Consider the following 72,089-nt stretch of genomic DNA (forward strand, 5'->3'; position numbering starts at 1 on the left):
AAATGGTTCAGCTCGCTGGTGAGGAAGCTCCTGATGCTGGACAATGAGCTGCTGAGGAGCACCAACAGGAGAAGGGGAATAATCTCGCCCCCATTCCTTCCCAAAAATCTTCCTCTGGCCACATCTGGAAGGGGAGCGATGTCTGATGTCATCTTCACAATCCTCAAGCAGGAGCTCATAGCCAGAATCATCATCGTCCTCAAACTCATCATCACCAGTGTCCTCATCATCCTCAACCTCATCATCATCAGTGTCTTCATCATCCTCAACCTCATCATCATCAGTGTGTTCATCTTCCTCAACCTCATCATCATCAGTGTCTTCATCGTCCTCGACCTCATCATCATCAGTGTCTTCATCATCCTCAACCTCATCATCATCATCATCAGTGTCTTCATTGTCCTCAACCTTCTCATCATCAGTGTCTTAATCGTCCTCAACTTCATCATCACCAGTGTCTTCACTGTCCTCTCATCATCATCATCAGTGTCTTCATCGTCCTCAATCTCATCCTCATCTTCAAGAAGAACCTCAAAGTCACCTCCCTCTTCCTCATTTTGAGAGATGTTGATTGGACGATTGTGAGCTTCGTCATCATTGACAATCCTGACCACTTGAGGTAGGTCATTTCCAGCTTCATCATTGTCAGTCTCTTCATCTTTCTCAAGCTCATCTTCATCCTCTTCAACCTCATCATTGTTGTCAGAAGAGAGTGGGGGACTGCCCTGACCTTCAACTTCAAAAACAACCTCAACCTCACCTTCCTCTTCCTCATCTGAAGAGATGATGACCTTCGTCATCATCGATAATCTCGATTATTTCAGGGAGGCCATCTCCTGCAGGGCATTCAATAATAAAATTCACACCACCTGAGGAGAACAAAGTTAAGGAACCTTGAAAGTTGATTTCAAATTTTAATATCTCTCATAACATTCAATATTTGGGATTACCATAAACATGCAACAATCTAAGTAAATGAAGATTTACAATCTACATGACACCAACACATGACAGGCCCTTTTCATAGTAATATCAAAGACAGTTCTCCATTACTATTAACAGACTAAGGATAATTTGATGCTGTATTTATGTCCCACTTAATAGTTACAATTATTTACTCCACTTAATCACCTGAAAAAAAATCATAACTGTTCGTGAACTTGGAAGAAACTTATTCACAAGAATGAAAATTTTTACAACATTAAGTACAGTTAGATCGACAAGTATCGAGTTTCTCTCATTGGGTCAAATTAAAAATCAACAAATTTGTGTTTGAAAAATAAATATTATTGAAAACACGATATAAGCCTGTTTTACTGGTGTGTTTACACACATACAAAATGGCGAAATCTTACAGCATTGAGGACTTTTATAACCCATGTCTGTATCAGTTCAATGCTGTTATAATGTTGAGACCATATTCAAGGCGGTTGGTTTGTGGGCAAGAACTTCTCAAATGTTCTTAACACAGAAAACATTACTAAACATGATTAATCCAATTAATTGACTGGCAAAGGCATTAATTCTTTTGCATCTAATAACTAAGTGAATCATGAGGACTCTGGTTAATAAATCAAGCGCAACCAAAACAGAGCTTCTCTAAAATAAGAACCATGAGGTCTGTATAGAAAATACTAGTACTTCATAACTCTTTATTGTCACATTTCATGAGCTGCATATCACGATGTGTGAATGAGACGGCTGCATCTCGGACGCATGGCGCCCACGTGCTGTCCCATACAGCTGACATGCTATAGCTCTGTCGTCCCTAGAAAATAAAACACCAAACTAACAACAAAAGAGGTTTTCAGTGTTATTATGCAAATACCAAAATGCCCAGTACAAGTTGTGTGTTGACAGTACTCAGCAGCTTAGATTGATCCACATTGTTGTTGTGCTGTCCTCACACCACCTAACTATGTGAAGCTAGACAGCCAGCTAACTTTTCTTGATTTTACTGAAGATCTTTCACAAATTGTAGTATTTTTTCTTGTAACTGAAATATACAGAAGGAGAAAAATAAATTACTAGCTAATACACAGTCGCTGACTAATGTAAAGCCACAACAGCAGGAAAACTGGAGTGCAGAAGGCTACAGTGACACAGAGGATATCCATCATCAGTCAGCATGGGGATAATGAAATGCATCCATCTCATCCATCTCATTAGCAGCAGCAGGCACACTGCGGGCAGATGTGACTGTAAAGTGTTAGCTTCCCCTGCTGATGTTATTTATTATGAATGCAGCGATCCCTGCCTTACTGCTAACATGTTACATGTTTACACTGTCAATAAACCAAACAAATATTTCAAAAAACAACAACAACAACAACAAAAAAAAGGAAATTCTTTAACTGCAGAAGGAAGGATAAATTATTTTGCATACAGAGGGGCATGGCGGCCTTCAAAACCCAACCCTAACCTGCAGGAAAACTACTTTCAGAATTTTGAATCAATTTTATAATACAATAGTATTAAACCGGATCATTCATTAAGTTCATCTGCACGTTTTGTGTTGCCAAATACAATAACATTTTCTATCAGTGTTTGTGGGGAAATTATGATTATTTAAAGATGTGATTGGGGTTTATATTTAAAAATCTAATCAAATAACAACTTTCATCGCTGACACTGGAGTTCTATATCAGAAGAATAAATTGAGTGCAAATTATTTTATTTTAAATAATTCAAAAATACAGTGCAGTTTGTCTTAATAATTTTACTGACAGTTTAACCATATTTGCTCCCTAGATATTTTTTTCCATATGCAAAACTAACAGTGTATTTTATTATATGTTTGCAATACTGCACACCAAATCCATAATTAATATGAATGTTGTTAGACTTAGACTTCACTTTATTGATCCCTTTGGGATGACTCCCTCAGGGAAATTGAGTTTCCAGCAGCTTAAAAAATAATGGCATAATGGCTAAGTTGCCATTAATTTGTGTGCACATTTACAACATGATGCTGCAGAAAATCTTAATGTCAAAGCTTGATTTTTTTAGCTCTTGACTGAGGAGTCCCAGTTCTGGTTTTAGATAGCACAGCTTGGACTTGGTTGTCACCATCACAATGGTCTTCCACAGGAATGCATACTCAGCTTTTTTTTAAGAGTGTAGTTTTTAGAAATGAAGGTCCATCACATGAACCAGAAAAATGTAGAATTTAACTTAACTGATATCCACGATGGAGACGCTTATACTGAAGCAAAAGGAAATTAACACTGTGCTGTTGTTATTGTATTTGATCACTTCATGAACTTTTTACAAAACTTTTAGGTGACTCATAATGTGGTGCAGACTGAAATGGCTTATTGTGCATGAAAGAAGTATTTCTTACACGTTTGTAGCGCTGCAGACACAGGTGCGCACTACAGGTTCTCTGAACATTTTCTGGCTTATGAGCTTGTATTAGATACAAAAGGCCTTGACAAGTCATTTAACCCTAAGAGCATGGAGGGAGCACCAAGTGCATTAAAAGGAAAATATGTTGTATTTCAAACCACATTGTTTTTCAGTTATGAGTCTGGTTCTGCTCGAGGTTTCTGCCTGTTAAAAGGAAGTTTTTTCTCGCCACTATCGCCATATGCTTAGTCAGTGTGGGGTGTTGACCTGTTTCTCTCTGATTCTCTTCTTTTTTGTTGTTTTTTCTTGTTGTTGTTTACACACCTGTTTCTTGAGATAACCGTGTTATGAATTGGCACTTTAAATAAAATTGAATTGAATTGAATTGAATTGAATTGAATTGAACTGAATTGAAAGTTAAAACACATTAGCCTGTTTGGATTTTAACTGAACGCAATCCAGCCTGGGGTCCAAACAACAAAGCTGTGAATGTCTGCTTTGTGTCTCATGTTTGCATGTGCATACAGCTGAAATAGTGATTTTGGTCTCATCAGAAACAAAGTTTCACTGCACCCAAACTTTGCACAAAACTCCTACATGAATGTACAATTTGCTTAAAAAACCTTCCTGTCTTCTATCATCATTACATGCTGTCTGTCATGCTATGCTGTCTGACAGTGTCTGGAAACTTTCCATAGCAGTTCTTGACACTTGGGGATCATTGCTCAATAGAAGTACACTGTCTTTTTGAGTAAATCTTTTGAAATTATTCAATCATAATTGCCTTTTAGCGTCAAGCATTTTTATAAAAAGGCATTAAAGTTTTCAAACAAAAATCTCTTCAGTTCTTACGTAGATCTTTGAAAAGTTCATTTGAGGGATTTGATTCCAAAAAATAACCTTCTTTTCTTCATGTTGTATCAGTCATTATGATGTTTTTCTTCCTCGAGTTTAAGGACTTACAAACATGACGCTTTGAGTACAACAAGGCAATCCCCATGTTGGGTGAGTACGAACCATGTGAATGCAAGCGCTGCACACTTTTCAGGAACCTGACTGATTTTGGTAAACTCTGGAACAGCACAGTCTAAGTCCCTGCTCTAACTGCATGTTGTTTAGCTGCGAGTGTAAGGGTAGAAAAAACAGGAAACCGTCTTCCTGGTCCTTAACCACAGAAATGACAATTATAAAATGTTTTGTGTGCAGGATTTATTTTCTTTTATACTGAAAATGTTTGACATCAGCTGAAACTCACATTTAGCACAGAATAGGGCACACACTGATGAAATGTAATGTGGAGAAGTTATCTGTTGCAGCCTACTTTGGCTTCAAAAATCAGGATATAATAGCATCGCATGCTCACGTTTGTGTCGCAAGTTTAATGTTCGTTTAGATGAGTGAAATGGCTCAAGAAGAAATCGTGTAAATCTGTTAAAATGGGTCCTGTGGCTGAATTTGTGGAGAGGTGGCTGTTTTGTATCAACTCTAAAAGGCTGGGCATCAGTGAAAACAACTGTTTAATCTGAACGATATTTGCATCCATGATTTCCCGTGTGAGTTATTTATTTAGCATACTATAGTCACAGTTTTCTGGGTTCAGAAAATAGTAAAATACAATTGGTGTACTTTCAATTGTGAGGCAGGGACACTTCCTTAGAGCACCTGTGAGATTTTATGTATTTACTTTGAACATTTTATCAGTAACCATATACTTTTTCATATATTATTTAAATAGCATTTTTACACAATAGTAGACATTAGACATAGACACATAGACATTTTTATTAATAGTAGTGTAGACTGCAAAAGATCATTTAGTCAACTGTCCAAGAGACTCATAGATTACTCATTCATAAATTTTTCTTTTCTACTCTTGCGTCCACTGAATCTTAAGTATGCATTTTGACTAAATGCAAGTGAGGCTGTGCATGCATGAACCAATGTACATACATGTACATTTAAACAGAGCTGACAACTGCTGTAAATCCAGCTGGTTCAGGGAAAAGGATCACCCAACCAACTTTACATCCAACCATCCATTTTCTATACTGCTTATCCATCAGGGTCACGGGGGAGCTGGAGCCTATCCCAGCTGACTACGGGCGAGAGGCGGGGTTCACCCTGGACTGGTCGCCAGTCAATCGCAGGGCCAACACACAAAGACAGACAACCACACACTCTCACACTCACACCTAGGGGCAATTTAGAGTAGCCAATTAACCTAATGTGCATGTTTTTAGTATTGTGGGAGGAAGCCGGAGTACCCGGAGAAAACCGGGAGAGAACATGCAAACTCCACATAGAAGGGCCCTGACCGGGATTCCAACCTGGAACCCTCTTGTAAATTTACAATAAGCTACAAAAATCAACACAGTTGTTGAGGTGACACACTGTTTTCAATTGAGAATATTTCAAAAAGAATTAGCAAATCGTCACATTCTGTCTTATTTACATTTGAGACAGCTTTCCTGGAGTCAGGGTTGTTTGTGCGTGTTGTAATGTCTCTCTGAAAGCTGATAACATCTCTTGTGACAGATCTCCATCATTTAAGTGTGATGCCCGTCTCTATGACAACTGCTCTGACATCAGGCAAAACATGAGACACTCTAAAGAGAAGAGAGCATGAGTGTGTGTATGCATGCATCTGTGGGAGTGTGTCTGGGAATACATATGTGCAATTAGAAGAAGAGCAGTCACATGGTGGTGAGTCTGTCATCAGCAAACTCTGTGGCTTCAAGTGTGTGTTTAAAGGTTATGAAAGGTTTATGAAAAAAAGGTTCATTTGGAACCTTGATACATACATTTACAAAAAACATGTTTTGTCATTGCAGTCAAGATATGTTTTTATCATATTTATTGTTGTTACATTTTGACCCTGAATGCCAAAAAATGCATTTTTTATGTTTCATATATCAAACTTTAATTTTAAAATTTATTCAGTTAATAAAGGCTAGTTCAGAAATGAGTACACTATCAATAGCACTGTACAAAATAAGTAAAACGCTGAACAAATGTTTTAAATGCACAAAATCATCTAACGCAGCCAGACAATCCGCTTCACCGCACATTTGTAATAAATAAAGCATTTCATTTTTAAATGAAAAGTTTGATACATTCTTTATCCAGAAGGTAATCAGCTACAAACAGCATAAGTATCATGTGAGGTTTTTGCCATCATTCCAATGCTTGAGTGTTGTTCTGCCATATTTGACCATAAGATGGCGTCCTAAGTTTGCCTAGCTTTTTCCAAGCCCGTTATGTGGAGGACATTTGTTTTTTGGTCTGTGTAAGCTTTTAATACATTTTTATATATTGTATAAAAATATTATGTGCCCCTAATGAGCAGATAACTGTATGTTACTGCTCTGAATGTGAATATTAACCATGTTAAAATGAAAACTGCATTGTTCTTGGGGAATAGATTCTTAGGGATAAAATATAAAGAGGCTTATTAGTAGTTCAGAGGTTTGTATTCTTTAAAAAAGACAACCAAATGCAGTTTTTTTCAACTCAATAAATATAATAATGCTGTCAAACAGAGTCAAATTATTTTAGTCCCTTTAGAGTGTGACCAAGGTTTTATTTCATATCTAGATCAAATTAAGAAGAGGGAGGACAATTATTGAAAATAATTGGTTTCAGTCTAATATTAGTAGCTTATGAATTTACATTGGTAGCATGCTGCAGGGGAACGTGCTCATAAACATTAGTCTCATTATGCCTGGAGGTGATCGTGCATTTGATTGTGTGTGTGTGTGTGTGTGTGTGGACATGTGTCCATGTGTGTATCTGTCTGCAGCTAATCTCACGTACTACTGGACCTCTCAGTCTAATATTTATTTGGCCACATTTAAGACTGTATACCTACATACGACAGTTTGTGGTTGCTGTGATTCACAATTTTTGAAAAAGGTATTTTATTGCCTTATTGACATTCGCCCAGCAAGGGTTGCAATAGATCAACAACTGTTTCTTGTTCATCCCAAAGGTGTTTGATGGGGTTGAGGTCTTTGTGTGGGCCAGTCAAGTTTTTCCACACCAAAGTTTTTCAATCATGTGTTTTGCTTTGTTGAATTTCCCTCTGGATCAATAAAGTATCTATCTATCTGTCTATCTATCTTGTGCACTGGGGCTCAGTCATGCTGGAATAGAAAAGAGCCTTCCTCAAGCTGTTGCCACAAAGCTGGAAGTATAGCATTGACCAAAATGTCTTGGTTGAAGCTTTAAGATTTCCCTTCACTCGACATAAGAGGCCGAGCCCCACCCCAGAGAAACACCCACATAAAGATGTGTGTCTGGATACTTCTGTGTATATAGGTCTATATTGTGTAGAACCTTGAGCACTGCTCTCAGTTAGGAGACAAGGATTGAGTATTTATACGCAAGTCACAACAGCTTAAATTCGCTGATTATTTAAATCTGCCAACACACAGGGTCAGGATCTAATGTTAATTAATATTGTGTGTTCTACTACACCAAAAGGTCACACTCACAGTCCAGGTTCATTCAGTGGAATTGCTTGGAGTAAAGTATCCATCCTCCTGATAAATCCTGAGCTCCCTTAGAGCTATCTCTTTCTTCAGAAGCTTAAAGTTTTCCACACACCAGCAGGTTTTTTTTTTGTTTTGCTTTGTTTTTTTGCTTTTATTTTTGTGATTAAAAATAGTTTTTGTTGTTGTAATTAGCTTTAATTAGTAGTAATTAGTACACAGTCTTGTGCTGTATAACAATAACAAAATTAATCTTAAATCTTAATTCTGTTTCCTCTGGAGTGTTTCCTCTGTCCTGTCAAATTTATAGCAGCTTTTTACCGCTAAATGGTCTCAAAATATTTGCTGCCGTGATATTACTGTGCCAGGCATGAAATCTTTTACAATTACTGAAAACAGTCTCTCTAATTATTAAAGTAAACCATTAAAGAAAACTTTCATACATCAATATAACACACAATGAAGAAGTCACCCTGAAAGCTTCACATTCTGCCTTACCTGCCAGCTCTCCACTCTCCCCTGCACACCCGTTCTGCATTTTGCAACCAACTCCACTCTCCTACTGCAACTCTTAAAAGACTGTCTGATCTGTCTCATCCTCGTCAGACTGTTCCGGCTTCACAGCATAAGCAATGTCAGGCCAGTCAGTTTTCTGCAAGCTTGCTGTGTGTGTGTGTTTTGTGGCACTAATCCTTGTTTCTTGTGTTCAGGTTCAGCTGCTCTGCTTCGGTCTGTTGTTGTTGGCTAGAGTTTTTCTGTGGAACCAGTTGGTACCTTTGCTTAGTTTGGAACCAGCTTTGGATCACATGCACTCGTCTGCTGTCCCAACCACAGCACCTTGTTTGATTTAGAAACTTGGTGTTATCTAAACCGTCTTGAAGATTTTGTAAATCGTGTTTTCTCTGAAAGATTCTCAGTAAAGTCATTATTTTTACCTACCTGCTAGTCTCAAGTGATCTGCTTTGGAGATCCCATTTTTGAATTCTTAACAAATATTACCTAACCACTTGCTATTGTAACCATCCTTCTTAATGTATAGACTGACATCCTGCTTCAACTGTGACTGATCACACAATAAAATTGTATGAACACAATGAGGATTATTATTCAGTTAAAAGGCAAAGGGTTTTCTCTTTCTGTCAACAATGTCCTTATTGACTTTCTGTAAGATTTCAAATTGATGACATTACTCACACCACCAAGCCATCAGTGTCAAATTGGAGAGCATTACAAAATATTGCAATATTTTTATTACAAGAAGAATGGAGTGATATTGAATTCATTATTCATACAGTACCATGGGGTATCATGGCAACCAAGATAGTATTCCAATAAGTCTCTCTATGCTAGATTTCATGATTAATATCTCCCTCTGTCCTTTCTTTTCAAAAAGAGTGCCTCTGTTTCTTCCAAAAACTGGGCGCCATTTTAAATGGTTAAATAATTAATTACTCTGTTAAACATCAGAATTAAAACATGGAGCTCATACTTTAATGTGGTGAAGTCCGTCCTGGAGTAAACACGTCCCAGATAAAAACATACTGACCTGACATATTTAACTGGTGATCATTAAAAACCTGGTCTTGTTGAGGCACAGTCCCTGAGGATGTCTTTGACCTCACCTTTATGTGACACATGTATCACATCGTCTGACCACACATTACTGTCAAACACAGATTGATGGGTGAGGTGTCACACAGCCATTTAAATCCTCATAAGTCCTCCATTTCAAAGCCATTACAACTAGTGCACTTGTTTTACTGTTCCCAGTGCAGCCATCTATCAATAGCTATTGACCTAGCAATGAGCTGGAGGCTTATTCGCGATCAAAAGTCTGGCTAATGAATGATAAATGTTCTTTCAGCCACTCTCATCTATTGAAGACCAGGACTGCTTGGCTAAATGAATGAACTGAATGTTACAATGAGGGCTGATGGACCATGACCTTAGAAATGTGTAACATGCCTGATTGGTTATTTTATTGAGGTATTCTGTATTAAAATTAAATAACACAATACTTGATTTATTTTCATAGTGCACAGAACACACTGAGCAGGGACACTGTACATGTAAAGAGAGAGATTTATATTTCAGAGCTGCGAACACCACAATGCAATGATGGAATAACAAAATCCTTTCTTAGTTTGTACAAGTTATGAAACAGTGCTGGTGTGTGAGTGGAAAAACACACCACTGTTTGCTCTGGTCAGGCACCAGGTTAAAGTTGTGTTAATAGCAACTGCCGGTTGGATAATGGTCTGAAAAAATGCCACCCACAAATAAACTCTTAACCAGCTTTACTTGATGAAGTATAGACCAGCTAAACACTCGTGAAAAATATCACAAGGCTGCACTTATTAACCACTGGTGGCTGAGATGCAGTAGAAAAATCTGGAAATGAGAGATGCCAGACATATCATGTTGAGAGAGGAAAAAAAAGATTCATGTGCAGACTCATGTGCACTAAAAATTAAGTTAAAGAACTACTAATGCCCGTGGAGTTCAGGCACAGTCTGCTCTGATTTATTCTTTCATACATTGACAACAGCTCATTTCACATGGGAGAATCCACTTGATAGATAGGACTGAGGGAGGGAAGGAGGATTCATTTGTGTAGCACAAAGGCACCACTCAGATTCTATTCAAACTAAATAACAAGCAGCCACAGAAGAAAGTGACAGTATGAATTCACATGAGGGTGATTATCAGATTTCAAATTTCCATAAGGACATTTTTTGTGAGTATAATATTAAGCACAAATTTGATTTTTTTTTTCTTTGTTTAGCTAAAGGCTATAATGTGCATAGCTAAAACACTGCATTTTTGAAAGAAATGATACTGAGCGAGACTGATAGTCTGTGAGAATTCATCACCTCACTGTTAGAATTACTATATGAAGTTATGTGCTACTGGGACCTTGCTTTAGTCTGTCTATTCTATAATACATCTCCAACGTAGGGCACAGACAGAAAGGAAGTAGACACACGTCTCTACAAAACAAAGCTTTTTTTTGAAACCATAGTGTGAGCAGGCAGGAGATGAAAGAACAGCCCATGACAGGAAAAGAAAATAGAAGCCATTCCATTCTGAGAGACTCGCTGTCAAGACGGAATAATTGTTCAGACATTAAGACATGTTATGAATGGAGGAAGACCGCATGTGAGAATATTATCATGTAATAGACAGTATGTGAATGACAACAGCAGGCTGCTTTCATGCCACATGCTCTGTGCTCATGTCGTGAATGCTGCAGTTTCCAAGACGAACTGTCATGACCACCTACCTTAATTTCTAAGGAATACCATCCCCCAACCACCACACATACACACACATGTAAGACAGCTGTGTGAGGCTGTCATCATCCCTTAGTATCACAATCACTTGTCTACAAAAGATGTATCCAACAATATCCATAAATTTTTACCCTTAGTATTTCTGTTCTGGTTGATTTGGCGTCAGCTTTGGTTACTGGTGGTAACAAGGCAGTAACCTAGCTCTAAATGTTATAAAAAAAAACAAAACAAAACAGCAACCAGTGTATCTATTTACAGCACAATCAAACAGCCCTTGGACTGAAATGATTCATAAGCCAGACACTGTTTAAATAAAGAAGAATGAACAAAACCATAGCCAAACGTGGTGAGGCCAAAAGCTACATTCTTGTGCTGATCCTTGCATTCTGGCAAATCTTCTGTGGTCTCATTGATTTAGCATGGCTCATTGTTGAAATAGCTTCACTGGTCTCTCATACCTCCGAGCCAATCACATAGTCTTCCATATTCTTTAAAAACACACCGACCACCCAATACCCAGTGCATTACTTGGAAAGCGCTATGGTTACTGTGTGCTGCTGTGAATTTGCTCACAGCACCTACAGTAGTATGAGAGAATGCAAACTGTTGTCTGCATTACGTTAAGTGAATTGTATTGATGTGTAAGTTTTTGTCTTCCATTACATACCGTCCACTGTCATCCAGTACATGCATTTCATATGTGCTGTAAATCCTTTGTACACTATAAAGACAAAAGTATTGGGGCATCTGATCATTACACCTTTACTTGACTTTAATGACATTACATTCTAAATCCACTGATAGCTTTGCAGCTATAACAGTTTCCATTCTACTGAGAAGACTTCCCACAAGACTTCAACATGAGTGTTTCGGTCGGAATTTTTGTCCATTCATGCAGTAGAACATTTGGGAAGTCAGACACTGATTTGGACAGAAAAGTCTGGCTTGCAATCTCAGTTCCAGTTCATCCCAAAGGTGGTGTTGAGGTCAGGGATCTGTGCAGACCAGTCAAGTTCCAAACTCATCCAACCATGTCTCTATGGACCCTGCTTTGTGCACTGGGGCACAGCCATGCTAGAATAGAAAAGGACCTTCCCCAAATCTGCTACAAGTAAAGAGGTGCGTCTGGATACTGTTGTCTATATAGTGTATTTTGGCACCCAGCTGACAAACTGACCAATAACAGCAGTTACTATAAAGAGAGGTAACTGCAGAATGAAAATACATTGAATGGCCATTATAGGGAAAAATTATGGACATAAAGAGTAGCAAAAATGTGGTATAATTAATTTGTTATACTGCCATGTGGAGTCAAACAAACACAAACTCCTCTTTAAAAGCCCTGTTGATAATATCAACACAAACTACCTTGATACCATAATATTCAGACAGATGCACACTCATGTGAGACCAAGCTCATTGGTGTTGTTCAGTAGTAAGAAATAATGAAATAAATTTTAAAAAAATACCTGCAAAACAGACCACTGTGGAATACACAGGAGGAGTTGGAGGTGTTATCAGTTGTTTTTTTTGTGTGTGTTTTTTTGGAGCGTCAATGCAGTTTGGCAAGCAGAACTCCTTATAAACTTTGTTCCTTTCCTCTTCAGTGCATTGAAAGGCTTGGTAAGTTGTGAAAAGTTAGGACCAAAACAGTGATACCTGATGGCCATCCCAAGAAATCACTGCAGTTCCTTGAGTTTTTTAAGAACTGTGAAATTTTCCACTGCCTTCATCTTTTCAGGGTCTACCTCTACTGTGGAAGATGGAGCTATGTTTCCCAGGAACTTCAGTGAAGACCTGAAGAACTGACATTTGTTCACATTGATGGTTTGAATTGCTACCTGTAGTTTATCCAGAACTGCTTAGATGTCATGTTGTAAGGTAAAGGTAAGGATGTCATCCAGGTAAACCATAAAGATTTGACAAATCTGACAAATAATTTTGATTTTGAACAACAACAACAACAATAAGAAGAAGAAGAATAAAGAATAATAATAATAATGAACATACAAACTACAAATTAATAAATGTAAACAGTGCACGATAATCAAACTGAACCAATTTTAAAAACCCAACAAGCAATAAACACACAGACCACAGTAAATAACAGTTTCAGAACAAGAGGTACTGAAGTGATGAAGTAAGGGCAGTAAACAGTTCAATAAATTTAAAAAAAAACCCCAAAACCTCTAAACGCAGCAAAACGGTAATTGGATCACAGTTGAAGTGTGGCTTTGGCTCTAACAAGGATGATGTAGCATTACAGTGTTGGGCGCTACCATAACCAGGTGATTGCTAAATGCAGCATTTATGGTATCAAAAGATTGCTGATAATACAAAAGAGAGGTTAGTCAGCTGGTAATGTCAATGTTAGCATTGGCGTCTATGGACAGTTAGCAACCACGCTTAGTTATCCTATCTAATGCTGGCTTGCTACTAGCTTTGTAGCAGAGGAGGTTAAACCTGATTAAATTGGCATTTGATTTGCTGAAATGAATGTGAATGTTTGCTTGCTTTCCACACTTGTTCACATGGAGTGCTGGTGTTTGAATCTCATTTTTAAAAGATGCTGAGATCCTCTCCAACACACCTATACGAGAATAACTAATGTGTAAGTCTTTGTCTAAACCTCATTCATAGCCACGCCGATTTTGGAGAGTCAGCAGGCTACTTTACCAAAACAGAGTAGCAAATTCTGAGCTGAGGATTGAATGTGATTGTGTAGAAATCTCCACCAGCCCTGTGTCACTAATCCAACAGTCTAGAAGGTTTCAGGCTCAGGCTGATCCTAAGATGGCGCCCTCCAGATAGCCCTTGGCAGAATTCTTCATACTGGACTGAACCTGTCAAGATTCATCTAGCTGCCAAGTTAAATAGAGCAACATGGCTAGTGTTGGTATCATCTGTGAAATGACTACCTAAGAGCTTGGTACAGATTTGCCAGGATGTGATGGAAAAACATTTAAAGAAAGCATTTGCATGAGTATATTGTACATGTGGTTGAAAGTTAGAACTATAATTACTTGACCTGAAACATATGGGCCTAAGTGAGACATAAAGTGAACAAAGGAAGGCACTTAAATAAACTCATCAGAATAATAAATATAATTTCCCAGTAGTGATAAACAAATACAGTAGGGAAGGGCAGCTGTCAAAGATGTACGCAGATAGATTTACTTAAAATTGCATGTATTGATTTCTTTGATTTGGTCATCTGATGAACCGTAGTTAGTGCACTCACTGTTTATTTCTGATTTGATCATTATTATTATTATTGTTATCATTATTATCATTATGGGCAGTGGAATATAAATTATATAAACATAATATAAATATAAAACAGAAATATTTAATAACACTAAAATTGTCCTTAAGGACAGTACTTCAAAAAAACAAAAACAAAAACAAAACAAAGAAAAAAAAACATATTACTTAAACGAGTCATTTCTACCAATGGGAGTCTAGCTGCAATAACAGGCAAAGCAAAAGAACAATAACAATAATAATGATAAATCCATTCAGTGTCTCACATGAGAGAATGTGCCTGCTATGCCTTTTGAATGTTCAGGTCACTGTGACTGTGCTTATGACTAAGCATTTATACTTGATGCCTGGATCCACTCCATGACACTTTGAGAACAGCTCTGCCCTAACAAATCCAGGAAATATGCAGGAGAAAGCACAAGCTACTACACCCACTCACCAGGAGTCCTCCTGGTCAAGATATGTTATCTGATGTTTTTTCTTGCTTTAGGTCTGTGTGTTGAGTCCTTGGGATGCCAACCTTTGTCCACACTGAGATACACTGAAAGCTAATGGTTCTTGGAGACAGGTGGTACTCAGACGATACTGTGATAATGGGATGTATTGAGCATGGACCAGAGCGGGAGTACAGGAGCCTGGTGGAGGACTTTGCTGAATGGTGCAGGGCTAACAAGCTGCAACTAAACACATCCAAAACCAAGGAGTTGGTGGTTGACTTCAGGAGGAACAGACCCCATCCCACACCGTTCTCCATCGAGGGCACGGAGGTGGAGGTGGTCACCTACAAGTATCTGGGTGTGCAGTTGGATGACAGACTTGACTGGTCAGTGAACATGGACACCATCCACAGAAAAACACAGAGTCGTCCTTTAACATCTGCAAAAAAACCCTGCTCTGCTGCTCTGCTCTGCTGATGTTCTACCAGACTGTGGTGGCCAGTGTTCTCTTCTATGCTGTGGTGTGCTGGGGAGGCAGCATCAAGAAAAGGGATGCAACATGGCTGGGCAGACTGGTGCGGAAGGCAGGATCTGTGGTGGGCACAGAGCTGGACTCTTGAGTGTCAGTAGCAGAAAAACGGACCCTGGATAAGATCCTGTCCATACTGGACAACGCCTGCCACCCTCTGCACAGGACTCTGATCAGTCAGAGGAGTGTGTTCAGCACCAGACTGCTGTCTCTGACCCGCTCCACAAACTCAGGAACTCGTTTGTTCCCCTGGTCATTAGACTCTACAACACATCTCTGGGTACTCAGGGGTCATGATCCCAGAGACAGTCTGTGCCTGAGTCACATCAGGTGTAAAAATCTGAGGACATTTATTCCACTATGCACCTGACCTTATATGTTTTGCACAATTAACCTGCACTTTATAACTCATTTCTGAGTAGCAATCTGTTTACATATGTTTACACTGTAGCTTTTAGTCTCTTGTTTAATACACACAGTCAGTCTGGTCGATCTGTTTTCTTTGCACTGTATTGTACTTTATGTGGCATATGTTAGTTTATTTAGTATATGTTTAGTCTATTTTTCCTACTAACAGTTAGTCCTTGTTTGTTTGTTTGTTTGCTCACTTTTTGACTAACCTACACTGCTGTAATGGGCTACTGGATGCTTGAATTTTCCTCAGGATCAATAAAGTATCTATCTATCTATCTATCTATCTATTTATCTATCTATCTACTGCATGCGTGTGTGGTTCGCCAGCTACACAGTAGCAGAGAGGAAATGTCTCCAGAGGGTCATCGCCACTGCCCAGATGATCATCAACTGCTCTCCTTTACCCTCCATTGAAGATCTCTACAGTTCCCATAAGATCCTCGAGGACGATACAGGACAATCAAAACACAGACAACAGGTTGAAAAACAGTTTCTATGCAAAAGCCATAACTCCTAAGAACTGTTTGCAGAATGTGGAATGTATGCGAGTGTGGTTTTATGTTTCACTTTCTTTATTAGCCTCAGTTATTTATGTTATAGTTTTTATAGAGTATCTATAGTCATATTATTTTTCTTTTTTATATAGTTGTATTTACTTGTAGCACTTTAAGGATTGCATTCCAATTTTATTGTACATGTACAATGACAATAAAGACTATTCTATTGTAGATTGTTTTGTGACCACAGGACCTCCCTGCTTGTTCGAAGATGACTCCAAAATATCTTTGCAGACTCAAGAATTCTCAAAATGTAATAGGCCAATTGAAATGGAATTTGCTGAGCGGTTTGGTGATTCAGAGCGTTGGCTTAACATGATCGGACTAATTTGAGCATATTTCGTCTTACTACTGACTGGCTGGGAGTAAAGGTGGTTGTCTTTACTGAGTAATTTAAAGTGGAAACAGGCAGGGAGACAGGGAGAGAGAGAGAGAGAGAGCAAGAGAGAGAGTAAATAATAAAGAGATACACATGATGGTAGGCCTCCTAAACGTACTCTAACCTCAGTTAAGAGCAAGATTTTCATATGACATACATCCTACATCGTATACAGCTGAAAGTGTTTCCACCTGTGCTCAATGGCCAAAGAAAGAAAGAAAGTAGGAAAAGCAAAAGCTAATAGGCTGATTCCAGCAGACACAGTTGTGTCACGTTCCAGCTGGGATGTGGTCACCAGATCTAATTGCAACCATTGTAGACAATGCACGTGATTCCAGAAGGCGTGCTGGAGAACATTTCAGAAGCATACCCAGCTCTGTGCCATGGAGAATACGTACCTGGTCTGTTTTTGTGGGAAGCTCTGTCAAGCTGCACAGAGCAGATTGAACCAGGCAGGAAGTCAGACACAGCAGTAGAGTATCCACAGACAGAAAGAAACCATTTCATAACATAAGCCACTTGACCATGTTTGAAGCATAAAAATGAAGGAAAAATTTCCACAAGATTCCACAAAATTCCCAGAAGTTAACAAATAGGCAATGGGTGGACAAAATGCTTCTGAAACGCTTCTGGTATGAAGCTGTACAGCAGACTGAAGAAAACTGTGCAGCTGGAATGTGCCATAACAGACAGATGCTCCTCCAAGGTATTCACTGTGTTATATTTCTTTGAAAAGCTCAAACCCTGCCTACTTCGCCAGTGTGCACATATGGCAAACTGTTGTATAGACGTGGTGTGATTACTAGAAAATGAAAAATTTTAGCCACTTTGTTTGAAGAAAGAAAAAAGATAAATACTTTTCATTTCAATGATTTCATGGCCCCTTTTCATCGCCAAACTTGGTGCAAATTTTACACATTAATCCCAACTAGTAAAAATGATCTGTGTATTCTCAGTGTATGGTCCATCCAGATCTTTCATATTCAATATCTTCTACTACCATCTAGCAAGGCTTTCAGCTTTAAGTCCTGCTTATTTGGAAGCATATATGACTATTTATAAAAGCTTATAACCCTGGATTATTGAAATGCCAAAGATACAAGGCTGTTCCCTTGAAGACAGCTGGTTTTCTAAATACTTGAGCACTTGACCTTTTGCAGATACATTATTTTGATTTAATAGGCACGTTTTTGTTTTTTTGTTTTTTTTTTCTTGCAGCCATCTCCTGACATATGTTAGCATCAGATCTTGGGGCATCTTTATGGCGTCTTCACCTCCCCCGCAAGAGATTCCTGCACACTCAAAGGTGGTTCACTGTGTGTTTTTGAACAGTAAGTAGTTTCTTTTTTGTTTGTGAGAGTTGCTGCCATCAGGGACTATTGCTTGAGACATTTACGACCTTTCGGGTCCTGGTGCCTCTGCAGTTCATCTCCTGCTGTTTTTTTTTCTTTCTCAAAGTGTTCACACAAGTCAGGATTTCATTATGGGAATAACAGTAACACTTTGTTCTATTTGTGATTGTTGTCCTTTGGCTCCCACGTTAAAAACAATTCTAGTCTGAAAGCAGACGAACGGTGGACGTTCAAGGTCCACTCAGGTAACCTCTTAACGCTCTGTTTTATCACAACATCAAAGCTATCGTGCCAAAAGCCTGTTAGTATGTATTCTGCTTTTCATTTCATATGATTTATGCTAACAAAAAATGTTTGCTTTACTTTCTTAACAGGTATTTCTATTTTTGCCAAACATAATATTTGTTTGAATGAATGCATTTTACTTTTTGCTATTATTTTTCTGCTCCCAGTGTCCCTGATGGATATGGGCCAAAGCGTCCCCTGTGGCACCTGTATTTGCAGACATGTCAAGATGTGCTGACACACCCCAGAGAAATACATCTTACATCACCACAGCAAATTGAGAACCGCGGGAGGTCAACATGAAGTTGCTTGTTGGGTTAAGGCAACATTTTTCCTAGTAATCACAAAACGTGTGTTTATAGAAATATACTGTGAGATCAGGGTCACTGAGGGACACTTTTAGTTTAGGTTGACATACATTTTCAGAGGGGACATGGGGGCTTCAGTTTTAAAGCACCTGAGCTGTGCTAAATGCACTTTGCTGTGGCAACCTCTGGAAGAAATAACATAAGATGCCTCTTGATCATCTTATTGTGTAGTAGCTGTTTGACTTTGCTGATGCAGACTTGGGTCAAACTGCACTGAGAATTTGTTCCACTTCCAGTCCTATTTATCACTAAAGTTCAATTTTTGCCAAGCTTTATGTCATCCCCCCCCTTTTTTTTACATTAACTGAAATGAATTACTTTAAGTAGTATAACAGCTATTAACATCCATTCATGTCATTCGCACGCTCTTTGTGCCACTTGCGCGGTTGATGCCCATCGCGGGCAGTCGTACGCACTAAAGAACACCTCATTACAAGGAAACGAACTCTTCCCTACAGGCTGACTACTCCGCCTCAGTATTTAGCCATCAGCGCGCCGTGCTCCTCTGTACAGTTTGCTCTCAGGTTAGTGTCTGGGTGAGCTCTGGGGACTCCCTGTCGGAGGAGCTGACAGAATGGACGGACAGTAACCGTACTCATCTCTTTAGGTTACCACTCTCATTTCCTGCCAGAAGGCTTTTTCATCTCCACTGTGTTACTACCCAGTCAGACACCTGTCGCGTTTAGGTAAGCTGCATGCATCGCTCGCCAAATTCCACTTAACCGGACGCGTTGTGCAAAACAAAAGCTGTTGGAGAAAGCTCATTGTTCAATTAGTGTTGGTGTTGTTAGTGTGGGGAGTGAGTTGGGCTGTGGAGTACTGGCTTAACTGAACTGAACAGAATTCCAGTGTGAGGATACCAAACCGGTGTAATGTCTGTCTTTATGAAGCTATTTGTGTGGGATCCGTTTAACTGCAACAGCTGTACGGTGCTTTGTGCCGCTCCACCATGTAATTGCGCGCACCGAAAGCGTTTTCCGTTTTGTTCGCAGGATTCAGCGATGAGAGGACGATGGAGCTCATATTCCATGTCTGTGTTGGTCTCTTTGATCGTACTGTGGCACACTCGGTAAGTTTCATGTTGGTGATGTGTGTATTTATGTATTAACTGAGAAAATACTACCAGCAGGACTCGACGCGCGCACGGGCAGCGTACACGGCTTTCTGGTTTTCCACCTAGAGGCGGTTTAACGGAAGGTTGTTCAGAAAGAGTAATTGGCCACTAAGTACACTATTTACGATGTTAATACAGCCCGTTAATGTAAGATTTTAATTACTTACCGACTATGCGTCCTCAGTTCATCCCCACCTAGAAAGCGGAACGGACCTCGTTGAAAAATGTAACAATTAATACATCATTTGCATATCAGAAAAATGTCACACCTAGTTCAGCTTTATGTGCGGGTTCTTTAGAGTTGTTATGGCCTTCTGATAAGTTCGGCATTTCGATAATAGACCAAGCATAAATATTAATTTAGATAAGTCTCAACTTAAGGAATTGGCAATTGATGTTCTTATTGCACATCGCGGTGACAGAAAAAGTCGAGAAACAGGCAAAGGGTTTCTCAAAATTAATTTAACCCTAACCCTAAATGTATCCATGTACTATTACTATAATTACACTGCAAATTGGAAAGAAAAACATATAATTAGATTTTAGACATCATCCTGGCTCATCTATGTCTCCTAAAACTCTTTCAGTATATTTAAAAAATCTTTAAAATTCATCCACCATGTAAAGCTTTAGCTTGTTTAGTAACTGAATTATTACATTCAGGTTTACTATGGCACTTATTCCTACTTAAAGGCAGAATCAGTTCTCAAACATGAAAATGTATTTCAGTGATTGATTATAAAAACTCTATAAAGCTTATGAGAGATAGATTTTAAAAATGAATGAATTAAAATCAATGCAGAGATGTGTTGACATTTAGTCTCCAGTGTGGATGACTGCTACATTTTCTGTAATGCAGCCATAGCATCTTTTTATAATACCTGTCTGGCATGGTCAACATGCATGTCTTTTAACTCTACTGCAATGGTGATGACGAATCACCGGAGATGATAGAGAGTTTGCTTGAAATCACAATAGGTAGTAGATCTGTTTACACACAGAAGTTGAGTTTTTGTCACGCACAGATCAACATCAGGGAAATAATGCTAAGCCTGAATGCATTTATCACCCTGATCAAACTCACAGACATCCATTAATGTACTGGTTGACTGTGGACAGGTTTGTAAAAATATTTTGTGTTAATCGCATGTTTCATTCAGTAAAAACATATCTTTGTGTATTTGGTTAGTAAATGAAACACACACTATCTGGCAAGCCTTAGCTGGAGACACTGCACAGAAGTGTAGGGCAGATCAACACAGTGCTGCTGAAAACAAGAAATAGTGGACTTTTTGGTCTAAGACAATGAATGAATGAATAAACAGAGATGAATAACACACCTATGTGTTGAAGACACGACATGCAGGAATTCCCTTAAAATAAATGAATAAATGTATAGGGTCACGCAGAAATAATTCCCCTCAGTCATCACCTATAAGTGTGTGGCTGTGTATGTGTGTGTGGAGACCTTTCCCTCTGTCTGTATCTTCTTATTTCCTCATTATTTTGCTGTGTTCAGGATGTTTCTGGCATGATGGTTTTGAAGAAAGTTGGTTGATTAACTGTTGACAGAAGCGCTTTGGGTTGGTACTTGGGTTGCAAATTAGACTCAATAAAGAGGTGATTTCAAACAGCAACTATAATATAAAGTAAATGCTCACCAATTTAGCTAGCAGAACTATGCAGCAGTCTTGTACTGTAGGCTTTAGATTTCAATGCAAAGTACATTGCCTAACATTTAAAATGTGGAGCATCATTTGACATAGCATCAATGCAGTGCCAAAGCATATGTTTTCTTCGAGGTTTCGCATGAAACAATCCTGGATAAAATGGATTTAATATTGTAGGTGGAGCTTACCAAGATGTAGGCCTATCATCACCCACAGTTAGTAGTACTTATGTCTATTTTTATAGCTGATGTAGACTTTGCATTTTTCCTTCTCTACATTCCATAATCACAAGTTTGCCTTTTATTTAGGTCAAAAGCAGATTCCAATTCAACACGTAACTCCAAAGACATCACAACCTTCACCAAGATTTTGGACAGTCTGCTGGATGGATATGACAACAGACTGAGACCTGGGCTGGGAGGTAAGAAAGGAAGACTACACACATGCTTGTGTGTGTGCGCCAGTGAAGGAGTCCCCCAGTGACATGTGACTCCACTTTTGTAATGTTGGAGGACACTCAAGAGACAGATTCAAATCTGGTAAATACCCACATTTTTCAAGCTCCGTAACTCCAAGCTGATGTAACCCTGACCACATCACTGACAAGCTCCTCTCGAGGGCTGTCTACAACTGTTTTCACAAGCTCAGCAGGACTGAGTAGTAACTCACGGTGATATGTACAACTGACTGTCATGAATGTATTAACATTTTCAAAACAATGTTGATGACTTGTTAAATTCTTGATTCCAACATCACTTCAAATACAACCCAGAAGCAAGGGAAGTGAGAGTTTTCTTGAATTCATAATAGGTTGTAGACCCATTTACACATGGGAAGCATCTATAAAGAAAATAAAACTGGGCCCAAAACTGACCTCTGAGGCACTAAAGAATGTATAGAATATAGTATTAATGGCAGAACTGTTGTATTAGACTGCATTATATTTTATAGGTATACCTTAAAGTATATAAAGGGCTATGGAGACCTTTTGAGAATGTACAGTAGGCTGTATGGTTGGTACACATTTGCTTGTCAACATAAATCCTTCCTGTGTCTCATTAGACAAAAAAAAAGTCTGACTAAATCAAACAAAGGTGAGAAATAGTCTGCACAGCAGCAGTCACACTTATATTCTGTCTACAACACCTAGATTTAATATGAACAAATCTGTGAAATTTCAGAATTTCAAGTTGCGAATGAAAAGCGAAGAGACAGTGTCTCTTTCAGTTTGTATGACTCACATTTTGCTTTGAATAACGTAAACCTTGAATTTAAATGCATTTCTAGGTGAAATAAACAGCTATATGATCTTATCCTGGTGTGTATATCTTTGTCAAACCATTGCTCTATTGGTTATGAAAAGCAGTGCAGTCACATTAATTATGATAAACAGGAATGATACACAGCTGGCCTGAGGCATAAGCCAGTAAAGTGGCTGATTGGGGGCATTTGGTCACCAGGGGGCCCTACATAAGCATTATTGCATTACAATACGCGTCAGGAGTTTCTCAGCCTTGGGCTTGGGACTCCATGAGAGGTCTTTAAATATGATATAAAGATGAAGCTCACAGGAAGTATGTGTAAAATTAATACTATATATTGTGTATGATCAACTTAAAAAAATAACTTAATAAAGTTGAACCTATGAACACGGTCAAGGCCAAAAAGAGTTAGTCGAGCCCTTTTCTAATATCAACTGTGTTGTGAGTCAGGGCTCAAGTTCTTCTCAGGGTCCCACAGATGCTTGGAATGGCATCATCATTAATGTGAAAGGAGTGTACATGAGATTGTAGGTTTGCGTAGTTGTACAGCGGTGGCATCCTGCCGCGTGTAAAAAGAATTCACTGACGTAATTTTAATTCTCCTCCCTAGAGTCACTTAAGAACAAAATCTTAATATTTGAAGACACATTTCTAAAACATAATTGATGTATCTCGAAAATAGCAACAAGCCTTCATAAAAGGCTTTTATTTTGAATGTCACACCATAAGACATTTTGGGAAAGGAGATGGTTTTCCCAAATGGCTGTTCTGACATTTTGGAGCAAAATGTAATTTACAATATTAGAAGACAGCCATTAGGCGCTGGCTGAGTCTTAGGCAAACATTAAATATATGCTGGCATTCTGCAGTGCTATTGAGCCAAGTTTTGATTTACAGCTTTGAACACTTACTTTCCTTCCGCTAAGATGTATTTCAGAATCTTTGACGTTTTCCTCTCAAGAAAAACAGCAGCAAAATAAGACTGCTTTCCTGTCACTGACAAGGACCTCTGTGTGAATTATGTGTCTTGTTTGTTCAGGAGCAAAGGCAGCAAGTGGCATGTTGTTGTTATAGAGACACGAAGCTTTCAGGAGCGATGTCACGTTGGCTGGATCGATCCATAAGGCACGAGACACTGAAAACAAATGACCAGTGCTCATCACCCATTCCTACCCTTAAAAAACAGAACTAAAATAACTTGGATTTTTGACGTATAGTTGCCAGGAGGCCAGAAACAGAACACTGATTAAAGATAATGTTATATTGTATTTAAACAGCTGTTTGCCATGTCAGCTTGTAAGGGAAGCCTTGAGTTGCGACTCACAGCCTTCAGATGCAGTTTACTCAGTTGGAGCTGCCATCACATGATAACCAGTAGCTATGCATGGGGACAGGTGGTAACCTCTGTCTCTGTTCACGTATTGTCTCTGATGTCAGTTGTGTTATCCTCGTTGATGTTCCTCCCCACGTCGACTGACTCCTGATAAAAGACCGATGATCTTCCCAGTGTATGCTGTGAGAGTATCTATTGGATTCTCACCGTCCACTCTATGCACCCGTTGGTTCATAGTTAGCAGTGTGACCTGCTGCACCTCTTTCTCCACCTCACTGACAGATGTTGTACTTTGTGTAGAAGGGTCCTCACCTCTAATGTGTACTGAGTTCAAATTAGATATTGGTCCGTGTTTGGGTTTGCCTTGTAGTTTATGCTGGGATCTTGTGAGCCTTCACATGAACACAGGATTCTAAAAACAAGCCATTTACTTTGACTAACATATGTAGTATTTACCATATATGTACAAAGAGGCAGCACAAATTTACTGCACACACCTTAACACTTACATTAAGACTGGCACATTTGCTATGGTTGGTAGATCATTGTGACATGGACGCTGCTTTGGTCAAGCTCATTGGGCTTGGCTAGTCTCTTTTAGTTGGATGTGACATCAAAGCCATTGGCAACAAACAAAACAGCTGGAGCTGCTGGATACACAATAGAAGTCATTAGAGAATTTTTCATTTGATACATGGTGCATGTTAAGACATGAGTACGGTAGCCTTTTTGTTCCCTCAGCTTGACAAGGGGGTTATTTTTTACATTTACTTGGAGTTCTCATCCGTGTGTCATTGCTAATGTGATGTGGTGAATTCTTGCATATACACATTCTTTTATAACCATTCATCATACAGGGTTCTCTGAGATGAATTTTGAGCCATCCATTGGGGAATGTCAACATGAATGTAATGCAGTACATGGGTGTATTCAGCTTTGTGTTTGAAGCATGTGGAATTTGATGATGAGGCTTTATGTTCTTTGGCAGCAGTATTCCATAAAAACTATTGGAAAAAGACCCAGTTTGCTATCAGAGAAGACTTTCCATGATACACACTGGAAAGAGCAATGAAGTGTAGCTGTTGTAATTCCTTGAATGGGTCTATTTCTGCTGAGAGACCATGTCAGCGTGTTATCTCACTGGAATGGCTAAACCTTAATAAGTCATCAGAGTAATGGGGCTACTGTGTTGCATGTAGCCGATGTAAATGTCAGTGCTGTGGTGTGTGTTGAAATGATCAAGGATTAATAACCTGTGGAAAGAGAGCTTTTGTAATTGCATCAGCTCTGCCATGGGCCTTTAGATGATCTGCAGTATAGAAGAATCAATTAATTTTGATATTTCAAATATAATTTAAGATGTTTCAAAGTGCACTCTCACTAGTAAAACTGAAAAGCATCTCATTAAAATATCTACAGTTCATAAAAATACAGCAAGTATTTTTTATATTGAAATACACAAATTTAGGCAGTAACAGTGCTAGAACTAGCTGAGTAATGTGGTGGTAGAGTTTGTGTTTATTGAAGCAAATAGCTTTTCAGCAGCTTAGCCCTTTTACTGATGACTGATTAGTGTGGTGGCATCCACACAAGCTTAATTTTTCCCAAGCATTTCCAAAGCTCATCTCTGAGATGTCAAATAGAAATGCCAAGGGTCAGAGAGTGACACCACCACCATACACAGATGTGTGTGTGCAGCTGACAGAAACACCTCTGGATGATAGTGACATCACTCGCCAATGTCTCTGCTGCAAGGGAGTACAGACACTTGAGTTTAGGTTTATTTGATGGAAATATGACAGAGAGTAATTGAGCCGAGGGAGTTGGGATCACACACGTGCACACACAAAACATTGTTTTGCTGCTGTAGTTATTGGCTATTTATGTGGAACAAAAAGGCAGAGAGCACAGTTTATTGTCTACAAAACAGATGAACTTAACATGTTTTGCCTGTATATCTGAGTAAATTGTAGCTTAGATAATACACTTTCCAAGGAGTTTGCCCAATACTGGAAATACAGTTAAAATCTAAAATGTGAATTCTAAAATGTGAAATCTGGCAGATAATGAATTTTTGAGGCTCATAAAAATGTAGGTATCACAGAGTTTTAAATGTAACAATATATTGTGCAACATATATATTTTTTAATGTAAGAAACAGTTTTGAAAACGGTGATAGATATACATTTCATTTGCTACCAGCTAATTAGAAGACTTTGACCATGTCCACCATGTTTTATAGGAACCATCCAAAGGTACTTGCCAATTAGGAATTTTTTTTTTTTTTCAATCAAACCAGAGATGATTTTTGGAACAATGCAAAGACTAACCAAGATGGTTTTGGTGACTTTTGTTTCTGAAAGAAAGAAACTTGACTTCAGAGTGTGAATGGTTGTATTTTTCTGTTTAATAAGGAAAGCGGTTGTAAGAATATATTTTGAGAGTTAATTTTACTTATCTATTAGGCTACGTACCTTCTTCTTGTATGTAGTCTAATAAATAAACAGCTGAAACTAAATTGCAAAGGAATTTTCATTTTTGGTAACTCAAAAGTACTCTGAAGAGTTACTTTTCTCAGTAGGTAATGTAACAAGTATCTATTGAAGTAGTTACTCAACACCGTGTTTGAATGACTGATATGAAGGCTGCGTATCAAATTAAGTCTGTCTTTGTCCAAACCTAGGATACAGTGCAGAGTTGCCAAGCAATTCTGTGCACATTAAGGATTATTTGTCTTGTTGATCAAGATAAATTTTAGAAACAGGTGAAATCATTTTACAGACATACATGGGAAGTTCACAGAGAATAACTTTAAAATGTTTATATCAATCTTCCTGTGTCTTTTCAAACACATATCATTTACTGTGATGAGAATGTGATGAAAAATATTCAAAATTAAAGGCCAAGATGAACAGCAGCCATGATTGATCCTACACAGTAGTCTGATGCATGCCCGTAGAAGGTGTCACAATAACCTAGAACAAAGAAAAAGTAAGATAGAACAAGAGTTTCTCTTGCTACAAAGGCAATTCAGTTCAATTCAATTTATTTATATAGCTCCTTATACAATCAAAATTGTCTCCAGATGCTTTACAGAAACCCAGAGCCTGAACCCCAGAGCAAGCAGACAGTGGCAAGGAAGAACTCCCTTTTAACAGGAAGAAACCTTGAGCAGGACCCGGCTTGCAAGGGAGAAGAACAACATGGGCAGAGCTTTTCTTTAAATGGCAGTAAAAATATACACAATATATAATAGATTTCTTTTTTTTTAAACATTTTTTTGATCATGAACACATTTAAAAAACATTCAAAATTAACATTTAACTGAATGCTAATACAAGATGAGGCAAGAAAGATGGGAAAAATGCTGAGAGCAGGCAACAAGCAGTTTGTCCAATCATACCTGATTGGAGGGTATATGGAACATGTGACTGTAAAATGACCTCCACACACAACTAATCTACTGAACGTGAAGCTCCATTCCTTGTAGTTCTTGTTTCTTTACCCTTCCTGAAATGTATTTTTTCTGTCTTCTTTTTCCTTGTGGATTTTAGTACCTTCCATTAAGTGTGTTGTCTCTCTAAATAGTCATCCAGCCCGTGTTTCTTTCTGACTGTCAAGATCAAATTAATGTGTGTTTGCTGGTGGGAAGTTGTGTGGGTGTGAAGGTATCAACCATTTTAAGACTTGTTCCTAGATTAAGTATCATGTAGGTGTGTGTTTAATAAATGTGGTGATCTTCACTTGGTGGAATACTGGGTTGTGCTGAATGTGGAGCTCTGACATTTAGGAGCCATTCAAAAGAAAAAAAAATCTTTATCCTTCTGGAGTTCATCTTTTTTGTGGGAGATTTCAAGTAAATGATATCAGTTCCACCTTCAGCACCACAGTGTGAGACAGACATATTACTGCAACGTTGCTGCTGTATAAGCCTGCATACTCAGGAATCATCCAAAGCTTAATTTATGTTTGACGGCCCAACAGTCTCGCCACACAAGATGAAATGTGGCTGCTTGTTCTGCATTTCTACCTCAGTGACAGTAAGTAGAAAGTCATAGACATGATGAAGTGGGGGGATCAGTTATTATCTTCCACCCTGCAGGTTCTCATCTATCTTCAACTATCTTATCACACATTCACTGATGAAAAAAAGCACAAAGTGCAATTTTTTTCTTTGTATATGGGTTTTTAATGGTACAATATGTAAGAATTGGCCACCTGTCAAAAGTCACTTTAAACAAATAGTGGGCAGCATATCATCAGAGTAACTGCTGCTTACTAAACACTTTGTTGCAACTACCCAGTCGCTATGGCTGCTAGTTTCCATTAGCTAGTTGCCACAGTTAGCCGTGCAGCTTGTGGCCCTGTTAGCTGATTTGTGCCTGTGCCTACCTTGTGTCTGAATCAGGGCTCAACACAGTCTCAGAGGCCAAAGGAGGCCAGTTCATGACAGTATCAAGGTGATTTACAGTTGCTTCATTTCCGGAGCTGATATTGAGCATTCTCTGATTCATTTAGTCTAGTCAGATTTTAGATAAATTGAAACACAGACCAGAAGATTGTGGCAGTAAAACCAAACCATATCCTGGCCAATTATACTATGTTTTATGTTGGGTGCTGTATCAGGTCTCAGATCTGTGGAACCCAGAGAATACCCATACAACCTGCCCAGCACCAAAGTAAGAGTAGAAGACTAGAAACATAAACACAGTGGAGCATTTAGCCACCACAAACTGTATTTGGTACAGACACAAAAACAGAGCTAAAAGAGAAAGAACATTGGGTGAAAATGACACCATGTTAATGCTAATTTTGTTTTGTGTCTGTCGGATGCATAATTAAGGAACAGTTTGCTAACATGTTTACCATATCAGCTTGATAGCTTGGTGACAGTATGTCATTGTTGTACTCACAGCTTGTTTGCACTGTGCTAAAGTAACCAAAAAAAAACCAAAAACATTGAATGCAGGTTTAAATGACATTATTAGGAATTAATAGTGTGCATCTTCATCATCATCAGTTTTGTCAAATCTGAGAAAGTACTCCCTTTAATGTGATACGGGTTATGTCAGCCTGGGCTTGGAGACTAGGAATTAAGAGGAGGTTGTTAAGAACAGAGTGCAGATGTGGAGTTCCAAAGCTGTGGGTGTTCACCAGTTTGGGTTTCATTAAATATCCTATTGAGCTGCATATGTTAAATGGAGGATCCAGGGTTTGTGGAGCTTGACTTACATTAGACACTCAAAGTCAGCCTCTGTTAATTAAATTTTGACCATTCTTTTATTTATCTGTTTATTTATTGCAAGTGCATCAATCCCTTTAAGAGTATAATGCCAATATGAGACTTGGAGGGATGCAATTGCAGCTAACTGCTTGGTGTTCCAAACAGATGTGTGTGTGTGTGTTTTTTCTTTTTTTTTTTTTTTGTTCTGTTTGAATTTTCTACAGTGAATTTCATTCTCTGTCTTCTCAGACCGAGTAACAGAAGTGAAGACTGACATCTACGTGACCAGTTTTGGTCCGGTGTCTGACACAGATATGGTAAGTCTCACACCTCACCTCGTGGTGTATCATCTTCTCAGGTCACAAGACAACACATACAGAGTGTGAAATGAAAATGGCTTTAGTGGTGTTCAAAGCCTCAACAGCACACTTCAAACAGTCAAAGTAAATGTGAAGTTTCAAACACATATCACTTGGTTTTCAAAAGGCTTGTAGGATTTTTGCTTTGGGTGCGAGCAGGAAACTTGACAACCTGACAGTCTTTAATATGTGAGTGGCTCAGGTTCACTGACAGCAGGTGACACTGCAGAACTACCAATTGTACTGCCAGTGTCACTGGTGCAATCGTGGTGCTGTGGTTAATCAGAGCCTTTTTTTTTGCTGCTGCTGAAAATGATACTATAGGTGATGAGACTGAACAAAAAACAGTAATATTATGGGCTGGAAAACCAAGACGATTTTCACATATAAGCGTCTATATCATATTTAATATATACTATATTTGATCTATTTTAATGTAAATATTAATGTATTATGTGGTAAGTCTGACAGTTCATATTAAAGTTGAAATAAATATTCATGATTCTCAGATAATGATTCCTCTTGATTTTTATGACCATTCCTATCGTGCCTTTTACACCAATACCAACATTTTTATCCATAAGTGGGTACTGTGTCCGGTGGCACGGTGGTGCAGTGGTTAGCACTGTTGCATCATAGCAAGAGGGTTCCAGGTTCGAATCCCGGTCTGGGCCCTTCTGTGTGGAGTTTGCATGTTCTCCCTGTGGGTAGGTTAATTGGCTGCTCTAAATTGCCCCTAGGTGTGAGTGTGAGAGTGCGTGGTTGTCTGTCTTTGTGTGTTGGCCCTGCGATTGACTGGCGACCAGTCCAGGGTGAACCCCGCCTCTCGCCCGTAGTCAGCTGGGATAGGCTCCAGCTCCCCCGCGACCCTGACGGATAAGCGGTATAGAAAATGGATGGATGGATGGGTACTGTGTCTTAAAGTCTAATAGCTGCATAATCGTGAATTTGCTGTGGACTTTGAACATATGTGAATTTTTCTTTTGCTAACTCGTTCAAACAATGTTACCACAAAGATCATTATCAGTAAATATACATGATTTCCCCACAGTTACCATGTGGTCACAATGTACCGTGTTAAAACATAGAACACTGTGTAAACATCTTGTTATTTGTCACTGCAGTGCAATTGCAGTCTCAGTTTAAACCCAAGTCATTGCAAAAAACAAAGCCAAAAACAAGAATTTTGTCCAGCGCTTCTGAAGAAATCTGGCTGTAAGCCGACATGGTCCTACATAAAATCTCAGGGTTGACTTGCTGGGCCAGTTCAGGTGTAATTGCAGACATCCAGTTGATAAAATCTTCCAGACAGAGACCTGTCAGCACTGCTTGTCCTGTTGCTAATGGAAACCCAGCCACTCCAACCAGGAGAGTGATATGGTAAGGTTCAGTCTGTGTTATTAAAATTCAGATTGTATCATCCAGTGCCACGGAGCTCTGTGATTAAGACATTCAGTGCATTCCGTATTACACATATTAATGATCATTACCATATATAGGCTGTCTATTGTAAACCCCATTCTGAAGTTATTCTAATGTAGCATTTTAATGGGATGACAACCAGGCACCTGGTAACACAAACAAACTTTAACCCTCAAATGCACTTTCTTTATCCTTCAAACAGTGCTACATATCTTATATCAATGCCTGTTATATATACCCATAGGATACTTAGCATTTCATAGACCCACTAAACCCAAATTAGTCAGTTAATTACAAATCACAGTCAGTTACTTGTGTTTATTGCAACATGGTTGTACACACTGTGTGCAGAGCCTGGATGGACAGATGTGGCGTCTCCAGCATTTTTGTTGGCGGAAAACACAACATTTCCTGCTGTAAATTGCGCCTAGCATACCGTGAATAAATAATGGAACACTCTCATGTACCTCGGGTCTCCAGTGACCCTATAAACTCAAAAGGAAAGGATTACAAAAACAGTGCGTTATTTTCAACACCTTGACAACAGCACATTGTTACAAACAGTTTGCAGAATACCACAGAATTGAGTGCTTAAGTGAATCAAATGAATGACTTTTAGATGTATTTAAGGGTTACAGATGGTGCACACAGTCAAAACAGAAATATTTCAATAGATAATATATCTATAGATGTATTCATAAATACCCAACATTCTTACTGATGATTTTTGTTCAATACCCAGTTACATGCAATAGGCTGCAGCTAACCTGCAGGGCACCAACTCCACATTAAACTGCTATAACAGCCTCACGCTTTACCTGTAAGACTTTGTACGTCTTTGCTCATCAACTTTGATGTGAAAACATCCACACAGGGCATAATTCAGTAATAAAAACCCAACACGCCATGGAGTGTCTCTCCTGCATGGCTGGAGAATTAGACCAGTCATGGTTACAGTGCTGGTGTCAGATGGAAGAGCCCCTACTTACAAGAACTGTTGCCCAGATTCTTCACCATTTAAAGCTTTAAGGGAGAAAGCCACTGCTGAAGAAACCTCATATTAAATCTTAGGTTCTTTGGTCTGGAGTGGCCGAGTCACAGCCCAGACCTCAATGCAACAGTGAATTTGTGGCTGGACTTGAAAAGTGCTGTTCATGTCCGATTTCAGTGCAAACTGGCAGAGCTTGAGCAGTTTTGCAAAGGAGAATGGAGTAAAAGTATCCAGACATGCAAGCCTGATTGAGACCTATGCACACAGACTCAGTGTGGTGACTGCGGCCAAAAGTGCATCTACTAAATACTGACTTGAAGGGGGTGAATATCTATGCAGTCACTTATTTTACATTATGTATTTTTAATTAGTTGATATTACTTTGCAGAAAAGTGTTTTTGTAAATTCTTGTCAAAAAAGCAAATTTATAATGACTGTGATTCCATTCATAAAAACAATGAAATGGGATAACATCCAATGGGGTGAATACTTTTTATAGGCACTGTATACTGTAACCGCTTAATATGCTACTATAAATACAGGCTAAAGGGTTTCGTTACAGGTCAATTTTAGAACTTTTTTTTCCCACAGTATATGATCTGTGGATTTTGATCCCTTTAAAAGCATATGCTATTAATGGATTGCTTCTTTCCTAGTGTGGACAGGAGGAATAATTCCAGAGACCAGTAATCATGCAAATGGCATGCCATATTGTGTTAAGTCTTTCAGTACGGACGTGAAGAAAAACAAACTTTTGAGTGAAAGTCTAGGCTTAACAGATATTTTTAAATTTGTATATGGACATACTGTATATACTGGGAGAATCCTCACTCGCTTCATCTCTCATGCACATACACATTATGTGTCCCTTGCACACACACAAACACACTGCTTTCTGAGTTAAAAGCTTTCCTCAGTTTTTCCCATCACAATCCCAGCCACCCAACCCCCTTCCTCACCCCACCTGGTCCTTCTCAAATATTTAAGTGGCACAGAAGCAGAGGGGCAGAGGGATGGAAGTGGTCATGATCGAGACAGCACCTTCAAAAGAAAGAAAAAAGAGAAATGGTCTCATGTTTAATTCATGCAATGTCTCCATCAAACTTGCAGCAGATAATTTCACTCCACCACAGTGTCTATCTTTTTTCTGCCTTTGATAGCTTGCTGCTGATACACACACACACACACACACACGCACACACACACCTCTTCCCTTTCCCTGATAGATTGGACGACCCCCTGCTACTCTCTCTGCCTCATTGTTTGTGAAGGTTTCTCATTGCTGGATTATAATGTCCTGTCTGTGCTTCTCACACAAATACTGTGAAAGCAAAATACAGTGAGATGCCTCAGAAACCTAATACACATCTAACTGAAATTAAATGCATTTTTTGTCCTGTCTTCTCTTTTGAGAAAAAAAACCCAACCATACGTGAGAAATTTAGATGGTGTTCCTGAGTTTTGCATTAATTTGATGGAATGCTGTCTGATTTTATCACAAGCAGAGCCAAACTCTAATTATTGTCTAATTTAACAAATGTTGCTTTGCACCATAGCTTATTGACTCGACGAGCAAACAAACAATTATAAGGGGAAAATGCGCTGTCGTCTGGCTGTATGGCTGCAGCACATTTTTGTACCCTTAAGTGTCGATTTGGTTAGAAAAACAGTCACTGGCGACTCAGCGACTCTGTGTTGCCTCCTTTGTAGTCTTAGTCACATGACCTACAGTTGCTGTTTGGTTAGGCTTAGGCATCAAAGCTACTTGATCAGGTTTCGGAAAAAAACTATTCAAGTAAGTTTACTTACATTACGTGCATCGCGTAACTTACGTATGTGATGTAAGTTAAAATCATAATGCAAGTTAACTTATGGATTTCTGTTAAAAAAAGATCAGCATTCCCTTTGGGTTTTACACAGAGCTTAAACACAGGTCTCCTATAGGAGAAAGTCCTGTGTTTATTTGATCTATGACATTCACATCTAACATGACACCAGAAAAGCTTCATTCAAATGGCCTTAAGTGACATAAAGCAAAAAAAAAAAAAACATTTTGATAACAGATATTGGAGGAATATTTACAGGTATATATCAGTGACTTGACAAGCTGAGTTGCAGGCGAAACCATCAACTGGCCTGAGTTGAGCTGAGACGCACCAGTTCACAGGGCGACAACTTTTCCCTGCAATGTTCTGTTTTGCGTGTGGCACGGTGGTGCAGTGGTTAGCACTGTCGCCTCATAGCAAGAGGGTTCCAGGTTCAAATCCCGGTCTGGGCCCTTCTATGTGGAGTTTGCATGTTCTCCCTGTGCCTGCGTGGGTTTTCTCCGGGTTCTCCGGCTTCCTCCCACAATACCAAAAACATGCACATTAGGTTAACTGGCTACTCTACATTGCCCCTAGGTGTGAGTGTGAGAGTGTGTGGTTGTCTGTCTTTGTGTGTTGGCCCTGCGATTGACTGGTGACCAGTCCAGGGTGAACCCCGCCTCTCGCCCGTAGTCAGCTGGGATAGGCTCCAGCTCCCCCGCGACCCTGACGGATAAGCGGTATAGAAAATGGATGGATGGATGTTCTGTTTTGTTGTGAGTCTCTGGTCTCACTGAGCATTAGTCTTTGGTACTACTAACAACACGCTGTGTGTACATGACATGTCAGCTGCAGAGCAGTTTTGTCTGCTTGGTTTCTTATTCCCTATGGTGCAGCAACGGCAGCTGCTGTCAATCAGTCGCAGACACTGACACACCACTCTAGTCAGCTGCTAGGGAAAAAAGGAGCATTTCTGATATTTCTCTTCTTTATTCCTTCACTCATTACTACAAAAAGGGCGACTAAATGTTATATCAGCTGAACTTTAATTTAAACATCAACAAGTGAGGATGTTTTTATTTATTTTTTTCATATTTTTTTTCCTTGAAAAAGAGAGAAAGCCACACACATTTTCAGAGGTGGGGGGTTTGATCAAGTTGTTCACGATCTATTTTCCCAACAAAAGAGATCACGGTATTCCCTCTTAGATCCATGTGATGTGAACAAACCAATAGAGTGATGTAGCCAACTAGATGGCTGTGCTGACTGGACAAATTGCTTTACTTGGCTCTTCCTTGGATAACGTGTGTGCAGTGTGAGCTATAGATATTGTAGATGAGTAACTTGTACCAGAAAAATCCTATCTTTCAAACAATATTGTGTTTGATGGTGCAAATGGAGATATCAATGTGCTATTTCAAATCAACAGTGATTAGTCTACAGGATATTTCAAAGCTGCAATTTAGATTGTGGATCATGATTGCGATTAAATAGATAGTGGTCAAATCTTAATACCATGCTTATTACAGAGATAATAACCTGGTAATTTCTTGGTTATAGCAATAGGTCTTGTGTTAATATAATTGGATCCCTTTAAACGGGGATGGTAGTTTTAGAGTCACAGCCATGGATCAGGGATATTTCCTTGTAATTTCATGATGTTGATGCGCAGGGTCATTTCCAGGAAACACAGGAAATGTCCTTTTTTTGATGTTTACCTGACTGAAACAGGTGTGTGCTTGAATGTGATTTTATTTCAAATGACATTTGCACTGTACGCGAGGAAAAGTGTGGCCTTTAAAAGTCAGAGTACAACACACTGATGTCGGACAAAAGGACACAGAGACTTGACCTATGAGGATGTTATAGAATGTTAAATAATTAACAATCTGTCCAGCTACACAATAGGGTCTCCTTTGTTTCTGTTCTGTTCTGTCCTGTTTTATTTTTACTGGTCCTATTACCTTTGTCTTTTGTCAATAAATGCCATGAAGTTCCATCTTTTAACTGAATCCTAAATGATAAAATAACACAGAAGACCTAGAGTGAGTATAAACAGACGTTGAGCCACTCTATAGGAATTCTGCTGTCACTGGAATGGATAACTTTCCCGATTAGGGTTCAACCACTGTTTAAATCCAACAGGGTCGAACAGTCTCTCTGGATACGCTGTTTCCTCAGAGCATCACATTCCACTGATGACACTGATGTTTACTGACACATAATTTGGTGATTTTTATGCTGATACAACAATACTTAACACTATAATACTTAATAATAATACTTAAATACATTGCCATTGCAAATGTTTAATGGGGAAGGAAAACACTAGACATGGTTGATGTTTGTTAGAACTTATGGTCCACACAGTGGGGTTTGGTGTTTAACACTGAATGCAAGTATAACTTTTGCATGTTTAAGAGGAGAAGGAACAGGACACCTTTGTGTGGGGATTCTTATCATCGATGTGGTGCTGCCCTCACAGATCTGTAAGTTACCCATGCCATGGGCGTTTATGCACTTCCATACCATCACAGATGCTGGCTTTGAACTTTGTGCTGGTAACAATCTGGATGGCCCTTTTACCCTTTAGCTCAGAGGCCACGACATTTCCATAAACAATTGGACATGTTAGATCACAGCACACTTTTTTACTTTGTGTCAGTCTGCCAGCCACCAACTTCACAGCAGTTGGTAGTGCTGAAGAAGTTTGATGTTTTATGGCTTTAGCTTTGTATTGTAGAGTCTTAACTTGTCATTATGAATTAATAAATATCTTTACACAGCATTCTAAGGTTGTGGAACTGGGTTTGTAGTTTACTTGTGATTGCTTTCTTCTTCTGAAGCCATTATTTAAATACTATTGCTTTCAAAATCAAAGCTTCTGACAGTAGCAAAGATGGCTAATTCATAGGGGTTTGTCCTCAGAGGCAACGATGCTGGAACCTCCCTTGCACCGCTATGAACTCCCACGAGGAAATGTGGTCTCTACATATAGTGTGAAGTATTAAGAGAGATAGAATGAAGGAGAGATGTTTCCACTCGGCTGGAGGGACTGAAGGCCTCAGTGATGTTGATGTAAACCACGGCTGACACTTTGCCTGAGGGAACAGCTGGATCTGAGACTGACAGACAGGTCTGAACACGGCCAGGTGCTGCTTGGCCAAGCCACAATCATGTGACAAAATCTATCTATGGCTTAGGAGACAACAGGTCATGACTGATTTGAAAACACAGTATGTGCCCACTGTAAACATGCGTATGATTCTCTCTCTAGAAAAGGTATTACTCATTGTTAGTGAGGCAACCCTACTCAATTTGTATTATGTACAACATTTCAATCACAGCAGTAAAAAAGAAACAAAAACAATATTCCTTGCGGTATCTATCCATATGAATAGCTCTGGTTATTAGTTTTTCAGTACATAAAGCACTTTCAGTCTAAAGAGAGATGCTATTTCTGAAAAGAAACGGTTTGTTATTTTTTTTTCCAATTGTTATTTACAACACTCACAAAGATGTGAGCGTGACAAATTCACCTCCATTGTATTGCGGTAGTTGCATAAATCACATATAATAAAATCCCAGGCAAATGAAACCAAATGTATTTACATGACTATACACAAATAAGCATGATGTAGGATTGATTTGGGCAATAACTGATATCTTGCTTGACCAAAATATTGAACTGTAAGATAGGTAGACTAGTGGACCAGCAAGATCCCCAGTGTAGATCTCAATATAGTGATCTACTTGAGTCTTTGAGTCACTTGAGTCAGTATCACCAAGAACCTGCGGGTGAAACCCAACGCCAAAGTGTTCGTGGGTCACGCAAGTCCCAGTCAGTATAATTAAGGGTACAAGCAATATCCCCATCACCATGAATCATGTAACAAACTGTGTTTCATTTCCAACTAAAGATTGGAGCAGAGGGCCGCACGGTGGTGCAATGGTTAGCACTGTTGCCTCATAGCAAGATGGTTCCAGCAAGATTGGAATCCCGGTCTTTTGCCCCTAGGTGTGAGTGTGAGAGTGTGTGGTTGTCTGTCTTTGTGTGTTGGCCCTGCGATTGACTGGCGACCAGTCCAGGGTGTACCCCGCCTCTCGCCCGTAGTCAGCTGGGATAGCCTCCAGCTCCCCCGTGACCCTGGATAAGCGGTATAGAAAATGGATGGATGGATTGGAGCAGAGCATAGTACTATGGAATATTTGCTTCCAACATAACACCAGAAGATATTAGCTACACGTTAGATTGTTGTATGGTGCCATGTCTTTGAGATAAATAAAGTTACTAGGGGTATTAAATAAATGTAATATAATGTAACATTACTAATGACAACTACTAGTAATGACAAATGTAAATTCAAACTTTAAATTGCTCTATTCATTCTAAGTAGTTGTTAACAAGAAATTGTTGCAACAAATAGCATAAATCATATGGACTAGCAGCGGTTGCTACCTCACGTGTCATCAGGGGACTCAGAGATCTGATGGAGTCTGGTTAGAAAAACGTCTTGCATGTTCAGAAACAAAACCGATCTGGATCAGTAGGATCAGGCTGACTGCAGTGAGTGTGCGGGACCCAGATCCACAGGACTCGTGATTGTAACCGAGAGTACCGTATATGTAAAATCTCGGTTACTACTAATCCGTGTAATTTATGGTATTTGTTCCAACACTTTGTTGCTAAGAACTACTTAGAATGAATGGGGCAGATTATAAAGAGATAATGAATGGCGCAATTTATAGTTTTGTATTTATATGGGTTGTTAGCAGCAACTGTGGCCAAGGACTCAACAGATCCGGGTTAATGAAGAGAGGGATTCATGTTATTTTTGTTTGTTGTATACACCACATGTTGACTGAAACAGACCACGATGTTGTCAACACGACAGGCTCATGAAGAGGATTACTGATGAGTGAACCTCAGATATAGCACCAAATCCACGAACCATAATTACACACAGGCATGCAGTTAAGCACAAATCAAAACATTTCAGAAGAATAAACTTAAAAAAAAATTACATTCTCATTGACTAGATGGTGTTCTATGCATAATTGCCAGTAAATTGAAAACTCACACCTAACCTGTTTTGTTCGGTCCATTTAGACGGACGTAACAAGTGGGCAGAGGCCACCTGAAAACAGACTAATCCATGGGACTGTGTGGTAGAAGATATGTTATTTAGCATAATATTAAAAGGATAAACTATCTGTTCATACATCTGTTGATCTGGGACTGTTAATAATTAAATCTCCTCATCTGTGTAAATAATGGAACACTTATATTTATACCATGCAAATGAATGACCATTCACAAGGCCACACTATTTAGTCAGCAGAGTTGCCATCAGTTAGCAACATGGACAGAACAGTACACTGCGTAAAATCAAGAGGAGGGGAGTACATCTCATGGTAAATAACACTGCATCTCTCACAAACTCCTGTTTGCCCAATGTGGAGGTCCTGCCCATTAAATGCTGCCTCATCTATCTTCCCTTGGAGTTCACTTCAGTCACAGCCACTTAAACATGCTGACACAGGCCCCACCAGGGACCAAGGATGACAGACTCTGGATACTCCTTCACACTGTTCAAGCTGGTTACAAAGCACAGTTTCTCCATGCTTTTTACAAATCAGACCATGGTGCCATCTTTCTGCTCACAACAGCTGAAACACGAAGTCCCAGTTCAGAGGGAGGTCACAAGCTCGACTGACCATTTAGAGGACAATCTGTGTAATGCAGACTGGGACATATTCTGGTGCAGCTCAAATGAAAACATAAATGTGTTTATGGATTTATTGGGAAATTAGTGGATGGATATTTTTCCTAAGGTGAACATCAGGACCTTTCCAAATAAGAAGACCTTTCCAATATTTGCTTTATAAATAAAGCTGAATTGAATTGAACTGAAGAAACCATTGGTGGATCACACCATCCGTCAAACTGAAAAAGGCTGCACACTTGTATACACCGCAGGGCTTGAATCTGGGAACATGGATGAATACCAAGCTGCATCGTGTAACCTTTGTGGATCTGTGAAGTACTGCTACAGGAAAAAACCTCTCCTGGCCGGAGAGGTCAACATCTATGCACCATATAGCCATTACATCAGGGGTCGGAATCACTGGAGATGAGCATGCAGTCACTGTCTCGGTGCATGACATGAGGAGAAGCTTCAACATCACACAGTGTGTTGTTCTTCTTGTACACACTTGACTGTTGCCCATGTTGCTCTGCCTTTGTGGAGAGGATGGACAACCTCAGATACATCTGTATGAAACTTCAGGTTGCCCCTTAAGGCAACTGAAAGAGCATCCTTACAGCTTTCATCACCACTTGGTTTGGGAACAGCACCAAGGGAGTCTACCTTATATCAGGAGGTGCAGGATGAGGGCTGAGCGCATTATAAAAGACCTCAACTACTCCAACAACCTACTCTTCTCCCTTTTGTTGTCAGAGAGGTTCTACAGAAAGGAAGAGGAGTTTATTCCCTCAGGCGATTCAGGAGCTGAACCAATGACTGTGCAGATGACTTTACACATAAATTAGAATTGATCATTTATAGTTTGTCCACATGCCATACTTGTCATATGTCATACTGATGTCATTGCACATGGAATTGGGTACTGGATATACTATTTCATCCATTTTATGTATTGGTTTGGTTCATTTCATATTGTATTTGTTAGATTCATTTTATTTGTTTGTTTGTTAGATTTAGGCTGCATGTTGTACAGTATATGATATGTGAGAATAAAACTTTAGAAATGGGATTATGGTGTATAGTTTTAGACACTACCTTTGAATGCATTTATGGTGTTATATTCAGTTGTTTGCACAGATTGCACAGTCATGGTATTTCATATGCTCACTTGCTGGCATGGCATTGTGATACTCTGACAGTGGACAAAACAGATTATTATCAGTTACACCTGTGCTTCTCCTGCTGTGAACAAGTGAACATATCCATCCATGGATCTTTTTTTTTGAGGGGGGGGGGGGGGGCAGCTCTTTTTAACACTGCTCTCCCTGCTCTGCCTCTCTAACAGGAGTACACTGTAGATGTTTTCTTCCGTCAGAGTTGGAAGGATGAGCGATTGAAGTTCCATGGACCCATGAACATCCTGCCACTCAATAACCTGATGGCCAGTAAGATCTGGACTCCTGATACCTTCTTCCATAATGGCAAGAAATCTGTGGCCCACAACATGACAATGCCCAACAAGCTTCTGCGGATCATGGAGGATGGAACTTTGCTCTACACTATGAGGTATTTGGTACTAAAAATTTTTTCAAGTCATAGTTTTTACAGTGTCAAACTGGAGAGGAAACCCTGGTGTTTAGTTAGCAAAATATTAAATATTCCCAAATTTGGAAAATATTTTTCCTTCTGTGTTAGTTTTGATTCTTACAGAGCCACCCTAGTCAGGTGAAAAGAAATAAAATAATCATGTGTAAATCTGTGCTCTTACTTGCCTGCAGTCTATGAAATGTGTACACAGATGAGTGAACTATGCCCATGGTTTAGCACTATGGCCACAGTTTACTAATCTGAGCCAGGAGCACAGACTTACACTTGATTAACATTTTTCTCACCTTGGGGAGCTCTGTAGATTGTGGCTCATCTGTGACCCTGTGTTTACATACTAAAGCTGGATCATCACTGACAAAATATTGACTGTCATTTTTAACACTAAGCTTTACTTCTTCTTCGACGACACCATGCAATCTCACTCCATTTATATGCTCTGTTGTAATAAAACAACCTCCTGCCTTGCCAGGGTATATCAAGAGTGGCCTGAGCTCATCAGGTGTTTGGGGTCTTTCAAAATAAGATGCCCTTACACAGATGACTGTACAGACTTGCAACTTGTGCTCCAGCATCACTTGACACAATTCTTACAGTCCATATATATTTTACCTTAAGGCATATGAAGCATTTCTCCATTTGATTCTCACTTTGCAGTGGTAGCTTTAATATTTTAATGGACTTCATTTGACTGTCTCTGGGTCTCTTGGTATCCCTTTTAACTGTAACGTCTTGTGTCATTTGTTCAGATATCTGCAGTGAAGTTATGAAACTACCGCTTGGATTAGTCTTAAGGCAGTATATGTATAATCACAATCAGTCAAGCATGATGTTGTCCCACATTGATATTCCAATGCATTTTACCAACTGCAGGACTACAGTTTGCATACCAGCCGCACATTAGAGTAGAGGATGTTATCACCTTCATTACACACAAGACACAGAGAAATGGATGAAGGACACAATCAGTGCCGTCCTGGATAACACCTTTCACCCTCTCCGTGATGAGCTGTGGTGGATGGGCTGCTCATTCAGCCAAGTCATGCACCCAAGTGCAAAACTGAATGCCTCGGGGGCTCATATGTACCCACTGCCATCAGCCTGTACAACAGCAGTGGAGACCATGCTGTCATCATGCTGTCCTCGTAGTCCTCATACAGGCAATTTTATTTTATTCTTATTTTTTCTGGTTTTAATTTCTTTAAGTTATTTACGTTTCTGAACTTATTCAGAATCAGAATCAATCTTATTGCCACATATTTTTACAAATACAAGGAATTTGTCTTGGCATAAGGTGCAAATACACAATATAAATATAGAAATAGAATAGGGAAGTATGATATTTACAACAAGAAACAAGAAAAACAAAGTTAAAGTATTACAAAAATATCTGAAAGTATATACAAGGACATGACTGGAATTCTTTAAATAAAAGAGCTGTACAGTTAGTGCAAAAATATGATCCTACAGTGTTCAGTATTGAAAGAAAAAAATAGGAAGACCAGGAATGAGCGTTAATGTAAATCATAAATAGATCGTAAAATACATGTTAATGTAACATGATGAAATATTTGTACAGGAGGGTTAGAGTCTGAGTGTGCAGACACCGTCAGCCAGCCCTGCCCTGTAGGACTCCTTCTTCAGCTTGAAGGCAACCCTGCAAACGGGTTCAGGTACTGCCGCCACAACTACCACCAGTGACCTTCTGACCACAGCAGGGAACAGCCACCTTGGAAATAGTGGCGCTGAACATGGCTCACTCCGATTCTATATCCCCCACCACCACCCCAGGGATGCAGTTGAAGCTCTCCCTTTGGTGGAAGACTATCCTGACAGGATCCTCAGTCAGATGTTTAAAGCAAACCCTCACTGTTCATTTAGGTCTGCCAGGTCTATCTGGCATCCTTCAACACCACCTGATCCAACTCACCACCAGGTGTTGATCAGTCTCTCTCTCATAACCTTAGTATCCACAACATATGGCCACAGATCTGCTGTTACGGCTGCAAAGCTGATCATCCACTCGCGATCTACAGTGTCCTGGTGCTAAGTGCATTTGTTGACACCCTTATGCTGTCAACAATGGTGTTAGTTATGGACAAACTGTGACTAGCACAGAAGTCCAATAACTGAACACCACTCGAGGTAAACTCCAACATGCAGGCAGGGGGTTCTCTCTCTACCCTGCATGTTGGGGTCTATAAGTAAGCCCACACCTGCCCTCGACCTCTCACCTGTAGCAACTCCAGAGAAGAGTCCAACCTCTCTTGACAAGGTTGGTTCAAGAGGCTTTGCTCTCGTGAGTGAGCCCAACTATATCTAGCTAATACCTCTCAACCTTGCGCACAAGCTCAGAACCCTTCCCCTCCAGAGAGTTGACATTCCGTGTCCCAGCATCCAGTTTCAGCAACTGGTGATGGAGTTGACAAGGTCCCCACCTTTGTTTGCTGTCCAATCCATATTGCACCAGACCCCATTGACTCCTCCTGTGGGTGGTGGGCCTACTGGAGGACAGACCCATGTCCCTGCTTCGGGCTGAGCCCGACTGGTCTCCGTGGGTGAAGGCCTGACCACCTGGCGCGAGCCGACAAGCCCCTTCCCCATGCCTGGCTCCATGAACTACAATAACACATTATATTCTTTCAAGAATGTCTGATATGGAAGATGCATTTATAATGCAATCATTATTGTGGAATGATGTCTTGAAAAAAACGAACTGTCAATACAGTTTGCTACATTTGTAAGATAATCTGAAGTTGTGAGGTATAGGAAGAAGGTTTAAAAGTTGCTGTGTGTGTATGTGTTGTGTTTGTTGCTAGGCTAACAGTTCAAGCTGAGTGTCCCATGCACCTGGAAGACTTCCCCATGGATTCTCACTCATGTCCTCTTAAGTTTGGCAGCTGTAAGTGTGAGCAATCTTCTTTCAGCTACAACTCAAACCTTGGTCGAATGTGTTTACTGTTTCAATACAGACTGCAATAAAATGTTTTTCCTCCACCAAAATTAAAAGCTTATATGGCATGCACTAGACCAGCTAAACATAAAATATAAAAATGTCTATTGTCATCTACCTGTCAAAAGGTTTTGCGCTCTTGCAAAATATACTCAACCTTCTTTTATTTATTCACATTAACAAATTTAGTGCCAGAACAGTCTGTGGAGCCAGGTGATTGTGGAAGTGAAGTGAAGTGTTGTAAAATACTTTGAGGAGAGGGTAAGAATAGAAAAGGGCTATGTAAATGCAAGTCTATTTACCATTTGACTACATTTGTGACAATTTTTTGGTAAGTCGGGTATGTATCAATATGTGCTCCTGATATAGACAAAGTCAAGTATATTTATTATGAAATAACAAAAGTGAGAAAATTTCTACAGTATGAAGCCTGTCCAAAGTTGTCGTGCCAGTGTATCATTGAAGTTGTGTTATTATATGTTACATAAATAATGGGAAATAACATTTTATCAAAGGTTTACTATGCAGGATTTTTTGATTGTTATTCATAAACATATCAGAAGCAGTAAGTGATCCTGGAGAAAAATTGGTTTTGAGTTGGTGCCTTCAGAGTTGTTTCTATCTGAACCAGTCATGTCATAGTATAGTCTCCATGAGGTGATAAGACTGTATTGTGGGTGTGATTGTCTGTGAGGGAGTAATTATAGCTCTCTTGATGTTGGGGTATGCAGCAGAGATGTACATACAATCTCGGCAATTTGAGCCAAGAGCTTTCAAAGGGGGCTGTCGTTTAAGACTATTGCTGCTTTGTATTACCCGATAGCAGTTTTAATGTAATATTAAGTTTAAAAATATTTAGTGTGTCCCAATACATGGAATGCCAAAAAATACCAGTGTGCAGTATACAAGGCAAGATTGATGAAGATGATAATGAAGAGGGATTTGTAGGACTGGTGTGTTGATCAGTACCTTCTTGCTCTCTCTGCATTAGATGCCTACACGAAAACAGAAGTTACTTACATCTGGACTCGTAATGCCTCCCAGTCAGTGGATGTGGCTGCTGATGGATCCAGACTCAACCAGTATGACTTGGTGGGCCAGACTGTGGGGAAAGAGACCATTAAATCCAGCACTGGTGAGCATCATGCATTCATTTCAAGTCAGACAAACAGAACAGAGACAAAACAGAAAACCAGTGTCTGGACAAACGAAAAGGTTTCATGTTTCATATAATGAATTGCCTTTTGCCAACAGTACAATAAAAAGTGAATGATTATACAACCACGTATGGATAAACATACAGTATAGTACATTCAATATTATTACTGTAAGGCAGACATCCTTAGGTGATTATGACAGTTAACAAATTAATATATATTTCAATATTCAACTTACCTAATGTTTTTTATTTTAAAATCATCTATCAGTTTGAGTAGGAACTGCTGCAACAGGCAGCCACTGGCGTGGCGCCATCTTGTCCATAACACTGCACTGTACAGGAAGGGCCTGCTGAGGAGACTCAGGTCTTTTGGAGTGCAGGGGGCACACCTCAGGACCTTTTTCGACTCAGTTTTGGCATCGTCCCTTTTCTGTGGAGTGGTCTGCTGGGGCAGCAGCATCTCTACTGCACAAAGGAAGAGACTGAAGAGGAAGGGCAGCTCCGTCCTAGGAGCCCCCTTGACCCAGTACAGGCGGTGGGAGAGAGAAGGATGATAGCCGAGCTATGCTCTCTGATGGAGAACTGCTTTGAGACTGTACAACCAGCACTGGTCCTGGCAGACTCCATGCACTCCACAAACTGAATTTCAGTAAATCTTTGTGGAATAATCCCTCATCTCCTAGTGTAATACGGTGACTTTACTACTTCTAATAATTTAAAAAATAGTGAAATACTGTAAATATAGTGTATTCTTTTGTATAATTTACTTGACCTATCTCCACCTTTATTTTGCTATCCAATGAGAATTTCCCCACTAATAAAGGTCTATCTTATCTTATGCCATTTAAAGCACACCAGTCCCTGCTATGATATATCCTGGTTTTAACCGTTTATTGTTCAGGATAAGACATGGAACATAACCTGGTTATTAATATCCCTGTGTCACTGTAACATGATTATTGATCATTTGTATAGAAGTGTCTTTAACTGCCCCACATCCCATTATATGTATATGTAACTTTAATTTATGGATATTCTGAAATCATTTTATGATTGAATTTTATTTTAAGTTCTGTCTTTAATTTTTTTCCTTTTTAATATACAATTTAGAGTGCACACTTGCATGTGGCCCTATATTAAAATTGGTGCAGCAATTTAGATATGTTATACAGCTTTATAGCTCTATATCAGAAAACATAACCTGGTTTTCTGTGCTTGGTATAGTGTCCTAGTATTTTCTATAATATCCATACTGCAGGATTGGCAGTGTGGGTGTACTGCAGTCTTCACAGGAAGTCTGCACAGGAAAGAAAGATAGTTTTAGTCTACATAGAAGGTTTTAGTCTGCATAAACAAAAATTTTCATCAAACAACAGCAGCAATTTCGAGGCGTGGGTCACCTCCAAAACATTACTGAAATAAATCCAAACTGCCATTCTGCTGTCGTTGTTCACTGCTGCTGCCGTGTAAGTGACTTAAATTACTGACCACTGTTTTCTTTTTATTTTGTTAATTTGCAGTTCACACACTCACTCTGTGTGGTCAGAGTTTTAGTTTTATAGGGCATTTCTGGTGACAGCTGTCAGTGCTGCAGTGAACATCTGGATTTTCATGAATTGAAAAATTCATGTAGAAAAACTGAATTTATTGGTAAGGATCTGGACGCTGTAGATTGGCTCAGGATATTTCATTATAGGCTGGAATCATGTATAGGCCTTGGTTAAACTCACTGACACACAGACGATATGAACATTGCCCAGAAATAATAATTTCCTTGTTTTTTGAACATACAGAGTGCTGAACTGAATTTGCTAATTTCTGGGTTCTACAATGTACCAGCAGTAAAAAAAAAAAGGAAAAAAGTCAGTTAGATGACACTGATTTGTAAAACCAGAGATGCAGAAATTACTTTAAAAATGAAATCAATCATAGTCACATAGTTTTCACACCAAATTTAGCACATTACCTTTTCCCACTGCCAGTAGATGACTTTGTGTTTTTGAACGCATTGATTTTCACACTTTGGTAGTGTTAGGTTAACTTGCCATTTTCAGCATGTAGTATGCTGGCTGTTGTCATTGTTGTTTCCCATGGCAATGGCCGTTTTCAACATTTTACACACAGATAGCAGAAGGGCAGGACAATGCCACCTTCAATCCACTATTGATGATACCGGTATGCTATGCTTTGCAAAATTATCACTAATGGCCCTTTAAAATCTGGGTCAGATTGGTAATGGCAGTGTTTTTTATTTCATTTGTTTGCTTTATTAATCCCATTTGGGGATATTCAGTTTTCACACTCTCTTTTCAGTAATCATTACAGACATAGGTACCCATAGACTTGCATTAGTGGAGGGATGTCAGATAACAGTGCAGGCTTAGCACATATGGGCTGAGCTACTGCTGTCCCATATGCTGTCCAGGGAGTAAATAGATTTTACTCAGAGCACCAGTGTGCTTTCTTTTTATCTGTGTTTTTTATGGGACCAAGTCTGTGCTCTTCATACCTCTTTGAAGTTTTTTTTTTATTCTCAGCCTGGAGGAAGTAAAGGCTGGAAAGGAGAGATGGGAACTGCAGCAGATTCCAAAGTTTACAGCATCATAGGACCAGAAAAATAGCCGAGTGAATTTTACAGAAAGCAAAATGCATCAGACTTCTCACAAAGCCAGCAGTGCTTAAAGCAACACACTGAGTGATCAAAGCAACTTTCAGAAGGCACACGCAATGCAGCCTCTGCATAATGAAGCACTTTATGTCTGCTGTACATTTACATTTGATCCATGAGGAACACTTAGAATGATCAATAAATCATGATGGAGTACCTTTATATACCTTTTAATATACGCACACCAGTGTCCATTCTATGTGACCATACTCACTCAGATGGACTTTGCTGCGTTTTTGCCTCTCGTTCTCAGGTGAATACACAGTCATGACAGCTCACTTCCATCTGAAGAGGAAGATCGGCTACTTTGTGATCCAGACATATCTGCCCTGTATAATGACCGTCATCCTCTCCCAGGTCTCCTTCTGGCTCAATCGAGAGTCTGTGCCAGCCAGAACCGTCTTTGGTGAGTTTTTCATTTTAACATTTTAAACCCTGCTCACACTTTCCAAGGAGAAGGAAAATAGATTTCTGCTACACATCCGTATTGCATTTCTCCATACACTTTAGTAGTCATATAATCCTCTCTTCAAACATTAAATTACACAAAATAAATTAATGGAAATGTTTTTTGGCTTATAAGAGCTAAAACCAAATAAAATAAAGTTAATTTTAATTTAATAATGTTCGATAAACTGACACCCAGTATACCTGCAGTTGGCAGTTTATTAGGTACCCCAAAGGGTCAGAGGAGTAAAGGAAAGACTGTCAGTGTAGGCTGCTTACTGGATTACAGAAATGGTAATCATTCATGAATATTTATTCTGTTTTACTGGCATGATCACATGTCAGCTAGCTGATTAAAAAGGAATCGCTGAGTGAAGAGGTGTGTGCGTTGGTGTTGGTGTGCCTTCACAAAATGAAGAGAGCAAAACACTAAAGAACACAAGTGTGCTGAACTGCTGACCCGCTCTGAGCAGGCAGGCAGGCAGCAGAATGTGCAAGATGAATTTATTCTTCTGAAGCCTTACATTCAAGTTTTATTACCAAACAGACTGTTCTGAAAAGTGTTTTGGATGGTGTCACCTGTGTCAAACTCACCAGAAGACATTGTATGACAATAATGTGTCCATATTGCTTCAAACCAGATTATTTTTTATCCTACATAGAAGTGAATTCAAGTGGAAGTTCACACCCACAAAGGGAATTAAAAATGAAAGAAAAAATGGATCCAGAAACAACTCTTTCCAATTGACCAGACAACCAAGTGCTATTCAATGGAATCTATTTGTCTATTTAAAACCAATGTGAAAAAAAATGATTTGTTGTGTTTGTGCCTTTCATTTGGAAAAGTTTCTATTTACTGTATGTCCATTATTGTAATGACAGAGAAAAGCACATAAAGCCAAACAGCCCTGTTAAGTCTTTCTTCCTCACCTCAACCAGGAGCCTTTCTCTGCCCAGGTTTGCAGTCCTGACTGTTCATGCTGACAGGTGAACATTTTATCAGGCCACTGCAGGCAGGCCACCAGATCAGGGTCATGTTGCAATGAGGCCTCGCCCTGCTTATCAGCCGGAGGATGGTGGACCCACACCCACACTCTGATTTCCCATTTGGTAAAATGTCAGGGACCTGTCTGGGGCCAACATGATGCTGTTTTTTTCATTTGTCCACAGAAGTATCATTCACATTAAAAAAAAAAACCCCAGTTATTATCTATTGTGACAAACGGCATAAAGGAAAGGTTGCACTGAAAGGTGTTTGTGACTTAGTAAAGGACATCAGTAACGGGGACATTACGTTCTTGTTTCAAAAATGATTTATGCAGGTAATGAGAATTTTATAAGTGTAAAATTATGATTAATGCGTCCACATACTGACATATATGCATGCTGAATCATCCCTCCAGGCCGTTTACACATCCACTACATTCCCTGGTCCCTGGTTACAACCCGCTCACTGGGTAAAAAACTAACACGTGCATGAGTGAAATGGCCATTTTTAAGCATATTTTATAAGAGTACACCACCAACACCAAAAGAACAAAGAAAAATGTTGAAGATTTGTGGAGAAGTGAGCACACTGACATCTGGGTATGTGGGCTTACATAGCTACCAGAAACACTGGCCAGGAATGGGATCTCGGCCCATACCGTACTTCCCTTTTCCTCAATTCCCCTTTTTAATATCACTGTGTTTTACATTTTATTTATGTCCATTGCATAGATGTCTTAAATGTGACACAGCTGGCACAGTAATTTACCACCTCGCTTACAGTAATTACTCTGAAACTACCACATGTGTTTGCAGGTGGGAAATCACAGCATATAAAGGAAAACCCATCAAGTTTAAGCCAAAATTTGTATAGCGTTTCTCTCCAGCAGCTGACTTAGAAAAATCTAACCTTGTACATAACAGTATTAACTGACTAGTGAGTCTTAAGGGTTACATTTTTGTAAACAGCTGTTGGGTTCACTGTGATAATTGGCTAAAGCACTCAGTCAAGCTCTTACACTCAATTTCATGTGTATTATGAAAAACCAAATTAATTACTGTAATGTCCAGACTATAAGCCGTCACTTTTTCACACACTTTGAACCCTGCGGCTTAAACAATGATGCGGCTAATTTATGGATTTTGCCTCAAGACGAAAGTGACGTTGAGAGTGACAACGAAAGAGAGACTGACAACGTGGACACTTGTGGCTTATAGACAATTGCGGCCTATATATGTACACCTTTTTTTTGCTTTTTAAATTTAGTGGGTGTGGCTTATATTGAGGTGTGCTCAATAGTCCGGAAATTACGGTACTCTTACTCTCACTAGTTTTTTGGGGTTTTTTTTCAGTAACAATTTGTACAAATTAAATCCATTCATAGCATATATCATTGTTTTAAATCAGGCCCCTCTGTGCACTGTAATAATCTCTGGAGGACCTGGTTTCAATAGGGGCATCCACTACTAATGCTGCAGTCATGCCAGAAGCTGCTATGGTCATGCTGGGTGCTACACTTACAATTTTGCACTGAAAACTGCATTTGCAAATGAGATACCCTGTTAGGACAAAAATATTAAGCATCACATACAGATGTGTAATTTTATTACACGTTTTCATTTGAAATGTTTAGCTAGTGCTTGTAAAAACTGTAAAATGACATATTTAATGTTGACGTGAAGACTATAGCAAAAGTTTAACTGTAAAAGCTTAATGACTGTAAAGGTGTGTACAATCCACAAGCAGAAGCACATGCTTTGCTCTTCCATCCCTTTATTTTATGTCCATATATTTTATGTTATATTATGCCCCTTATTTTCCTCCAGTCATCTTTTTGGAATTTGGTTTGAAGAAGGTGAATTTTTTATTTTTATTTTTTGCATAAATCTTGTATTTCCATTGACTTTATATGCAATAATAGTGTGTCTAAATCTAACCTTGATACTCATAAAAACAAACTGATAAGAAACACTGTACATGACCACTTCAGAGCACCATGGCCAGTGACAAAGATATCTAATTATTGCCCGACGCACAACTGGTAACCCGAGGATAAGTCTTAATATCAGAAAATGATATGATATGACTTTTTGGTGTTGTTGTTGTTTAGTTTGGAGGACATGTGTTGGAGGATTGGTTTTCAATAGTGCCATGGACACATATCAGTTGACACAGAAATGATGTTGAGGTCCAATGTCCATTCCTACTAGCATTGGTTTTAGATGGAATCATATTGTCAGGCCATGCTTTCTTTAGGATTTTCTTTAGAACCCCCATGTTGGAGTCAGATCTGTTTTAGTTGCGGTCATGAACAGACCCGTGGGGGAAGCTGCTTGGAGCCAGGTGCATGTTCACTGAAGACATCAGTTTGTGGGGCTGGGAGACAAGGAGACCAGGAGCTGGAGTGATTGTACAGTCTTTTACCTGGAGAGAATTGGACATCAGCTTAGCTACGACACTGTATCTAAAGAAAATGGGGAAAAAAGTAATATGAAACTTTCACACAATCTGCCACTTAAATGACACTTAAACATAAATGGTTCACAGAGGCGACATCTGACTCTAACTCAAAGCGTGAATGCCCTCAATGAGCCGATTGACTTGAAAGTGGGAAAAGGAAGAGACGGCGAATGTAAAGAGAACAATAAAATTTTATTTCAGCTGTGTTTGTCACTTCCTGATTGTTGAGTTTTATCTGTTGTTGTGTTTGGATTAATAACTAGCCCCAAGGAGATCTAGATGCAGTCAAGTCAAAGGGTTATTTCAGTGATTTGATGTGGTGGGGTTTTTTTTTTTTTTTTTGATATTGTTAAGTTATGGGCCTTGTGATATTTAAAAAAAAAAAAAAAAAAAAAGGCTGATATATCCTGGTAAATTCCCACTTCTTTCAACCTTCACACCAACATGTTTGCTACGCAGGCTGGTTGTGTAACTTTGCAGTCTCCAAGACCAAACTTAGACAACCCTTATAATATCACTATGACATTATCATTGGTATTTTTTCAGACTTGACACATCTCCCACGGTACCACACAAGACGTTACATTTTGTTCTGTTTTTTATGTGAAATTTTCATCTCATGCATGAAGCAAAGCACAATGGACATCTATGGACAACTATGTGGGTTTGCAATCAGTCAGCATCTTGTAATTTACCACCTTCCATCCTTCTCTTTCAGTGCACTTGCTGTTCTGGAGTCAGCTTTTAAATAACACTTGGCACATGGGATATATGTTTTGACAAACAGACAATTATATTGAATATCCTTTTTTCTATGTGCTTTCCCCCTCTCTTTTTCCAGGTGTAACTACAGTTCTAACAATGACAACCCTGAGTATTAGTGCCCGTAATTCACTGCCCAAGGTGGCCTATGCTACCGCTATGGACTGGTTCATCGCTGTGTGTTACGCCTTTGTCTTCTCTGCGCTCATTGAATTTGCTACTGTCAACTACTTCACCAAGCGAGGCTGGGCCTGGGATGGAAAAAGTGTTGTCAATGACAAGGTAGAGCTCACACACTTATGCAGCTTGAAGTTGCACTCATAGATATTGATATTCGCAGTAAGATTAGGTCAGACTGAAAGTAAAAATATGTGTACAATGTCTGTGTTCAGAATTGTGATTCAGAGAAAGGAGTATGAATTTTGACAGAAATTGTGGCAATCAGGTCCTAAGTGTTTATAATGTCTCTTAGCTTTGTACCTGAAAGTGCACCTGGAAAAGAAAAAAAAAAAAAGAACACACACACATTCTGATTTTTTTGCCTCTGAACTAAGATGAGCAAAGGAAAACATGGAGTGGAACTAAAGTTTATGTGTGTGAACACATACAAGGAGTCCGACTCTGTTATTTGTTTCATTCACTGAACTCACACACTAATCGACAGCAGTAGTCCAACACAAGCTCATTGGTTTTGTTGATATTTAACTTCAGGTGATGTGGCAAAGCTGTCATGCGTCTGGACAAACATGGATGTAACTTGTTGTTTGACTGGTTGACAGGCATTACAACTGTGAGATGATAGTTGTAGTTGTTGAAATGGATAATAAAAATGTGCTTCTTGGTTACAACACTGCACATTTACAATAAAGCTGACAAATGGACATTGTCCATGTAAAAATTGTAGAAGAAAATGGAAGCATTTGAGACCTTGCGAAACATTTGCATGGTAAAAAATATCAGTTGAAAGTTAAAGTAGTAATATTGTCTAACATCGGAATCTTCCTTGCAGAAAAAGGAAGCGTCCATCGTGAAGAAGAATAACGCCTATGCTGTAGCTGTGGCAAACTATGCTCCCAACATCACTAAAGACTCCACGCTGCCCACCATCTCCAAGTGTGCTCTGAGCGACCCCCTCAAGACCACAGCAGAGACGAAGCCCGAGCAGAACAAGAAAACCTTTAACAGCGTCAGCAAGATCGACCGCATCTCCCGCATCATGTTCCCTGTGCTGTTCGGGAGCTTTAATCTTGTCTATTGGGCCACCTACCTGAACAGAGAACCGGTCATTAAAGACCTGGACCCTTCCAAGTGAACCGTAAGAACTCCAAACATACATCTCATTCAGGATGTATACATCTTTCGGTAGTCATTGTTGTCAATCAGATACTGTTTACATGCAATTCTCCTCTGTTTCATTACTGACAACAGATGCAGGTAAACAACATATCAGTGTTAGAATAAACTTAAGATCTTACATTTCAAGAGAAAACCAGGTATCTTAGCAGTTTATTGTCAAAGAGGTTACTCTTAGTTTCATCAGTGTTGGTTGGTCACTGCATTCACACTGTATTAAAAGGGACATTTCATCCCTATTATGGCCTCAAAAATTAATGACGAGGTAACTTTTAGAAAACACTATTGCCAAAAAATGCTAAATATTTTATGTTTAAAGCTTCCGGACTCAATATTTTTATATTAGAAATGGATAAAATGACTGTGAAAGGGGATAAACCCCCAGTGATTTCTCACCAAACTCTAGACTTCCCCTCAGCTCTTCAGTCTCTTTCATGTCAGTGTTTTGCAGAGCAGTTTTCTGCTGTCTTTCAGCGATCTCAAGTACTTTACCAAAACAACTGTTTTTCCCTGCCCCCTGCCAGTTCTAATGACTTTCCATTATTCTGAGCATTTTTACTTCAAATAAATGAACTGTCAACCTCTACTTGAATAAGAGAAAGAGGATGGTCGTGGCCAATAAAGTATCGTTCAGGGAAACAACTAAAACATAAAAAGTTTCTTCTTTCATCTTTATACTTAAAAGTCCTGCGTCCACTCCTGCACCTGTTTGTGCAATAAGAAACATGCTTTATGTATACATATGGTTTAATGCTGTATAAATCAACAGCCAGCATCGTCATTCTGTTTTCTGAAGAGCTGCTATATCAGCTGTATCAACAGCTGGCAGGAGGTAAATTAAAAAAAAAAAAAATGTAATTTCCATCAACACTCCATAAAACAATCCACAGACTGTTTTATTATAATTGTGAGGTGTGATACTGATGGCTTATGAAAACCATAATTTCGAGAAAATGTCTCTGAATTTTATTTTGCTATTTTATAAACACTAATGAGTCTGCGTTTCTCCACTAGTATTTACTTGCACTCTTGACAGTTTTTGTCATTAATAAACCTCCATATTCATGGCGCAGCAGGGAGTTGGGAAACAGCAAGTCAGCACTCGTCAGCTGAAAACACAGCACTGTTGGGTGTCGTCTTCTGAACACTAAACACCCCCTGTACCCTCCCCACTGTCATCCCATTGCTCCTCGGCCTGTTCACAGTGAACAGTTATTACCGGGCAAAAACTGATTTGGAAGGAAGTAGCCTGGTCCTGTGGGGACAGCGGGTTGTCATATTAAAACCTATACCCCATCAGAGTCGCTTAACCGCCATCACATCCAGGGCTATACTCACTCACTCACTCTGTAGCTTCTGTACAGGGTTTTAGGCTGAATTCCCCCTCTGCTTCCCCACATGGACTGCGTCACACTGTGGAAGATAATTCTGACTAGATACAAATGTGTGAGAATGTGTCTCTCTGTGTGTGAAATATATGTGTCTTTGTGGGTCTCTGTATTTATTTCAATGGTTGTTTTGTTTTATTGTAAACTTTTTAAATGCAATGTATCAGTAGCAAAGGACAGATACATATTCAAGTCTCTACTTACACCCCCCTTACAAGAGAATACTGCATCCATAGTACTGCATTCTTTGAATTATGTGTAGTCTTTGTGTGAAGTTTTTGAAATTTTGAAACAGTTTTTCACTCTCTTAAGCTATGAGATATGTTGAATATTTTTTCCTTCTTGTACACTTGACCCTATCTGTGTTTCTTTAAGTGATTCATACTGACCACTAGTACAAAATTGTGTCATTCACTGACAACAAATCTCAGTTTTATTAAGAAAAAAAATATGTATAATATGATGGCCCTTCATTTAGAAAAACCTGTCATATGCACTTTATTTTTCATACTGTTCAGTAATGCTCAGTTTCTACATTTTCTCTGTCAGCTCTGATCTAACAAAGCATAGTCCAGTTAGCAAAAAAAAATAAAAAATGAAGACATAATCTCCACCTCAGACTCTATCTGTGAACACTTGAGCAAGACTAGCAACATCCACTGAGAAGAGGTCCTTACCCAGGAGTCAGTGGACATGAATGTTTTCTCATTCAAGGTTGTTATTGATGTGTCCTTTCTTGTTTGTGACACACAGATAATTCTATATTTACATTAAAAATATGTTGCTCGTTTATTGTGACGCATTAATCGCCTTTATGTCACCTTTATCATTGTTTCCTTGTAATTTTTTTTTTTTATTCAAATAAACTGTACTTAGTCAGCTTTAATTGCAAAGTTGCTCATGTCTGTAGACCAGATGTTGTCCCCTTCTGTTTTTGTTTTGTTTTCATGTTTCATGTTTTTGCTTTGAGGCTTTGGGGGTCATAAAAACACTGAGATAGTAAAGTATTAAAGCCTCCATGTGCTGATGTAAATAACACCACTGAACTGTAATAACAGCTGAAATGTTTATCTATTGGACTGATAGCTCCTGGCACTTCATCTCCAAATTTTTTTAATATGTAACCTGGAGGTTACATAAGAGAATTCCCTCAGCATGTGGCTAATAGGCCTACTGAGAAGCTCAAATCCACAAGATCAAACCAAAAGTTCTGCCCGTTTTGTACAAGCTTCCCTTAACCAGTCTTCAGCACTTAGCATAAACCACCATTCAGCTCTCTGAGATCTCTGCTGGTATACCCTAAGGCCGGGGCAATGGTGTGTGACATCATAATGACATCACATGTGACAGCTGTGGCGAACAATACATCAGTAAGCTGTCCTAAGGAATTATCTGCATGATACTTCATTTAACCACAGAAACCCTGAATAAGGCAGCAGCAGACTGAAGGAAGTTTGAAAGTGATTACTTCCTTCCTTGGCATATAAGCTGACAGAAGTGCATGTTTAATGGACTCAGCGTGACAGAGAGCTTCAGGTGTTACTGAAGGAACGAAAGCGACCAGGGCCCTGTCTACTGGGATTACTCAATTAGCTTGGTTTGACTGTTGATGATTTGACACTAATTGGATTTTTCACTTATCTTCCTGTTGTTGTTTGCACAATTATCATTTACATGATTGTCTCATTAAAGAGCTGATACCCATATACCTACATGATAAAATACACAAGATAAAATACTTTGTGAATGGAATGCACTTGAGTTGTATGTACAGGTTGTATTCACAAGGACTGCAAAAAAAAAAAAACACAAATAAATGAATTGGAATAAGTTTATTAAGTAAATGAAGTACTTATGAGTTAAGTAAATCATCCAGGACAGTGCCCCAGACACTTTTTACAGATATATGCTCATGCATTAAAATCCACAGCAGGCACTTCTGCTGCTGGAGGTCTCTCAGCCACAATAATGAAGACGTAGTCTTTTCATGACGTAGCAAAGTAGCAGGGAATTATGGGAGTTGTTGTCTTTGTTAAATGACCACCTTTGCCTGTTAAAATATAGCTGATGTGACTCAGTCAGAGATGTTTATAGACAAGGTAATGTTCTAAAGTTTTGTTCATTTTGCAGTCAGTAATGGTCACTTCCTCCCTCTGACTGCTACTGTTACCTTGAATAAATTACAGATTTCATTGGTTCTGACATTGTTGGAAACATTTGGAATAATGTAAGTGCACAACTCAACAAATATAAATGTATAAGTGTATAAATATCTAGTTCTTTTTTTATATTTTATTACAGAAATGTTACATATAATACTTTTAAATCTCCTCTTAACACATAATTACTAATATAACAACTGAAGGGTGGAAACTAAAAGCATTGTGGAAGATAATGTAGAACAATGCTTTATGGTTGGAATTCAAAATAAGAGCACACTGTTTTTCCAGATGCCTTCCAACATCTGCAAATCAGTCCCCAACTGCCATTCAGCTTGAATAGAGGAAGTCACATTTAAAGTTCCCAGGATTAGTTTCTGCATTTTCAGCAACTGAACAGCTGGGAATTTTGGCATAAGTGTTAGGATCTGTCCTCTTGAGATCAGAAAAATTTACACAAATTTCACTAAAGTATGTTTTGAAGTTGTCAAGCTATGTGCTCTGGAAAAATGAACTGACTAATATCAGTATCTTCGCACTTTGCTGCTACTGCAGCTAAAATCATGTACTGTGCAGGTTACTCCAAACAAAGGTGCAGGGATATTATTATGCTTAATATATATTTTCTTAATACACACACACACACACGTAAACAACAGCAGGCCATGAGGCATCCAAATCCTAACAGTACTTAGATCCACAGCATTGCTGAGAGTGCTGCTGAATGGTGAGTGTTGCTGAAGAGGCTATAATCAGGTCCAGCACAGCCTCCAAGGCACATCAGCACATTTACCATCCTCATTTCACTTGTCCACCTGCCTTTGATCTGCACCAGCATCACCTTATCCCTGCTGCTGGCTAGCCTTTTCAGCCAATTCATACAGAAACTCAAGCCCCACAAGCTTTGCACATGTCAGCTTTGGACGAAAATTAAGACTCAAAATGTGTGATCATATCGTGTCTTAATTCAATTCTTTTACGCTTATACCAGAAACTATATTATAAAAGAGGTAGTGAAATCATTTTTCTACATCATTGAGTGTGATTTGTATTTGTAAGGTGTGTTTTTTGCACACTCATATGCGCAAAACCTTGTCATGTAAACACAACATTACTCCTGTCAGTATGGCTCTAATCATTTAATAACACACACACACACACACATAGAGTGAGTCCTCTGTCCTCCAGGGGAGTCTTGATCTCTGAGGTGGAGTTGCTTTCTAAGGGCCTGACCATAGCTAGAGGCAAGAGCTGTCCACCCTCATCTTGGTACTCATCACAGACTCCCCCCAACTCCATCCCATCACAGCCACCCCAGCCCTCTGCATCCAGGGCTGCTGCCTCAGCCAGCCGGCCTGAAGCCGAAAACACGTCAAGGGAGCTTAGACCTCAAGACCGCCACACAAGTTAACAGAAGATAAGTGAGGTGTGGGCAGACACATAGGTTCAATGGAGATTACAGTTCTGCTAGGCCATTCATAGGAATAAGAAAGCCAAGCAAAAATTGTAAGACCAACTGAGAAACCTCAATGGAGAAATAAAACTGAAAAAATCATGTATAATGCGTAATCAATGTATATGCCACTTTTTCATGCTAATAATACAACACCTCTAAAGCTCTAATGCACATATCTCATTTCATCCTTTCTGTTAAATGTAGTGTAAATGTGTAAATGTAATGTTTTGTTTAAATCTTCTTCACCTCAGGTAAAACACTTTTTTTCTCTAAAATTTGTGCTGACATTGCTGGCACCTTCTCCTGTGGCCCGATTCAGTCTTCTCCTTTAATATGCTTCCAAATTTTCGCTGCAATGTTATGATTTTTGACACACGGAAACAACACACTAAATACCTATGAGTTCGGTGTCTCAGTGCTGAACTATTCCTTCGCAGTCTTCATCTGACTCTCTTTTGTCATCATTTTCATTAGAAGAAAATTACATTCAGTTCAAATCACACCAAATCACAACAAAAGTTGTATCATCACACTTTCCAATTAGAGCAGGTCTAGAAAGTTTTTCATTTACTTTTTGGAAAAGAGAGACCTAACAAAAGCCCCGTAAGCAAGCACCTGGCGACAGTGGTGAGGAAAAACTGCCTTTTAGAAGACAGAAACCTCTGAGCAGACCCTGGCTCAAGATGGGCGGCCATCTGCCTGGACTGGTTGCACTCAGAGAGAAAGAGACAGAGATAAAGAGAGAGGGACAGGTGTGTAGCAATAGCAATAACAACAAATAATATTAACAATCATAATAATGATAATAGTAGTAGTAGCAATAAACTAGAAATATAACAGGCGGTAATAAAAGTAGTCGGTGTCAAGCAGGACCACAGCAGGAGATCCAGATACGATCCATGGGAACCTGAGAGACGAGACAGCACAAGGGCTCTGAGGAAGTTGATGACATGCAATGACAGGACATGGATATGTGTGGAAGGAGAGTTAGAGGAGGAGAGAGAAGCTCAGTGCATCATGGGAGATCCTCGGCAGACGAAGCCACATAGCAGCATAAGTAGGGTCCAACCTACATCAGCCCTAACTATATGCTTCATCAAAAAGGAAGGTTTTAAGTCTACTCTTGAACTTCGAGAGGCTGTCTGCCTCCTCGACCGAAACTGCAAAATGATTCCACAGGAAGGGAGCTTGATAACTATAAAGGCTTAGGTTCCTGTTCTACTTTTGAAGACTCTAGGAACCACAAGTAACCCTGCGTCCTGGGAGCGTATAGTTTCGGTTGAATAATAAGGGACTTTGAGCTCTTTGAGATAAGATGGTGCCTCGCCATTTGAGGAGGAGAATTTTAAACTCTATTCTGAATTTTACAGGCAGCCAGGGTAGACAAGCCAATACAGGTGAAGTATGTAATATGAGTTTTTTTCAGTACATGTGCAGCAGCACTCTGGGTTAGTTGGAGAGTCTTTAGGGACTTATTGGGGTAGACTGATCCAGCCTGGAGGTAATAAATGCATGAACTAGCCTTTCGACATCCTTCTGATAGAATGTGCCTAATTTTTTGCAATACTGCAAAGGTGAAAGAAGGCAGTCCTTGAAATTTGACCTCAACTGTGAGTTAAAAGACATATCCTGTTCAAAAATGATTCCCAGGTTTCTTACGGTGGGGCTGGACGTGGACATGAATTCTGCCGGAGGTCACACGAATCAGATATGGATCATTGCAAGCAGTGGCTAATTAGAATTAAAAATGTCAGATTGAATGTGTTCTTTCATATCACATCACTGGATTACATAAGCATTAATTACCTGCCTTTTGTTTCTGAACTCACCAAAGTAATTAGCACTAATAGCTTGCTCTTATCGCATACTGTACCTCTGACACAATCAGCTTCTCAGTGTAAGGTAAAATGCCACCTAACAGCACTCTGTATGCCCAGCAGCACTGCACCGCTCAAATCTAAAATATAATTACAGCTACAGCATTGACCCAGGGGATGGTGAAGCTGGTCACAGTGATTTTATCATGTGTGAATAATTTACCTTTCCCCTTCCTCTCTCACCATTGGGCTTTCTGCAGCCTCAGTCAGCACCCATAAACAAACACAAGCATGTTATATACTGTAAGCTATGTTGTAGCTTACAATATAATTAGATGAGAACAAAAGGGAATGTAATACGCAGCATGCAGAATTTATCCATTTCAAGAATCATACCAGAGCAACGTTTAGGTTCTTTTAGTAACAATCATCTATACAATTTTTTTCCCAAATGAACGCTGTACAAACTTTCCTGTCAGAATTTTACATTAAGTTACAAACAGTGCCAGCACAACACAGCAACATGAAAAGGTCAATGGCCAGTCAAAGACCTCATTCTCTCTCTTATTAGCTGAGAGCTGGGCACAAGTGTGACTGCCAGTGGCCATTATTATTATGGCAGGACACAGACCATTTGAGGAGAAATGATAATACTCTGAGCACATACCAAAATTATGCAGTACTGTATGTATATGTGCCAAACTCTTGAAATGATGTTTATTGTATGAAAATTGGAAAGAAAATGTAATTCCGTGTGGTCCATCATCAGAAGTGCTGATTCTACAGACTGGAAGCTTTGATGAAAAGATAAAAGCAAGTGGGATTTCTTAAAATTGGTTTCTCTCAAATCATCTTCTTCATGCTTTTAAGGCATGAACAATTAACTGATACAGTTGCTTAGCAACGGCAATAATATTTTCCGCCACAAGAAGTTAAGGTCTCAAAACTTAATTTGAATTCTTTCAATGTGTTTCTTGGTGGTGATTAAAAAAAGGTGATATTAAGCTTTAAACAAATTAATTTTTGCTGTGCTCATTTCATTGCCAGGTTTCTTCACCTATCACAGTGCTAGTGGTGGCTGCTGCTTGCTTTGTCCCACATCTGCTTCACCCAGACATCTCCACTGTGTCCAAATTTGGATTTTTATGCTCGGGACAACCAAGCATAAAAATCAGGGACAACCAGAACTCCTGCTGGACTGATAAAGAGCTTTGACACATGGCGTTCCAACAACTGCTTGAAGCCATATTAGCAAGACCAGAGAGCTCGTAGACTGGCAGAGGAAAGGGAGGACCCCTGTTTCAGTTGTCATTCATGGAGAGAGTGGAGAGGTTGGACTCAAAGCAGTACCGTGGTAAAGCCATGCTCTAAGCTTTGAACCATCTCTTCTAGAAGCTGTCACAAACACCACATCCATGAACACATCAGCCAGACAAATGATCATTTTGAATGTGTATTTTCTCACAGTAGCGAATAAAATCTCTCTCTTTGAAATTCTCCTGTTGAAAAAGCAACCCTACAGGGTACCGTTGTGTTTTCCTCCTCCGCCTGTGACGACGAACGCTAATGAGACTTGAGCTGCAGAGGTGGTTTGATCTCTTTGGGGTAGATTTTCATCTTTATCTGCTGACAGTGATTAAGCTGCCGTGCACATTATGACTGTCAACACTTCATCTCACAGAACTTTGCCTCGCTAGACTAAACAACACTAAGGTAAAAACACACACAGTACATATAGTATACTGTGTGATTCCAAAAGCAAACACCTCAGATCTTTCACCTGAACTCATGAAAAATGGAAGCGAAAACAAAAGTGCTTGTTGAGCGTTGCGTTGGCGAACATTGCATAAATAGTAGTGGTACCCTGGATCTCTGGCAACATAATATATTCCTCAAACATTACTATATTAACTATTGTTAGCAATGTTAACAGGCAGCACGGTGGTGCAGTGGTTAGCACTGTCGCCTCATAGCAAGAGGGTTCCAGGTTCGAATCCCGGTCTGGGCCCTTCTATGTGGAGTCTGCATGTTCTCCCTGTGCCTGTGTGGGTTTTCTCCAGGTACTCCGGCTTCCTCCAATACCAAAAACATGCACATTAGGTTAATTGGCTACTCTATTTTGCCCCTGAGTGTGAGAGTGTGTGTGTTGTCGATTGACTGGCGACCAGTCCAGGGTGAACCCCGCCTCTCGCCCGTAGTCAGCTGGGATAGGCTCCAGCTCCCCCGCGACCCTGACGGATAAGCGGTATAGAAAATGGATGGATGGATGGATAGCAACGCTAACATCCAGCATGTTACCAACAGTGCACATGACGGCATATCGACGAAGATGTAAGCCACTTAAGAGCCAAAATCATTTCATTATTGTCGGGAACAGTGGGAGAGTATTTGGGAAGGACAACTTTAAAAGCATAAGACAACATGAAAAGAAAATTCATTGTGACATACAACATACAAGAGGTCTCAGAGTCCACTTTAGATTATAACTGTGGGGCCAATGTGGAGCCCCTGCTGACAAGTGGGTCCTCCAACTGTCCTTGCCTTTATGTCTTTATCAGAAAAGCAAGAAAAAGATGTTTGGTTAATGAAGCACGTCACATTTTTAAACTTAGAATATCATCATTTCATAGTAACAAGTTGGTTCACGTTCCATTCCATTTAAGTCCAAGCATTTGAGTCCAGGGCAGCTATCATTCATGTTCCTGATTCCACCTGAGGCTTACATGCAAAGATGTCCTCACTGAACCCACTTATGTGAGTAATCTGATTACTAAAGAACAGATATTCACATACAACAGACCACCTGCGATACTTTGAGCCTTCATATTAATTTGATCTGACAGGTTTACATTGTCATGAATGATGATCTGCATACTGTCAGGAATACAATTCTGGTGAAGAACACTTAAGTAAAATACACTTTCCTTTAAATTAATGTGCTTTTTTCAGATTGTATTGTATGTGGTAGATAATACATTAGACAAACAGTAGGTTAGTCTTGAGGAAAGAGTGTTTTTAGAAATTATATTTGCACTTTTCATCTGGTTCTCTTCTTTGAGGTGGTTGCTGGATTGAAGGGTTGGACACACTGACAGGACTGTAGCCATCGTTGAGAAAAACGAGAAATACTTGCACAAGTTTGGCACAGCATTTCGCTTTCAAAACAATTATATCAATAGTGGGCAATTTTATGCTTCATGGCATACAACCAGTGTGAACATTCAGTGCCATTGCACTAACAATATGATCATTTTACATTTGATGTGCCCATTTTATGCCATCCACATCTTGTGAGTTTTTGACATGCAGGAAAGGACAGTCAGGTCGCTTAAGTCATGTGATCTTTGTGCTTCTAGTCGCACGAGATACGATCACAATTTGGTCAGGTGCAGGTAGAAAAATGAATTGATTATGTGTAGGAAAACATCATGGTTTGGTCTAAAATAAGTTCCTTACACTGAACAGTCTTCCTTAAGTTAAATGTTACAAAAGTGGCTTTTGGTTTCACACAGGACATCAACACTGGTCCAGGATCAAAGCCCTGTGTCTGTTTGACCCATTTTCCACCTCAGCCTCCACAATGTGTGGAATTTCTCTCTCTTCTACTACTTGACCTGACTATTGTTTTCTCCATGACATTCTCGCCCAAAATGACACACCAACAGCTTAATGCAGATCCCATTAAATGCAAAACATGCAGTGATAATATATGAATTGACTTAAGACATTGGTCATACGTCATTTGGTGAGACTATGCCGACACGGAGTAGCGTGTACTTTATGTAGCAGGACAGACAGGATGTGAAGCTCAGCGGGGATCGCTGGACATGTAGCCAGTTTTATGCTTTTCAGCTTTGGAGTCACCTCGAACTCATGACCTCAGTGTTTATAAAATCCTGCCCTGCTGAGTAACTAAGAAACCATGAAGTGTAGAAAAGAATGAATGTGACACCCTACCCTCACACAGCTCTATCAAGGTGCCCTCCAGCAAGGCGCTCAGCCCAATCCCCAACTGCTCAGGCCGCTCAGAAGCTGGCAGCCTGTGATCATCCCCTGTGGACAGCTTCCAGTGGACACCACTGCATGTCAGCTCCTGCACCGTAAATGGATTGGGCTGCACGGCAGGTGTGAATGTTGAAGGTTTCATCTGCATGAAACAATCTGTGTGAATAAAAGCAAACAGCAACACAAACCATAAGTCGGTCATTATGTGAAAGAACAAAACAAAGAAAGAGATTTTTTTTTCCAGCGACGCCAGTGTGAGAGCAGTCTGTCAGAGCAGCCTGTTAGCGGCACTGCAGATGGACTAGAGCAGAGTCAGCTCCTCCGGCAGCAGTCTCACTCACTCTGCCACATCCTCCCCCTCCTCACACACACACACACACCATGGTCACATCTCTCACATCCTCCCGTCGCTACAATTAACCCTCAGCGGCTGCGTTTAGACGCGACCTGACGAGGCTCTGATCTGTTCTGTGAAAACCGTTAAGGTCTCCGTTCCCAGCAGCCGTGAAGGAGACAGCGATGCGCCTTTTTCTCAGAGCCGTGCAGGACAAAGCCATGAACCCCTGGCTGCTCTTCGCTCTCCTCGGATTCTGGTAAGTGTGCATTGGTGTGAAGGAGCATGGATGCCTCCATCACGATGAGAGGGGAGTTTTGTCAGGGGTAAACGGTTGCAGATGTTGCCGCCGCCGCCGCCGCCGCCGCCTCCTCTTCCCGGGCTGTCGTTTCTATGCCGTCGTCACAAACCGCTGCGCTCCGCATCTTGTTTTCTACCTGTAGTCATCGTGTGAGCTGGGGCCTTACGGGAAAACATTTTGTGAGGAAATGTGCTTAAAATGAACCAACATGTGTGTGTTTCTAATCTGTGAATTTTACGCCAGCATCTGACTTCCGTAGTTTCCGGGGGTCTGTCATATTATAAGCCCTTATCTGCTTTAGTACAGTAGTAGATTGTCATGTGGGCTTCTGATGGAGGGATGATGGATGGTTTTATTCCTTGGAAGACATAGATCTTCACTTACCTCCGCCCCAGAGGAAGCCTCTTCTGGTCAGCTGGTCACAGAGGTGTAAATTGTGTAAGAACAGGCCCACTCCAGCTGAAAAAATGTGACTAGACACTGCATTTCTTCATACAACAAATCATTCTGACAGGAAAATGTTCAGACACCTCCTCTGAGGTCAGGTGATGCAGCCCACAAAGTATTTGGGGCCTGGAAAGTATTGAGTTTTACAAAGCTCAGAGTGACAGTTAAAAATAAAAAAAAAGATGATTATATTTGTCAGTTGTGCATTTTAAAATGGAACAGCAAAATTACTTTTCTTTTTAAAAAATGTGAGTTTTTGTGAGTTTGTCATCTCACAACTGAAGTTTTTTGCTTGATATTTACACTTTCAACTGAAGGATCTGTTGAATTTAAACATGTGTACTCTATGATGACTAAATATTTAAAGTCTGACCCAAAGAACATCCATCCATTATCTATACCACTCATCCATCAGGGTCACGGGGGAGCTTATCCCAGCTGACTGTGGGCGCCAGTCAATCGCAGGGCTGACACACAAAGACAGACAACCACTCATGCACACACTCACACCTAGGGGCAACCCTCTTGCTATGAGGCGACAGTGCTAACCACTGCACCACCGGGCTGCCCACCCAAAGAAGAAAAGAACAATCAGAGCCAATCAGAGCCAATCAGAGCCTCTACTGCTGTCAATTAAAGTAGCTGGTTAAAACTGAAACAGCAGAAGCAGCGATATCTTGACTTTTACTCCCTTGGGGTCAGACTCCTGGATCCTACATTTCCCACAATCCACCATAATATCTTCCATTTATACTGCCCCTCTTCACTGTATATGTCTCTGACTTTAAAACACATCACTTATGGTTTGTAACTTAAGCGTCCTGTTGTAAATATGGCATCTTAAGGCCAAGATGAGATGAACACTGCAACATCAACAGGACCGAGCCTTATTCAGACCAAATGAAGCATTGAAGTGATTAGCATTGACAGTATCTGCCTCATTCTGATACTGAACATGTCAACCAGCACTCATAACAAAACATGTCAAACATCTGTTATGAGTATTAGGCTATAGTAGTAGGCTGTAGTTGTAAGTCTTTTCTAAATTTACTGTGAACAGCTCGAACAACTATACAGTGGATAAGCTGGTTGAATGCTGAATTCCCCAAAAGCATCCTGAACGCAACACCTGCACACAAAATGAATGGACGGATTGTTTTCACCACAAAACACCTGATTTGGTGCGAATGAGGCCTTATTATATATGTACCCTGAGTTAACTTTAAGCTTCCACGAGCAACAAATACTCTTTTTCTAGAATACAGAGAACACCAAAACATGTTCTCGTTGCATACTGACGCTCTGTCACAACCTCGTGCACCTCGTTCAAATGCAAGTGACGTGTCTCATCTACAGGGGTACCTCTTGCGTCTGGATGAGACGCAGAGGGATGTGCTCAAAATGTGGTATTTAACACCCTGGGAATGAGACTGAGCTCCTATATGGAAAGTCTTTCTTTCTTTAACCCTAGCCATGTTGTGTGCTTCCTTTGAGTATCTGATTCAAATATTTGATTTACAGTGCCAGCACTTGCTTTGTTGGTTTTAGCTTGCCAAGCAACCTCTAGAAGAGATGACAGCTGAGAAAAGTCCCTAAAAAACAACATGCTGAGACAGACTGAACTGGTGCAGAATCAGTGACTCATCACTAAAAAAATCTCCAGGGCTCCAGTTGAATCAACACGATTCAACACGATGAAGCAAAGCGTGGAGATTTGGTGGAACTCTGCCTCGCCAGCCTTCTCTGTGTGACTTTAAACTTCAGCTGAACTCAAGCAGCAGCTGCCATGGTTCAGTGTCCCAGTATGTTAACTCTGACTGTGATGAACAATGAGTGAGAAAACTGCTAACTAGATATACAGTCATATTTTTTTTCCATATTTGAATGTCAGTCTGTGCAGTCAGCTGTAGTGGATGCTGCTTTCTTACGCCTCCCTTAGCCTGTATAGTTTTTGTTGATTTTTTTTTTTTTTTTTTTGGCTTAAACTGTATTTTTTAGTTTTAGGTTTTCCAAGAAGATTGAAAACAGTAACACAGAACCAAACAAACCTGAAAAATACAGCATCACAAGGTGTAGAGGGACTTATATCTTATATCTTTCACCTGTAAATGCTCCTTGAACCTCGAATACATAATTCCGTTGCATAGAGGCTTGTCTTGCGTGTGTTTTTTTCATAGTTTTATTGCTATCAATAGTATGATTGATAATAACAGTGTTGTCACTAAAAAAAAAATCTGAGGGGTGGGAAACAGTTAGACAATCAGGTTTCTCTTTTTTGAGTTTTATCTTGGAGACTGTTGACAGGGACAATTGGCCTTTGCCTACATTTTCTTTTAAGTTCTTTTATATTTTAAGTGTGGAAGAAATAAACTGTGACCTTTTTGTTCTGAGAAGAATATCAAAGAAATCAAAATGTGTTATGTGTTAGAAGACATTTGCATAAAACTGAACCTCTGAACCTCTTTGTGGTGGTGGCAATATAGTCAATGAATCTGCTTATCCAGTTTTTGAGTCCATATATGTATGTGTTTGTTGGGTAGCTGTTGCTGTATACAGGGCCAAGACAACAAAAATTAATAATGAAATTTGAATAATCCAGAATTAAATGGTGAGCTGATATTATGAAGTAAAGATGGTATACGATTAACTTAATTCCTCAAAAACCCGTGGGTGATGTTAGGCTGAAACCAAATGTCCAGACTTTACTGCTCTTGCAGACTTGTGGACTTTGCAGGTTCTTTTCTAGGAAGTGCTGATGGCTGTCCAAACCCACAATTTATCCAGTCTAAAGCAGACTTTTTTTTTGGAATTCTGTAGAGAGTGCACTTAAAGAAGTGACAAAGACACTTACTTCCATGTTTAGCTCCTTGTTTGTCCTCTGGGACCATGTGTATCCACAGCAGAGTCAGTGTACATGTAATTAGTTTTGGCGATAATGGCCCAGTTGGTTAAGGGAACATTTGTTAGAAACATTGGGCAAAAATGTGTGTGTGTGTGTGTGTTTGGGGAGGGGGCACCAATCACAGTCTTGGGGAATATTTGTCCATTAATATACATACCAAATTTTATGTCAAGCATTTGATAGCCTTAATGAAATTGTGAAGTGAAATTGTCATTTCTGCATTGAGCTGAAAGCACAGAGTAGCTGCCCGAGGTTATTGTGCTGTGGCTGAGATCATGTTCTTTGTATTAGAGGTCTGGGCTGAACGCCAAGTCCTCAGGTCTCTTTACAATATTATGTCCTTGTTCATTAACAGAAAACAGCAGTGGCACACCTTGGCACAGACAGAACACAGAGTTCAGCCATGTGAAACTGTCTGTAATACATACAGTGTGGCATAAAACTGCCTAAAACTGGCCTTTTTTTGCAACTGAAATTACTAAGCTTTTTTTTATCATTACTTTACTACAGAAAATGACTGAAAAGAGACTTTATTAAAATGTATTGCTGTGATCGCAGAATAAATAGCTTCTAGCATTTATTCAAGACAGCTGATTTTTGTGCTTTGTTGTTTGCTGAAATAAGCACAAAACAAAACAAACATGCTGGCTTTTGTCCCTGGACAGTCCTGCAGCCTAATGGCATTGTGGAAAACAGCAAAGAGGGGGTATTCATTTTAAACACAGTGATTCCCGATCCCAGTCATCTGCATGTGTGACACCTCATCTGCATGCATAGTGAAAACACCATATCAGCAGAAGCTTCAGTCTTCTGTTAGTGTCTGTCTCAACCTTAAAGTCACAGGAAACTTAATTTAAAATCATGGTTTTGTGAAACTGCACTGAGCAGAAGGAAACAATTCCAACAGCAAAACCTGGGACTATAATGTAAATTGTGAACAAAAAAATACATTTCAGAGTTCATATTCATACACAACAATACGAGACGTGACAATAATAATGTGATTTTTTTCCAATTTGAATTCATTGCAAACATCTGCAACAATCAGTCTGTCTCTGTCTAAATGTCTGAAAAACAACAGCCTGGGTTCTCCAGATTGGGCTTTGTATTCTCTCTGTTCTGGACAAGAGTAACCTGATGGTTGGCTGCTTTTTTTTTCAGCCAGGTTCTTGGTTAAGCCAGCCTGCACTTCAGTACTAAGCACAGATTCAGCAGGAGGGGTCAGTGAAGCCAGGGAAGCTGGAACTACAGCAGAGTCTCTGATTTGTTCTGGGTTCTCCTCAAGGCTGAGCTTTTCACTGACATCCTCCCCTGGGCTGAATCTTGGTTGGAGGTTCTGTAGAGGTATCAGAGGAGCTGCTGGAGGTAACACAGCAGAATTTGGCTCTGCACCACAGTTAGAGCCAGGTTGAAATCATCCTGGACTGGAGTGGTGGGACAAAGTTCAGCTGTGGGTGTAAGATGAGCTGACACGTTGGCGCTCTGGGGCTGAAACATCTCACAAATCTGTCCCATCGGAACACTGATGATCTTACTCAGCAGCTCTGGTGCTTTTAGAGCTTTTTAAGATCAGGATCTCAGGAGATTACTGCTATTTCAATGTTTTAATTAGGGGAAAAAAACCCTTGCACTCAGTGCTGTTGTCCATACCGGAACCTTAGGGGGTCCTTAAAAGGTTATTCTTATATATTCCTATGATATGCAAATACTATGTGTAATTTGTTCCTCACATTTTTTTCATGTTTTTTCTACTCCACAGCGCAGCATTTGGACCCAGTAAGCAGGAAGAGGAGGACTATGAAGATGTTCCCATCAATAAGACCTGGGTCTTATCGCCAAAGGTCTATGAAAGCGATGTGACTTTGATCCTAAATAAACTGCTGCAGGGCTACGACAACAAACTGCGGCCTGACATCGGAGGCAAGTCCAGTTCATCCTCTGGAAACGGCTTTGTCTTAATCTTGTTACCACAAAACACTCGACTCACTGTGATTTATGAATAGCCCTGTGCAGTACACGTTTCTGCCATGTTATTGCATAGAAACTAGTGTAGAGCAAGTACTTGGCTGTAACAAGTATCTGGTACAAGTATCTGTCTTGTGTACTTTTTCAGTGAGGCCGACAGTGATTGAAACAGCTGTGTACGTCAATAGCATCGGCCCAGTGGACCCCATCAACATGGTGAGCCTGTTTCTTCTCATTTAACATTTGCTTTTTTCTCTGTTGATATATAATTTACTCAGTTATCACACTTGGGAACAATAAAAGGCTTATCTTATCTTAATAGATGGGGGAAAAAAAATCGATTTCTACCATTTCTAAGAACTAAGAACCAGTGCATGCTGTTTGTGTTTTTTCAGTTTTATTAAGTCATTAGCATTCATCCCATGGGCAACATGGATGTCCGGGCAAAAATGAACAGCTATCCAAGCAATGATTGAATGGGAAAGCTCATTCTTTTAAAGTGTATAGAAAATATTGTTTAATAGAAGAGAAAATCTTAAATAAAGGTACATATACTATTTTTTCAGAGCTTGCAACCTACCTCCACTAAGCAATAAAGAAATAAATAGAATAGAATAGAAAAAGATCTGAGATTTCCATCAGTTGGATTTCCTAACTCTGTTGCAGGAATATACCATTGACATCTTCTTCGCCCAGACGTGGTATGACAGCCGACTCAAGTTTAACAGCTCGATGAAGCTGCTCATGCTCAACAGTAACATGGTAGGCAAAATCTGGATTCCCGACACATTCTTCAGGAATTCCCGCAAATCGGACGCCCACTGGATCACCACCCCCAATCGCCTCCTGAGGCTGTGGAGCAATGGGAGAGTCATGTACACGCTGAGGTAGACAGTCAGTTTGCTAACCGTTTTAGTAGCCATTTTTTAATGTCGAAGTATCAGCTCTTCAAAAATTGGTGTTGTTTGTGCAGCTTTAGTGTGTGCATCTGTACTTTTATCATGTAGTTCTCTTTTAGGTGATCCCAGTTTGTCAAAGCATGATCTAATGGCCGTTATTTTTTTTGTTCTGCATTTGTTGGTGTAATTACAGAGGAGAACGTTAAGTACCTTTACTATGTTCAGTCACACTTGGGAGGGAAAAAAATGCTGAGACTTGCTTTTTCTCTGTCACAATTTTGTTTTTGTCAGGTTGACTATTAATGCGGAGTGTTACCTTAAGCTGCATAACTTTCCAATGGATGAGCACTCGTGTCCACTGGAGTTTTCAAGCTGTAGGTGGTCAAAAGCTTTCCCCTCCCATTTTTGAACCTGCCA

At 39.6% G+C, this 72,089-nt stretch overlaps 2 protein-coding genes across 4 annotated transcripts in view; both read left to right on the forward strand.

The window, feature by feature from the left end:
- The first annotated feature begins 19,001 nt into the window (after window positions 1–19,001).
- gabra2a (gamma-aminobutyric acid type A receptor subunit alpha2a) lies at window positions 19,002–56,268 on the forward strand. Of its 3 annotated transcripts, XM_046413720.1 has the most exons (11): window positions 19,002–19,240; window positions 19,324–19,402; window positions 19,709–19,785; window positions 21,809–21,921; window positions 29,569–29,636; window positions 40,950–41,170; window positions 44,029–44,111; window positions 45,154–45,297; window positions 48,243–48,395; window positions 52,726–52,928; window positions 53,656–56,268. In XM_046413720.1, the coding sequence occupies exons 3-11, from the start codon at window positions 19,718–19,720 to the stop codon at window positions 53,956–53,958; spliced, it is 1,356 nt and encodes a 451-aa protein (XP_046269676.1). In that variant the 5' UTR covers window positions 19,002–19,240; window positions 19,324–19,402; window positions 19,709–19,717; the 3' UTR covers window positions 53,959–56,268. The 3 variants fall into 3 exon arrangements, with proteins under 3 accessions (XP_046269676.1, XP_046269675.1, XP_046269674.1); XM_046413719.1 differs by having other exon boundaries at window positions 19,002–19,402; XM_046413718.1 differs by lacking the exons at window positions 19,002–19,240; window positions 19,324–19,402 and having other exon boundaries at window positions 19,409–19,785.
- An 8,416-nt stretch (window positions 56,269–64,684) lies between these two features.
- The window catches only part of gabrg1 (gamma-aminobutyric acid type A receptor subunit gamma1), a 15,531-nt gene continuing 8,126 nt past the window's right edge, over window positions 64,685–72,089 (forward strand). The window contains exons 1-5 of the mRNA XM_046413502.1: window positions 64,685–65,417; window positions 70,568–70,728; window positions 70,922–70,989; window positions 71,440–71,660; window positions 71,964–72,046. Coding sequence (XP_046269458.1) covers window positions 65,344–65,417; window positions 70,568–70,728; window positions 70,922–70,989; window positions 71,440–71,660; window positions 71,964–72,046 — 607 coding nt within the window. The 5' untranslated portion in view covers window positions 64,685–65,343. The remainder of the gene's footprint in view (window positions 65,418–70,567; window positions 70,729–70,921; window positions 70,990–71,439; window positions 71,661–71,963; window positions 72,047–72,089) is intronic.

Source organism: Scatophagus argus, chromosome 15, assembly GCF_020382885.2.
Source record: "Scatophagus argus isolate fScaArg1 chromosome 15, fScaArg1.pri, whole genome shotgun sequence".
NCBI lineage: Eukaryota > Metazoa > Chordata > Actinopteri > Scatophagidae > Scatophagus > Scatophagus argus.

Bases quoted from the DNA above. Each gene is read 5' to 3' on its own strand.
- gabra2a (XM_046413718.1), top strand. From the start codon at position 19,589: ATGTCTGTCTTTATGAAGCTATTTGTGTGGGATCCGTTTAACTGCAAC. The intron at 44,112-45,153 runs GTAAGTGTGAGC...TCTCTGCATTAG, and splicing joins TCCTCTTAAGTTTGGCAGCT to ATGCCTACACGAAAACAGAA. The intron at 48,396-52,725 runs GTGAGTTTTTCA...CTCTTTTTCCAG, and splicing joins GCCAGCCAGAACCGTCTTTG to GTGTAACTACAGTTCTAACA.